Source organism: Octopus sinensis, linkage group LG11 (genome assembly GCF_006345805.1).
Source record: "Octopus sinensis linkage group LG11, ASM634580v1, whole genome shotgun sequence".
NCBI lineage: Eukaryota > Metazoa > Mollusca > Cephalopoda > Octopoda > Octopodidae > Octopus > Octopus sinensis.
Genome location: NC_043007.1, coordinates 62,169,043 through 62,241,131, shown reverse-complemented (window position 1 = coordinate 62,241,131; position 72,089 = coordinate 62,169,043). Strand labels below are relative to the sequence as shown.

Sequence of the window (72,089 nt, the reverse complement as noted above, 5' to 3'; positions counted from 1 at the left end):
TTATCCATGATCTTCGACCTGAAGGTCCTCTGGAAGAGACTACTCAGACTGTTCTTGTTGATGCCTAGATTCAATTCTAGGCCATTAATAATGATGGTCACTCCTGTCACTTTTTACATATGAGCATTTGGAGGAGAGGATTTTAAAAAAAAGAAAAGAAAAAAGAAAAAAACAACTTTAAAAATAAAAGAAGCTGCATCTATTTGTGATGGATGCATGAATGTAATTTGAGTCTAGATATGGATTTTGCTATGAAGTCACAATGGGGACACTGATGATTTTGATTTTTTTCTGGGATTGGGCAAATGTATCTGTCAATTGTAGGATATAATTCTTTTTATGTTCTGTTTCTTCAACTGAAATTATTTTGATGCATCATGACACATTTTATGTCATACAAATTGATCTAGGCAATAACTTTCCCAAGATGTCAAACTAGACTGTAGAGATTTTAGTGATTGCTTCAACTTATCCTTATATCTAAGGATGGGCCTTCCTTTACTACTGTATCTCTCTACTTGTTGATCTCACAAAAGAATTTTCAGATGTAATCATCTTTCACCCAAACAACATGTCCTACCCATCGGCACTGAATTCTCAATAGCATGCTTTTGATACTAGAGATATCACATCTTTCTAAGATTTTGACATTTGATATCTTATCTTACCATTTTATCTTGTAAATATTGGGCAAACAGCACAGGTCTAAAATTTTAGTAGGGAGGGATTAGTTGATTACCTTAACTCCAATGCTCTACTGGTACTTTATTATCTCAAAAGAATGAAAACAATGTCAAACTTAGTGATTTGAACTGAGAATGTAAAAATGAAATGACATGCCACCAAGTATTTTGTCCAGTGTGCTTATGATTCTGTCAGCTTGATGTAATAATGATAATAATAATAATAATAATAATAATAATAATGATGATGATGATGATAATCCTTTCTACTATAGGCAAAAGGCTTGAAATTTTGTGGGAGGGGACAAGTTAGAGAAGTTGATTACATCAGTCCTAGTGTTTCAGTGGTACTTAATTTATTGACCCTGAAAGGATGAAAGGTAGAGTCAACCTCAGTATAATTTGAACTCAGAACACACACACACATACACATGATGGGCTCCTTTTCAGTTTCTGTCTACCAATCCACTCAGAAAGCTTTGGTTCACTTGAGACAATAGTAGAAGACATGTACCCAAGATACTACACAGCCATGCCTATGCCTATATGCACACAGTTACATCTGTGCCTATTGGAATGTTTTGAAATAAATAAATATTTGCATAAAAGCAACCAGGACTGTGAACTGAGATTTAAGGGGTAAAAAAAAAAGTGGGCAACCATAGTTTTGAATACTTCTAACACATCATTATTCTGTGATTTATACATTTATCTCAATGAAAGTTTTATTCTGAAATAGTTTCTTTTCTTCCTTCAGTAAAAAAAAAAAAAAAAAAAAAACATAAATAAGTAAATAAATATTAATCCTCTGCATAATTTGCTATTTATTATTTTTTTATTCAGACTCTGCTTATTTACAGATGTCCTGTAAACCATAAGGTTATGCTGAAAAAGCTTTTCTTTTTTTAAGTCTATAGTGCAGTGTTTCTTAGCCACCTTTTCTCTGTATTTCTGTCCTTTTACTCATTTACTCTCCCCATTTCATACATCATCATTGCTTTCCATGCTTGCATAGGTCAACCAGAATTTGTTGAGGCAAATTTTCTATGACTAGATGCCCCTTCCTCTCTGTAATTTTCACTTGTTTCCAGGTAAAATGAGATTTCCTTATGACTGTACATGTTGTCATGGAAAATTGTAAACAAGTGACATCACTTGTATAAGATGGCAGACATTATTTATGACTATCACATAATGTCAAGACAAGGAGACACAAACACACACATGCATGCATGTGCACACACACACACACACACACACACACACTGAACTTCTTTCAGTTTGTATCTACCAAATTCACCCAGAAGGCTTTGCTTGGCTTTCAGCTATAGTAGAAGATGCTTGCCCAGGGTGCTATGCTGTGGGACTGACACCAAAGCCGTATGGTTAGGAAGCAAACTAACTATATAGCCAGGTCTGTGCCTATCATAAGGAAAAGTTAGTCTTGTATACAAATTAATACATCATATCAACTTATGTTAAATAAATATAATTGATTTAACATACTTCTTTCCATTCTTTGGAGTGTTTACGCACTGATCTTCACTGGGACAGTTTTGTAACATTTTAGCTTTTCTATGAGAAGAGGTCCTTTGTCTTATTGAACCCCTTTCCATCTCTGGAGAGATGAATACCAAGAGTTTTTCTCATCAACCCTTTTCACAGTGCAATGTAGCTAATTCTGAGAGAGGTAGAAAGAAAGAAAGAAAGAGCAAAAGAGAGAGAGAGAATTGACTCCAGTACTTGTCTGATACTTTATCAACTCTGGGATGATAAAAGACAAACTTTACTTCAGCAGGAATTGAACTTAGAATGTAGAAAGCCAGACTCAAAGCAGCCAAACTCTCTGTTTAATGCTGTAATGTAATCTGCCAGTTTACCGCCAGGGAGTGTTGTAGTTATACTTGATCAGTTGCATGTGTGTGTATGTATCTGTATGTATGCATGGGTATATACACAAGTGTGTTTATGTGTATGTAAACATGTCAATATGATTTAGCTATTTATGTGATTCTAGTTTGAAAGCCAACTGAAAGGTGTAGCAGTTGGTCTTCTGGTAACAAAGGCCAGACAGAATAAAGGAATGCTAATCACTAATTGTTGTAAGCTTTTGTTAAAGTATTAGTGAATAGAAGTTTGAAATCTTGTACAGTTACAAAAAGGTTAAAATCTTTAAATCTTTGCTTGAGGCAATGTATAAATATAGAGAAACACTAGAGAAATGAATACTGTGAAACAGCAGAAATAAAAGCATGAAAATTGAGGTAATAGTGTCATCATTCTTTCTTTCTTTCTTTTCTCTTTTTTCTTTATTTATTTCCCTTAAATTTTGCTACCGCAATCCTTTTCTTTATATGTATTTTTCAGAATGTTTAACCCTTCTTACTATCAACCCACATGAGACTGCCCTTGGTTCTATGATACACTCTTTTTTTAAAACTGATACAAATTTTAAAAAACCTTACTTCAGAATTTCATGTTAATGTTCTAAGCACCAGCTGAACCCTTTAGCATTTAAACCACCCATATCTACCCCAAATATTCTAGTTGTTTTATGTTCAAATCAACTAAATTCCACCTCTCTCTCCTATCTTACAATATCATTCTAAAAATAAACAATCATTGAAATCTTAAAGCTACAAAATATTGCAGGATTAATTCAAAACAATGTGAATAAATAATTATTAAATTTGGTAGAGTAATCTGAATGCTAAAGCATTAATGATGACTAAATTATTTTACTAAATTCGTCATCATTTTAAGTATGAATTGAAACAAAAGCAATGTATTTCAACAAATATATGGTAACAAAAGAGTTAAGTCTATCTGCCAGTCAATCAATCTATTTACCTGACTGTTTACTTCACCCATTTTCATTCTCCATCCAGCTATATATCTTGGTATATTAACCCTTTCAAGCTTAAATTTTTCTGTCAAATGTAATGCACATTTATTTACATTGTTTTGAACTAATCATGCATTATCTTGTCGCTTCAAAGTTTTGAAGATGTGATTGTTTATTTATAGAATGGCATTGCAGAATAAGTGTGAGATGCTGGATCTGGCCATTTTCAACATAGAACAAGGTAGAATATTTGGGTCAGATATAGCCTGTTTAAATGCTAAAGGGTTACGGAAGTCTGTTCATTTTAAAACTTCATGTGCTAAATTGCATTTCCTGGACTTCCTTAAAGTGTAAATGTTTTTACATTTTCAAAATACAGGCTACATCTCTGCCACTGTACTCTTACTCTTTTGCGTTGTTATACTTCTACTTTACCCAGGTGCAAAGAATTCAGACTGTTTTAATATAGCACTTGCAGAACTCGCTGGACAGTTACCCATCAAAGGTAAGATATTTGTTTCTTTAAAGTTCACATAAAAAAAAAAACTAAACAATATGCTCAAGCATGGCTGTGTGGTAAGAAGTTTGCTTCCCAACCACATGGTTCTGGGTTCAGTCTCACTGCATGGCACCTTTAGTAAGTGTCTTCTACTATAGCCTTTGGTTGACCAACACCTTATGAATGGATTTGGTAGATGGAAACTGAGAGAAGACTGTCATATGTATGGTGTTGGTGTGTTTACATACCTGTTACTTAGTGGTTCACCAAAAGAGATCGATAGAATAAGTACCAGGCTTAAAAGGAAAATATGTACTGGCCGCAGTCTAATGACTGAAACAAGTAAAAGACAAAAGATAAGAAATGAAAAAAAAAACTAATAAAAAACAAATCAGGCAACATTTTTGTGGTTGCTTGATTTGTTAGAAACAACTTTCAGATCATTCTTAAAGCACATCCAAACTATAACTGTTACTCTTAATCAAGTACATGGTTGTATATACCATGCTTTCCTTAATTTTTTTAGGTACCCATATAGTTGCAAACATCTCTGCCTCCCAACTTTCACTCACAGCAGTGAGAGGGTGCTGCATTAACCAGCATTGCATCTGGGAGGACACTGTGGACAAAGTAGACCTGGATATATAAAAAAAAGGGATGGTCATAGCTGGAACACATTCAATCAATCATAGGTCTGCTCAATCAGGGTTGGCCAGCAGTTGAACAGTAACAACCTATTCACATAATAGTGAAATGTGGAAATTGTCAGTACAAGGTTTGTAATGTTTCTTGTCTAAAAATTCCACCATGTGGAATTTTGTTTGTACTATCATGGCTTATATTGACAACAACAATATTTTCACCAACAGTGGTGATACAAATGTAAGTTAAGGATGATGTAAGAATTCTTATTTCAGAGAGATCTACTTGAGTGTTATGAAACAGCACAAGATGACCTTTCTGTCAGCTCTATGAAGTGGCTAAAAAAAAAACTGGGATGATCACCCAGACTTCAGCTATATTACAACAAAACAGCTTTGGTAAAATACATTTCTCTTTGCCAAAAATATGGTTATCACAGATTAGCAATTGTTATTCCAATGCTCATGATGCTAATTGATTTTCTCAAAACACTGAGAACTGGCCAAAATCTGCCACAAAAGAGATCAAATACAACATAAACAAATTGCTACTGCCATCACCAAAATTAAAGAGAAACTGGATAAGTATGGACAACTGCTTCAATACCGTCAGTTTCTACATCCAGATTATAAATTCACATTTATATCAATGATAGTTGGTATACTTGGTTTTATTAGTAAATGCCTAAGTGACAATCTAGTAAAGCTAGAATTTTCAGAAAAAGAAATCAACCAGCTAACTCTCACATTACAAATGCAATCTGTGAGTGGAACAGTAAGAATATGCAAGACTTTTCTCAAGTTCCATATGTGATGTTTTTGTTATTGGCATTCCAGCAATGGTGCTTTGTAACTTTGTTAGAAACCGGCTCCTTCTTTATAGGATGACTTCAAATAACTAAAACAACACACACACACACACTTCTTTTGAAATAGAAAATTTGTCAAGATGGTAAAAAAATCAAAACTAATGTCATATGTTTTTATGTATAAATATGTGTCATTTCTTTTATGTATATTTTTGTCTTATTTTGCATATATTTTTATGTGTATTTTCTGTATTTTATTTTTCTAGATCTGAAATCATTTGAAGAAATTACTGAAGAATTAGTTGACCAGACTATAAATGAAGCAGGTTTTAATGAAAGGGACTTTGAAGTTTTAAAAAAACATGTTATTAGTTTGGTTTCTTAGCTTATAGAACAAATCAATATAATTAAATGTGGACTTTATTCTGGAAATATTTTTATGGAGAAACAATGCTAAACTCAATAACCCTTTCATCAACCATGTGGGCTAAATTTTGGTGCTTCAAGTCTGAATTTTGTGGTATGAAGTGAACAAATCTTTCTTTATCTTTTGGGGTTTGCAGGAAGGGGCAGTATCTATGGCCTTTGCAGGTCATCCCAGACCAGTGTAATTGTGTCATTAGTGATTCTCTTGAGCTGTTGCAAGTCAACACCTACAAGAAAGGAAAGTACATGGAGGAAATTCCAGTGTGGTCACATTCTGGCAAAGAAGGCTAGGAACAGCAGTTAGTGCAAGGCTTAAAGTTTGGATACAGAAAGGAGGGGAGAGACAAGAGTTTGGGACTGCCTGAGTAGATGTTGCATGATCCCAGCTAGCTCTTCGGATAGAATGTATTCTTCTGGTAACTATCCTTTAAAATGGTCTGTTAACTATTTGCCCAAAATTTAGTTAACAGAAGAATATAGAATTAGCTGCTCTTTCTAGAAAAGCCTTATAAAACTCCTGCAGTAAATATAGTCTCTAAACTCATGAAATATTGGTTTCAAATGTTGGCACAAGGCCAACAATTTCAGTTGATTACATTAACCACAGTGCTCAACTGGTACTTATTTTATCTACCCTGAAAGGATGAAAGTCATAGTCGACCTCAGCAGAATGTGAACTCAGAACGTAAAGACAGTTGAAATGCTGCTAAGCATTGTGTCTAATGATTCTGCCAACTCGTGAAATGTTAATGATATATAATTTCATGTCACCATGCTTGCATTATGATTGTGGTTAAGACATTTAATTCTCAAATATATTTTCTAACTGTAAATAGGTTTTTGCATGTTAAGAACAAAACACTGCTGCTAAAATTAATGGGTGCTTTATTAGCTTGTAGTGCTCCTGTGTGTATAACTTAAGAGAATGATGGGTATGGCCAAGCCAACTTGGCTAAGACATATATATGTGAAGTTTTGAAGTTTATATATTCAATTATGGCGACAATAAATGAAGTTGAAAAAAGTTCTTAAGTTACAAAGAACTAGACTATGCAGAGGAAACATTTATATTACACTGTTACTGTATTTCTGGATGTAGTTCCCATGTTAATACCGTGAAAAACCTCGCTCTCTAGCTATCTTTTCCTCCCTTTCTCCAAAAAAAAAAAAGAAACAACAAAATTTTCTCCTTATCAAAACAAAGCAATAAACATCCATAAAAGAATCAGCAAACAACAAAACAAAAAATGTCACATAACAGAACGAGGAAATGCTCTGTTTTTACCATTTTGATTTTAATTCTTATCTTGAAGAGTTTGTTTAAACAAACAAAAGTGCTAATAATAAAGAATTATATGATAAAGAATTATCCAAAATTGTGACTGCCTCCTTTTCTTCTTCATATATATGTAGTTGGAAAGGTGTAGCAAAAGATGTTCTGGTAGCAGATGAGATAGGTATGTGGACGACATCAAAGTAAAACAATAGGAAAGCATCAGATTGTGGTTTAAATAATTTATTTAAATGACACTTGCATCTACTTGTTGTATACACAAAACAATTCACTACATGACATAACAAACTTACTTTGAGTTGGTGAAGAAGAAAATAAACGGGAAATACTGTGTTGATATGATGGGGTAGAACTAGACATGTTTTGTGTCTTTGTGTGCATTGGTCATTCAGTGGTGCCTGTTTATGTTCTGCATCTGCTACTGTATGTAGGTTGCCTCCTGTTCACTTGAACCTTAAATTACATGGCTCAGGTCGTAGGTTGAATGGAAAACCATCCATCACTTTTTGACAAGACAAAGAAATTTCTTTCGTGCCTGTTTAGCCAGTGGTGGATCAGATGTGTGAGAATCCTTGGATTTGGTTTTGAATCTCAGCTCAGAAAAAGGAAGTGTTAGTTTAGAAATTCCCTGTAGAAGTGGGGCAGGTTATGCATCAGGTACAGTACAGTTATATAGCGATTGATAATCACTGCAAACTCGCCAATCAGTTAATGACTTCTTAGGAATGCAGTATATTAGTGAGGACCAGTTGCTGCTGGATGGGCAGATGATTCCGAGAATTTATAATGCATTTTCTCATTTATTAAATAACGGTACACACACACACCCAACTTTTTTATATGTGTGTGTGTGTGTGTATATATATATATATATATATATATATATATATATATATAGAAGGGGATATAGCTTCACTTAATGTGGAAGACAGCTGGAGATTCCTATGGGACAATCTGCTGACAGCCACTGACCAGATCTGTGGATGGAGCAAAGTACCATCTCGACCCAGAGTAACATGGTGGTGGAACACTGTGGTTAACAGGGCTATTAGACAAAAGAGACAGGCTTGGAAGGACTGGAAGAACGGTGGTAGCAGGGAATTGTATCAGACAGCCAGAAGGGAAGCTAGGAGACAGGTTTATTTAGCCAGAGGGGAAGCGGATAAGAAAAAATTTGCCAATGTTCTGAGCCGTGAGGATGAAGGACTTGAGGTATTTCGTGTTGCATACAGTGTGTGAGAGAGAATCGTGATGTGGTAGGAGAGAAGTGTGTTCGCATGGATGATGGTTCACTTGCGCTAAATGAGGATGCAAAGACAGAGGTTTGGAGATGCCACTATGAAAGGTTGCTGAATAAAGAAAATGAATGGGATAAAGAGAATCTGCCGAATGTTGACCCAACAGAGGGACCAGCTATCCGAGTTGATAGTTCCGTGGTAGCTAAGGCAATTAGAAGCATGAAGACAGGGAAAGCCCCAGGCCCATCAGGAATTACTGCAGAGATGCTCAAAATATCTGGCAGTGTCGGCTATAACCTAGTCACCCATATAGTCAACCAGGTGATACACGAAGGAGTCATACCCAATGACTGGTGTAGCAGCATACTAGTCAACTGCTACAAAGGTAAAGGTGATGCCCTAGATACAAATAATTACAGAGGTATCAAGCTGTTGGATCAGGTAATGAAGGTTACGGAGAGGGTCATAGCCCAACTAATTAGAGAGAGAGTTAGTTTAGATGAGATGCAGTTTGGGTTCGTGCCAGGGAAAAGCACCACTGATGCTATATTCCTGGTAAGGCAGCTGCAGGAGAAATACCTAGCCAAAGATAAGCCCCTGTACCTGGCTTTCGTTGACATGGAGAAAGCCTTTGATAGGGTCCCCCGATCCCTCATCTGGTGGTCAATGAGGAAACTAGGGATAGATGAATGGCTGGTGAGGGCTGTGCAAGGCATGTACAGAGATGCCGTAAGTAAGGTTAGGGTTGGCAACATGTACACAGAAGAATTCAAAGTAGAGGTTGGGGTCCACCAGGGTTCAGTACTCAGCCCCCTCCTATTTATCATAGTCCTCCAGGCAATTGTGGAGGAATTCAAGACAGGTTGCCCCTGGGAGCTCCTCTATGCTGACGACCTCGCTCTAATTGCTGAATCACTATCAGAACTGGAGGAGAAGTTCCAGGTGTGGAAGGAGGGTTTAGAATCAAGGGGCCTTAGAGTCAACCTAGCTAAAACCAAAGTACTAATAAGTAGAAAGGTGGACAATCCACAAATATCCTCAGGAAGATGGCCCTGCTCGATCTGTAGAAAAGGTGTAGGTAGAAACTCTATAAGATGTACCCAGTGTAAGCTATGGACACATAAGAGGTGCAGCAATGTCAAAGGTAAGCTAACTGGGAAGATAGTTTTTGTATGTGGCAGATGCTCGGGAGCATTGACCTCCGAAAATCTGCAGAAAACAACTTCCGTCACTTTCCGGGGGGAAAAACTAGAGGTAGTTGATAGCTTCCGCTATCTAGGTGACCAAGTCAGTAGTGGGGGTGGGTGCACTGAAAGTGTAACTGCTAGAATAAGAATAGCCTGGGCAAAGTTTAGGGAGCTCTTACCTCTGCTGGTGACTAAAGGCCTCTCGCTCAGAGTAAAAGGCAGACTGTATGATGCATGTGTACGAACAGCTATGCTACATGGCAGTGAAACATGGGCCGTGACTGCTGAGGACATGCGTAAGCTCGTGAGGAATGAAGCCAGTATGCTCCGATGGATGTGTTATGTCAGTGTACTTACTCGACAGAGCGTTAGTACCTTGAGAGAAATGTTGTACCTAAGAAGCATCAGTTGTGGTGTGTAAGAGAGACGATTGCGCTGGTATGGTCATGTGGCGAGAATGGATGAAGATAGGTGTGTGAGAAAGTGCCAATCCCTAGCAGTTGAGGGAACCCGTGGAAGAGGTAGACCCAGGAAAACCTGGGACGAGGTGGTGAAGCACGACCTTTGGACGTTAGGTCTCACCATGGAAATGACTTGAGACCGAGACCTATGGAAGTATGCTGTGCGTGAGAAGACCCGGCAAGACTAGTGAAGCCATAACCCGTGGTGCATACCTTCCTTCTTGTGACACTTGTGAAGACCTGTTGAGGCAAGTGAAAATCAAATCAAATCAAATCAAAATAGATGAACATCAATGGAATTTGTACCCTTGTGGTACCAGTGCCGGTGGCACATAAGAAAACCATCCGAACGTGACCGTAGCCAGTACCACATCAACTGGCCTCCGTGCTGAGAGCACGTAACAAACACCATCCGAGCGTGGCCGTTCGCCAGCCTCGTCTGGCACCTGTGTCGGTGACACATAAGAAAACACCATCCAAGCGTGGCCGTCTGCCAGCCTCGTCTGGCACCTGTGTCGGTGGCACATAAAAAACACCATCCGAGTGTGGCCGTCTGCCAGCCTTGTCTGGCACCTGTGTCGGTGGCACATAAAAAACACCATCCGAGCGTGGCCATCTGCCAGCCTCGTCTGACACCTGTGTCGGTGGCACATAAAATCACCCACTACACTCTCGGAGTGGTTGGCGTTAGGAAGGGCATCCAGCTGTAGAAACACTGCCAGATCTGACTGGCCTGGTGCAGCCTTCGGGCTTGCCAGACCCCAGTTGAACCGTCCAACCCATGCTAGCATGGAAAGCGGACGTTAAACGATGATGATTATGATGATATACATATGTGGTGGTTGTCTATACCTTATGCATAGTCTGATCACCTCTTGTACTTATGCCTAAGATCCATCATGGTGTCTGATGGGGCTTTTTAAACCAGACAATGTATTGAAAAGACATCCACATAGATTGCATATCTGATTTGCACCACCTAGAGCTGCAGTTAACTTCTGATTTTTGTGGATCTTAAAATGTCTTTTGAGGCCTCAGATTTGCAGACCTTATGCATATATATATTTCTTTGTTCTGGGGCTTAACTGCTAATGGTGTCATAGGGGTGCCATCATGATGTAAAGTATGTCTTGGGTGTTTGTTTAGACCTACTGAAATCCATTCCTCTCCAGGTCTGACCGTAGCTATTTTTTTCCAGATAGACAAACTAACAGGTACAAATAAAGAGTGAGAGAAGAATCAACCCATGACAGGACTAGTACTTTATTTATAGACCCCCAAAAGGATGAAAGGCAAAGTTGACTTTGGTGGGATTTGAACTCAGAACAATTACTGAAAAGCAATCCATCCAATGTTCTAATGACTCTACCAAGTGTGTGTATGTGAGTGTAAAATCATGGTGAGATGTGGACATAGAATGTGGAGGTTAGAGATAAACAAGCTAAATGTAATCTATTGGATGTAGAATGTTGACTTTGATGAAAGAGAGCATGCAAATCAATTGAGAAAGTGACAAAGCATTATGAGCATCAGCTAATGCAAAGCAGTGTAATTGCAAAATGATGTGCTGCAAATGAACAACACATTCTAGGTGAAAACCTGTTTGGTGCTGACAGTGGGAAACATTGAAAGATAGGATGACAGCCTATCTTGGCTGTGGGAGCATGTTGAAGGACAATAATTTGTACAGCAGATCAGTCCTGTCTATATATCATCATCATCATGGTTGTGAGGTCTACCTTTATGTGTGTGTGTGTGTGTGTGTGTGTGTCAGATGAAAATAAATTGGAGAAGCATTTTCTATGGTTTTATGCCCTTATCACCAACATACTTGTTTCCAAATGAGGAAACATTTGGAATCTATCAAATAACCCTGGGCCCAGACATGTTTATCCAGAAAACTGAATGAATGAGCTTTTTGCTTGTTTACAACTTGTGAAAACATGTGAAGGTGAGAGAAATACCAACCCATCACACACACACGCACGCACGCACGCACGCACGTACGCACGCACGGAGAGAGAGAGAGAGAGAGAGAGAAAGGGCATTTTTCAGTTTTTGTCTACCAAATCTGCTTGCAAAGTTTTGCTTGGTTGGGCCTTAGGGTGGCAAATTGACAGAATCATTAGCACGCTGGACAAATGCTTAGTGACATTTTCATTTACCTTCATGTTCTGTGTCCAAATACCACCAAATTCTACTTTGCATTTCAGCCTTTCTGAGTTAATAAGATAAGTACCAATCAAGTACTGCAGCCAACACAATCGACTAGCCTCTCCCACAAAATTCCAAACCTTGTGCCTATTGTAGAAAAGATTGTTGTTGTTGTAGTTATTGTTTATGTCAAGTGAAGCACATGATCTTTTTTAACTCTCACTCCCAAGCACTTTGATGTTTATTTAAAATTTTTATGAGACAAAATGGTGCTACAACATCCTGCTTTCATGTCCCAAAATATTGTTGTAAAAAGCAATTGTTATTATTATCTCTACCACCACCACCACCACCACCACTATTGGTATTATTGCTGCTGCTACTACTACTGCACTATTAAGGCTGCCATTTTTGTTGTTAATAATGGTAGAGGGCAGAAAACTGGCAGAACTGTTAGAACATCAAACAAACTGCCTTGCATTATATCTTCTGGCTCTTTATATTCTGTTTTGTATCCTGCTGCAATCAATTCTGCCTTTCATCCCTTCTGGATCAAGACAATTTAGTACCAGTCAAGTATTGTGGTTGATGGCATTGATCAACTCTCTCCCCACAAAATTGCTAGCCTTGTGTATAATTTAGAAACCATTGTTAATTGTGGTAGAAATGATAGAGCACTGGAAGACATTGAATTCTGTTAACCCTTTCGTTACCAACCTGGCTGAAACCAGCTCTGGCTCTGTAGTACAAATGTCTTGTTTTCATAAGTTTTGAATTAAAATCTTCCACCAAACCTTAGTCACAATTTAGGTTCCTAACACTAGCTGAAAGATAAATAAGTTATTTTACTAAATTCTTTGTTATATTGAAAGTAATTGAAAGAAATACAGAGCATCTCAAAATAAATACAGTACTGAAAGAGTTAACCCTGTCAAACCATCCAACCTATGCCAGCATGGAAGATGGACATTAGAAGATGATGATGACGAGGAGGAGGATTTATTTATGTCCATCTACACTTGTGAGTTGTGGAGGTGTAAGGCTTTGTGGTTACAAATTGGACTCATGATCATAAGATTGTGATTTTGATTCCTGGACCAGGCAATGCATTGTGTGACCAATATGCATTTCTCCATTTGACAACCTCTTAACACTGAAATAAGATTTTCACAATAATTTCCATACAGCCAGTTGTCTCAGCAAATTAAGAAAATGAATGCTACTTTTTTTCTTTTGGGGCTATTTAATCAGAAGCATAACTGTGGTTCAGTACCAAAGTGATATCTGGGCAAGTGTCTTCGGATCTTTTCTTTTTGAAGGCCAGATTTTCCTAGTTAACTAAAAAATTTGAAGCTTCGTATACTGGTAGAATGTGTCAAAAGAAAACATTATTGTAAACAAAATTGAAAACAAAATTGTAATTTGTAACTTAAACGTAGTTTAATTTTTACAAATTTTAACCAATGAAATCCCAACATCTTCGAATATTAACCAATGAAATCCCAACATTGCTGCGTTATCGATATTGATAAAGAAATATAGCAGACACACACACACACACATTTGCACAAGCACGTAGTAATTAATATATAAGCGTACACACACATACAAACAGACGTATACATACACACACATACGCACACAAGCAAAAATACACATTGTGTTTTGCCACTTGCCGCAACAAATTTGCACAGAAGGGGGGGGGGGGTCAATGTTTCATCATTTCGGGGTCGATAAATTAAGTACCAATTACACACTGGTGTCGAGGATTTTTTTCCCAATTTATATCACAGCTTCTGACAAGCTGGGGGCATCCTTTTATGAAAAAATATTTCGCAAATTTTTACAATACGACTCACACTCCACGCGCAAACTCGAGACCGATTTAGGCATATTATTGTTTTGCTTTTGTTTTTTCTGGCCCTTCAAAACCATGGGAGAAGCTTTTTCGGTAAAAAAAAAAATAAAGAAAATATTCAAAAAATATCGTTAATAGTTTTATTGGGTGACGAAATTAATCGATTTAAGAGATATAGCTGTTATTTCTAGCACATGTAGAAGACAGAAGAAGAGGTAAATAATTTGAGCTCGAATGCTGCGATTTCATTGGTTAAAATTCTTAAAATTAAACTACGTTTAAGTTACGAATTACAATTTTGTTTTCAATTTTGTTTACAATAATGTTTTCTTTTGACACATTCTATCAGTATACGAAGTTTCAAATTGTTTAGTTAACTAGGAAAATCTGGCCTTCAAAAATAAAACATCCGTGTCTTCAACTTTAGTTCTGGACTAACCAAAGTTTTGTGAGTGAATTTCATTGAATGAAACTGAAAGAAGCTTATCATGTATATGTATCTTTTTTGTTTGTGTGTATTTGTGTGTGTGGTTTGATCACATTATGTGGATGAATGTTGACATTTGCATAAAGAAGTGCTGATTACTTAAAGTGGATAGAACCCATGAAAGAGCAAGCCCCAGAAAGACTTGCTGTGGAGCACTGAATGCCGATCTCAGAACACTGAGCCTTATGAAGGAGATGACAAAGAACTGAAATATCTGATACCTTGCTGTACTCAAGAAGACCTGTTCACTACAGCAGAATTGTTAATGTGTTCCTCCCAGCTGAAGGGATGCTTGTCTTGCAAGAGTCCCATGTCTATTCCACGTAAAAAGCACCCATGCTGGCCATGTAAAAGTTACCTGTGCTGGTACCATGTAAAAGCACCATGCTGGTGTCACATAAAATTCACTTGTGTTGGGTCATATTAAAAAGGACCCATGCTGAAGCCATGTAAAAAGCATGCAGCACACTCTGCAAAATGGTTGGCATTGTGAATGGCATCCAGTCACAGATATCAAGCCAAATCAGACTACAACCTGGTGCAGCTCTCCAACTTGCCAGCTCTAGTCAAACCATCCAACGACCCATGCCAGCATGGGAAATAGATGTTAAACAACTATGATGACAATGACGACGACAATGTATGTATGTATTTATGTATCTGTGTACATGTTGGTGCCTTTATCTTGATATTGTGCAATAGGTGTAAATGAGTGTCACCATCATATGAGTGGTGCCCTTCATTTCTAATCTTCTTTGAAGACATGCCCAGCCATGAAGGAAATATTACCATACTTGAAAATTGATAAAAGTTGATAACAAGAAGGGCATCCAGGTATAGAAAACTTGCTTCAATGAATTCCATTTGATTGACACAAGCATGGAAAAGTGGGCCGTATGATGGTGGTGGTGGTGGTGGTGGTGATGATGTAATAGTGTGATTTGGTCACGGGATAAAAACTCATCAGTCAAAATGCATTTGACCTATTTCTGCTTCCCACTCTGAGAAATATTCACGAAATATATAATAGTAAACAAATGATTTCCACAGATATTTATTTCAACTTTCAGTCATATGAGTGAGAAATGATAGCATAAACAGAGAAAGAGAGAGAGAGAGAGACTGAAGGAGGAAGAGATAGAAAGGGAGTGGAAGAAAGGGAAGTAAATCAAATAATGTTGAAGAGTGAGTCAATGAGGGAGTGGGGAAGAAATAAAGGAAGGAACTACATTAAGAACTTATGTCACGAGACATATATGAGAAAAATTGTTTGAAATTGTTTTTATATTTGTTTTGAAAGATACTTGATGTGGAATTGTGTGTTGAAACAGATATTATTATATTCAGGGACAGTCCTTTTGCCAACAGACATATGCACAATTTCACTTTGACTTCAGCTTAATTAGTCAATAGTTATTTTGTTAAAGCTATTTTGTCACATATTCTGTGACTTCCTCAGTGATTATTTGTTCTTCTTTTCTGTGTCTTCTCTTCTTTTTGACCTTATTCTGTTTACCCCATCTTGTCTTTCTGTGGTATGTAATCCTTGCAGCACATGCATTTGTGTCCGTGTTGTGTGATGTCTATGTGTCTGGTATATGTATGTGTGTATGGGGATGCATATTGCACTGTTTGTATCTGTGTTTCCCTTTTTTTCCTGGGCCTTATTTTATCTTTAGTCATTAAACTGTGGTGTGGGATGGGGAAGTTACTATTCCATTCACATTTTCTGTTGAGGTTCAGGCTACTTTCTATTGTGCATATGGTCTATGTAATCTTAGTGTTGAGTCAGTTCTGTGTGGATAGGATCTTAAGCTCTATGTCATTTCTCAAGCCTCCAGGTTCTGGTTTAGCGTCTTGGTCTAGCACTGATGAGCTTTTCTCCTCTTTCAGTTCTTGCCAGTTTTCTTTTATCACTCTCCTACGCTGTGTGATGTATCTCCAATACATGTCATTGTCATGTTTCTGCACATCTTATCCCATAGACTGCACTAAATGATGAAAATATAATGAATATACGTATATTGATTATATAGTAAAAAATGAATTTTGTTATTTTAATATTAGAGATCCCATTGCTAAATTTACTGAAATCCTAAATTACCATCCAACATTATATTACATTTTTGCTTTGATAACTTTTCACCCATGTAAAACCCTTTGGGCACCAATTCACCTGACACTGCTCTTGATTCTGTGCTTCCCATTTTTAGTGATTTAAATTAAAACCATCCATCATATTTTCATGTTAATTTATGTTCCAATTGCCAGCTTAATATTGACAGTTATTTATTAAATTCTTTGTTATTTTCAAAATTAATTGAAACCATGGCAGTTTATTTCAACAGAAGTATGGTTACAAATAGGTTGAGGCATTGAAAGCAAAAGAAATTATTCATGACAAAAGATTGGAAAAGAAAAATGATTCGAAATAAGAAAATAGTTTCTTTCAAATTAGATCATTGTTTGTATTTGTTGAATAAATCAAACCCAATACTTAGCTTTTTATTCTATTGGTATCTTTTTGTCAAACTTTTTGTGGGGACATAAACAAAGCAATACTGGTTGACAAGTGATTGGGGTGGTCAATCACAAAGACATGCACATAGACACACACATATCTATATATATATGACAGGCTTCCAAAAAGTTTTCTCCTACTAAATTCTCTCAGAACATATTGGTTGACCTAGGACAGGATGCATTGGTTAACCTAGATGCACACTGTTGGTTTGAACCAGAAGCCACTTGTTTGTGAAGTAAAATTCTTAACTACACAGACATGCTTGTGCCTAGAGTGAATTATGTGCTGTTGAATAAAGCTGCAAATAGCAATGGCCTTAATTCTCCTGTATCACTTATTGCAAAATTTACAAAAGCTATTACAAAAGTGGCTATGGTAAGAAATTTGCTTCCCAACCACATGGTTCTGTGTTCAGTCCCACTGTATGGCACCTTGGGCAAGTGTTTTCTATTATAGTTTTTTGCTGACCTAAGCCTTGTGAGTGGATTTGGTAGACAGGAACTGATAGAAGTCTGTCATATATATATATATATATATATATAAAATACAAAAATGGGACAAGAACGCAAAACATCCAGACAGACGATACAAAGAAAACAAGGATGGGTCATTCAGAGTTTTCTTTCCTCAGTCGAGTTCCAGATTATCTTTGCAATTTCAGCTGGTTGTACTTTACATACATACTTATATATATATATATATATTGGATCATCCCATAAATAATGCGTTTTTTGTACTTCTTTTATTTTTCAAAATCAATGTAAACACAGTCCTTTTTTAATCTAAAATATACTCTCCTTCATTTTCTACAGTGCTCTTTCATCTATCTGGTAGACTTTCAGAGCCCCTCTTCCAAAATTCACTTGTTCATGATGAAAAATACTCTTCTAGTACTATTCTGGTCCCATTGACAGAATTCATATTTTCCCATCCAAATGATTTTGAAGTCTGCAGAATAAATGATAATCAGATGGGGAAATGTCCAGTGAATATGGTGGGTGGGGAATCATTTCCTATTCAAACTGTTCCAGCCTTTGGAATGTCATCTTCGTTCCATGTGACTGAGCATTATCCTGATGGAAGTACACCTTTCATCTTGAAACCAAAGATGATTGTTTTCTAATGGCACACAACTGTTGATGAATGGTTAAATGACACCTTTCATCATGAAACCGAAGATGGTCATTTTTCTTCTAGCACTGACTTAAGCTGCTCCAGCTACTTGCAGTAGATCTCCTTTGGTTTGAATTTAAAAGTTCAACTTGGCCTAAACCTTTCATATCCCACCAAACAGATAACAACACCTTACATGAGTAAAGACTCTCTTCAGGCTTGAGTGCTGGTGTTTCTCCTTTCCCTATCCACTGTCTTCGGCGCTTGACATTTTTATAGAGAATCCATTTCTCATCACCAGTTACTATTTGGTCCAAAAAAGGTTCATTTGTGAGATGTGATAACAAAGAAGAGTACACATTCACTCTCTGCACATGATTAGACTTGGAAAGTTTGGGAGGAACCCATTGACCCAATTTACTGACTTTTCTGATGGCATGTAAGTGTTGATGAATTGCTGAATGACCAAATCCAAGCTTCTCTGCTAACTCCTCAATAGTTATGATGGAATTTTGTTCCACCGGGGTTTGCCAGATGTCCTCATCAAGCTTTACATTTCTTTCAGGACAAGGCTCGCCTTCTAGGCTGTAGTTTCTGACTCGGAATTTCTGGAACCACCATTGACACTGGCTTACACTTATTATCTGATCTCCATAGACTGCATTGATATTCCTTGCACTTTCTGTTATGTTGTCGCCTTTATTGAACTCATAAAGCAAAATATGCCGAATATGCTCCTTTGTCACTTCCATTATAGCTTTGAGAAAATAACTATCAAAATCAAGCTGCACTCTTCAAAACTTGCACTAAGAATAAGGACAATGTAAAATTAAATAACTGCTTTTATAGCAAGTTGATTCAGATGCTTTATCCTATCCCCCCTCTGACTTTTAGTTTGTGCAATTGAAAACACTGCATTAATTATCGGATGACTCAATAATGTGTGTGTGTGCATGTATGTGTGTGTGTGCGCGCGTGTGTTTGTGTGTGTGTGTGTGTGTGGTGTCTGTGTTTGTCCTCCACCACCACTTAACAACCAGTGTTGGTGTGTAACTTAACAGTTCAGCAAAAGAGATAGATAGAATAAGTACCAGGTTTAAAAAAAGATGAGTGCTGAGGTTGATTCATTTGACTAAAATTTTTGAAGGTAGTGCCCCAACATGGCCACAGTCTAATGAATGAAACAGATAAAAAATAAAAGAGACAGATAAAATGCATGACCAAATTAAATCTCTCTCAGTCATGAACTGAATAAAGAATGATTAACATCTTTGCCATGTCAATTTGCACGTGTTTCAAAAACATGATTCAGAAAGAAATATAAGATGTATATATCAACTGATGTAGGTTAAATTTAACATATAACAGTACAATGGTAACATATAACAGTATTTGTAAGAGTGGGTGACCTAAAACTATATGCAGAGCATTTACATTCTAACTTTTTAAACCACTGGTTAGTATTTTTATATGTGTACATATGTGTGCGTGTGTATGTGTGTGTGTGTAACAACATTTATCTGACAATAAAAAATGGGGATTCGGTTTTGAACTTTAGCTGCTGTGGCTGGTCCCTTAATACATATGTGTGTATGTGTGTATATATGTGTGTGTGTATCATATGCATGTGTAATGGTTATTTCTTCGTTGCAGTCGAGGGTCACCAATTGTTAACAGTTGTTGTTAAGGCGGTGGTTGATCAAAGTTGTAAAGAAATATTTATTTACTGTTACTTTAACATATGCCATACCACGGCAGGTAGGCTAGTGTAATAGTATAACACAGTTCATAAAGCATGCAAAGTAAAGATAGTTAATTTCGGCCTGTATATGTGTGTACACGATCTCATAGTAGTATATATAGAGAGATATGGTAATGTTACAGAGAAAAGAAAGTTTGTTAGTGAAAGTGAGAGTGGTGGGATGAAACAACTGCTTCGTTGGTGAGTTACCATAGTTGTCCAATTGTGCCTTTTCCTTCAGAGCTGGTGTTTTGTTCAGCTGGTCAGCCAGACTTGCTTCTCACAAACTGACTGTTTTTATAACAATCCAAAACCAGCCAAAGGGAAAGGCATATTGTTGAGAACAACAGATTTCGGTGGTAGAACAACAGATTTCCTAGAAGAGGCTAGGAGGGTCAAGTGGTGAAAACATTATTCTGCTTAGCAAAGGCATCTGGTAAATGTAACTGCTGTCACTCACAAAACAACTGTTATTTTACCATGAGAAAAGTGCTGTTGAACTATAAAGTGAAATTTGGCTATTGAGGATCAAATCCATGCTATGCCTGCATGAAGCCACTACATATGTATGTTTCTATCTCCTTGTTTTGACATTGAGTGGTTGTTATAAACGAACCTCACACTCATGCAAGCAGTGCTCTTTGTGCTTCCAATCTTCCATGAAAACTTGTCCAGCCATGGGAAAATGTTACCTTGCTTGGAAACAGGTGAGGGTTGGAGATAGAAAGGCATCATCAAGCCATTGAAAAATCTATCTCAACGAATTCTTACCAACCTATGCAATCATGGAAAAGTGGATGCTAAAGTGATGATGAAACAGAAATAAACATTATGGAGATGGGCGTAGTGGGTGGGGAGTTGGTGTTGCTTAATCTGAAACTCTGTTAATTCACTCCTCTCTCAAGATACTTGTTTGACAGATGAAGTAGTTAGATAGATTAAAAGCATTGAACCTGAATTGTAATAGTTTCAAAGATAAAATACATTAACAGCCATATATCACAAATTGTTAACTTGTCAGCCTGTTGGGTCATATATTCTCAATTCAGCTAGCTGTGAACAATAGGAAAATAAGAGACAGATTCTACCAACATAACTAATTCTTCTCAGTCAGCATATTTGTTGTTCTTGATGTTATTGCTATCAAAGTTTAAATATTGTGACTGATTTACAAACTTTACAACATTGACATTGTTTAATATTTGCTTTTGATAAACATACTTTGCTGGACTCGTCTTTCAGCAGATGATTTATTTGTCAATTCATTTCATTGGATTGTCAGAGGTTGAGAAAATACCCCTTTTTTAAAAATAATTTTCATTGGATTAGTGAAAGAGAGGTGAAAACTTTAAGCTCACATTCCATCATTGGTTCTGTAAAATTGTATTATAGCAAAGCAAGAAAGAACAGAAAAAGTATTTCAATGATGAAATCCTGAACTAATTGAAAAGAGAAGGATGAAAGGCACAAAGTGGACTTCGGCTGGATTTGAACTCAAAAAGTAAAGATCCAAAAATGAAATATTGCAAGATATTTTGTCTAATGCTCAAAAGATTCTACCAACCCACACCACCACCACTACTACTAATAATAATAGTAATAATAATAGTAACAACAACACAACACTGGGCAACAAAACTTTTTTTTGTCTGGTGCCTGCAGTATTTCAATGAATTCTAAAGTGATTTTGCCTGCTAAATTCAAAAATAACTTCAGTTTTTCTCTATCAGGTCTAGTTTTCTAACTAGACCTGATAGAATAAGTATTTTATTCATACAAGAGGCATATAATATGAATCAATAAAGAGAGCATAACACAAAACAAAACAAAGTACAAATAAAAATTCAAAATTGAAAATGCACATTGGCAAAGATTTTTGGCAGAAAATTCAAGGAATAAATTTACGCTTTTTGTGCATCATAAACCACAGGACTATCTCGTTTTAAACACCAGCAACAGTCTCCCATCATCACAGTGTCCCAACGTCCTTGGTACTGAGTTTTCATCTCCTTGATGTCCTGATAGAATCGTTTGCCTTGTTCATTGCTAACATCTCTAAGATTTTTAGGAAAACAATAAAGATGACTAAAATGATAATGCCTTTTGATGCTCGTATTGGCATCAATATCATGAAAAATTGATATCAAGTTGGTGACAAGGTCTTTATAGTTTTCACTTTTGTGTTTCCCAAAGAAATTTTGCACTACTTCTGCAAGCTGATGCTTCATTTTCACTCATTGTTTTCACAAAATTTGTGTCCTTCAAAAGCTTGCTGATCTGTGGTCCATCAAAAATCCCTGCTCTAAGTTTTTCAGTCGTCAAGTCTGGAAATACACTGCAGATATACTTGAAGCACCCCCATTTTTGTCAAGAGCTTTTACAAATTGTTTGATCAATCCAAGTTTGATGTGCAAAGGGAAGAAAATGATCTTATTTTTCTCAATTAAAGGTTTCTCCAATATATTAGCAGCTCTACATGGAGCCATATTTCTTGGAGACAGCCAGTCTTTCTTAACATAGTGGTTTACTCGGTCTCTACTGTCCCACATGCAAAGAAATCATGGATATTGGGTATAACTAGACTGCTGTCCTATGAGAAAATTCACCATCTTTAAGAAAACTCAGATGACCCATTTATATTCATGATACAGTATCTTCTCTAAAACCAACTTGATTCCTTCATATTTTTCCTTCAGAGTTGCTGAGTGGCCGAGTGGGACAGAGCCATACACATTTCCATTGTGCAACAATACCCATTTTAAACTATGCTTAGCGCTGTCTATGAAAAGATGCCATTCCTCTGGTTTGTATTCCTCAATGCCAAGTTTATTAAGAAGCCCACTGACATCTCTGCAGTAAACCAGCTCTTCCTCTTTAGTGAAGAAAGAAAAGAACTCTTCATGCTGACACTGATAAAAGGTTATACAGACACCATTCTCTAGAAAATTCTTCTCTTTCAGTCAGGAGCCAACAGTTCTGCAGAATTTTGGGGGAGGTTCAAGTCATGAACTAGACCATTCAACTCTACCTGGGGGAATAGCTGAAGTAAAGTCTCAACTGGAAAGTCTTGATCTTCAGGTGATGAATCTTCTTTGATTGAGGGTAAAATTATCTGAGGCAAGACATTGAAGACAGGAACAGGAAGCTCTTCACTGTGTGGAACTGGTCAAATAGCAGAAGCAAGATTAGGATAGACAAGCGTTTGTCAATTTTTCCGGTTAATACCCTTCAAATTTAGATTACAAAAATAGTAATCGTCCAAATGAATATAGGATTCAATAACTTAAACACTAGATCTGATAGGCCAAAAAGAAGGTTATATTTGGATTCAGGAGACCGATTTTGTATAGGAACGATGTCTATTTCCTAAACAGCAAAAACTTTGTAGACCAGGGATAATAATAATGATGATGGCAACAATGACAACAACAATTCAAAATTTTAGCACCAGGCCTGCAATTTCGGGGGAGGGGGTAAGTTTATTGCATCAACCCCAGTGATCAACTGGTATTTATATATATATACATATATACATAGATACATATATACATATATACACACATATATATATGTATATATATATATATATACATACACATAAATATATATATATCATCATCAACATCATCGTTTATCGTCCGTTTTCCAACAATTGAAATAAATGGATAAAAAACATAAAAACGAACACAATGAACATGAGGATGTGGAGTGAAAGGAGAGAGTTTAATGTTCAGGCCTGTTTCTGAGTATTGTTAAAGTTATCAATCTCTATACAATATATATATGTACCCAGTGTAAGCTATGGATACATAAGAGGTGCAGCAATATTAAAGAAAGGCTAACTGGGAAGATAGTTTTTGTATGTGGCAGATGCTCAGGAGCAATAAACACTGAAAATGTGCAGAGAACAACTTCCGCCACATTCCAGGGAGAAAAACTAGAAGTAGTTGATAGCTTCTGTTACCTAGGTGATCAAGTCAGTTGTGGGGGAGGGTGCGCTGAAAGTGTAGCTGCATGAATAAGAATAGCCTGGGCAAAGTTCAGAGTGCTCTTACTTCTGCTGGTGACAAAGGGCCTGTCGCTCAGAGTAAATGGTGGACTGTTTGACGCATGTGTACGAACAGGATGGCAATGAAACATGGGCCGTGACTGCTGAGGACATGCATAAGCTTGCAAGGAATGAAGCCAGTATGCTCCGATGGATGTGTAATGTCAGTATGCATACTCAACAGAGTGTGAGAGAAATGTTGAACCTAAGAAGCATCAGATGTGGTGTGCAAGAGAGACGACTGAGCTGGTATGGTCATGTGGCAAGAAAGGATGAGAATAGCTGTATGAAAAAGTACCACATCCTAGCGGCTGAGGGAATCTGTGGAAGAGGTAGACCCAGGAAGACATGGTATGAAGTGGTGAAGTACGACCTTCGAACATTAGGCCTCACCAAAGCAATGACTAGTGACCGAGACCTTTGGAAATATGCTGTGCTTGAGAAGACCCGGCAAGCCAAGTGAGACCATAACCTCATGGCCTATGCCAGGAGTGTAACCAGCCCACTTATGCATACCTTTCCTTCATTGGACACTAAACTCTGCTTGTGAAGACTTGTTGAGGCAAGTGAAATCAAAATCAAATTCGATGACTGGCATCCGTGTTAGTGGGGTGCTAAGAGCACCATCCAAGCATGATCGTTGCCAGAGCAGCTGACTGGCTTCTGTGCCAGTGGCACATAAAAAGCGTCATTTGAGCATGATCGTTACCAGCATCGCCTTACTGGCACTTGTGCTGGTGGCACATGAAAACACATTCAAGCATGGTTGTTGCCAGTGCCGCTGGACTGGCTCCTGTGCAGGTGGCACATAAAAAACACCATTTGAGTGTGGCTGTTGCCAGTACCGCCTGGCTGGCCATGTGAAAAAACACTACACTCTCGAAGTGGTTGGCGTTAGGAAGGGCATCCAGCTGTAGAAACTCTGCCAGATCAGATTGGAGTCTGGTGCAGCCATCTGGATCGCCAGTCCTCAGTCAAATCGTCCAACCCATGCTAGCATGGAAAGCGGATGTTAAACGATGATGATGATGATGATATATGTATAAGGACATGCGTATGGATGAGGACAGTTGTGTAAAGAAGTGCCAATCCCTAACTGTGGAGGGAACCTGTGGAAGAGGTAGACCCAGGAAGATATGGGATGAGGCAGTATAGCATGATCTTTGTATGTTGGACCTCACAGAGGCAACAACATATGACCGAGACCATGCTTGAGAAGACCTGTCAAGCCAAGTGAGATCATAGTTGTGGCTGATGCCAGTGTCGTTTAACTGGCTCTTTAAAAGCAACCTCAATCGTTGGGTGATATGCTGTGCTTGTGAAGACCTATCAAACCAAGGGAAATCATAGTTGTGGATGATGTCAGTGCTGTCTGACTGACACCCATGCCAGTGACATGTAAAATGCACCATTCATGCATTGAGCCTCCTGTAAAAAGCACCATTCATGCATTGGGCCTTGTGGAGGCAGTGGCATCATGCTGAGTGAGATCGTAGTCATGGCCAATGCCAGTGTTGAGTAACTGGCCCATTAAAAGCACCCTCCAATCATTGGGTAATATGCTGTGCTTGTGAAGACTTGTTGAATTGAGTGAAATCATAGTTGTGATTGATGTCAGTGTCAATGCCTGTGCTGGTGGCATGTAAAAAGCACCATTCAAGCATTGGGCCTTATAGAGACAGTAACAGGTGAGCAAGACCCTTGGCTATATACTGTGCTTGTGTTGACCTGTCAAGCCAAGTGAGACCATGGTCATGGCTGATACTGGTGTCAGGTCAATGGCACCCATGTTGGTGGCACGTAAAGAGTACCCACTACACTCTCAGAGTGGTTGGCATTAAGTAGGGCATCCAGCTGTAGAAACTTTGCCAGATCAGATTGGAACCTGTTGCAGCCCGCCAACTTACCAGTTTTCAGTCAAACCATCCAACCCATGCCAGCATAGAAAGCAGACATTAAATGATGATGATAATGATGATGATGATGATGATGACGATGATGATGATGATGATGATATGTGTGCATGGATGTGTGCGTGTGCTTATGCCTTCTTGCCTTGATGTTGCAAAATAGTTTTAAATGAGTGTCACTGTCAAAGAAGTAATGTCACATGGTTCCAATCTTCCATGGAAATAGGTGAGAGTTGTCAACAAGAAGAGCATCTAGCCACAGAAAATCTGCCTCAGTAAGATGTGATCCATATAAACATGAAAAAAGATGCTAAACTTGTGATGATGATGATGATGATGATATGTTTTGGAGTTAACATTTGAACTATATGATAATTCACTTTTGAACATACATATCCTCATATTATGAGGTGGCAGTTGAATTTTGTGTTCTGTTTCAAATTTGGTCTTCGATGGTAACAAGGCATGTTTGAAGTCTAGTTCAAAGCAAATAATGTCAAGCAATTATAGTGCTGATGACAATAATGATGGTGGTGATGGTGGTAATGATGATGATGATAATGAGAATGATGCTGATGAAATTCCTCACTCCATAGTTACTGTAAAAATGAGTTGCAAAAATCAACAAATTGTAATTTAATGTTATGTGTTTTTCTTTTATTATTTTAGGTCAAATTAATCCAGTCTCTCATTCCTAAAGGTCAGAAGGTAAATAAGTAGCATAAAACATGAACATCTATCAAATTTTGTCTGTCTATCTGTCTGTTTCTGTCTGTCTGTCTGTCCCTGTCAGTCTGTCTGTCTGTCTCTGTCTCTCTCTCTCTCTCTCTCTCCATTGTGGTTTAACTCCAGATCAGCCATGGTTGAACATAATTATTATCAAAATCATTGAAACTCTGACCTTACCATTTTTGAGTAAGATGTAATTTATCTAGGACCAGGTTATCTTCCTTCCTTCCTTCCTTCCTTCCTTCCTTCCATCCATCCATCCATCCATCCATCCATCCATCCATCCATCCATCCATCCATCCATCCATCCATCCATCCATGTCTGTCTGTCTGTCTGTCTGTCCATCCAAATCAGTTTCTTATTTGGAGTTATAGCCTTCCTAAATGGGCCAAATACAATATCTCAGTCGTAAAGTTTATTTATAGGGAGGTTTTTACAGTTTGGAGACCTTCCTAACATCAACCATTTTACTGAATGTAGTGGGTACATTATATCATGGCACCAGCATGATATATATATATATTGCAAAGCCTTTTACTAAAAAAGCGCTTTTTGCCACGAAATGTGCTGTTGTAAGCAATGTGTTAAAATATAACATGTTATAATCATACCTACCCTGATGGTTTGTATCAGAGGGAACTTTGTTGTTGACAAAGAATAAGTTGTGGTGCTAAACTGTGGATCATGAAAGTGCTACCAACAAAATAAAATTATTGCATTAATGCATAAATAATTAGTTAATTATTTGATGAAAGATTATGGGAGGGAAATCTGAAGAATAGCAACTACAAAATAAAAAATATATACAGTATACCTCACTTTATAAGGACTTACTTTATTTTACAATAAATATAAAAAGTTTAAACAGCCATTTTGTGTGTGTGGCAATGTTGCAACATGCAGAAACACTGGTTGTGATGTATCTACACAGCTGTATATAGTGACAGAATAAAAGTTTCTTCTAAGCAAACAACTCTAGATGTGTTTTTTAATGAGAAATCTACAAGTCTGTCTATGAGTGCTTGTAAATCAGTGATCACGTCAACAAATGATGATGTGCACAAGCATAGTGCGAGTGAAAAGATTAAAATAGTAATATTTTTTTTATTATAAATGACCCTGACATTCTTTTTACTTTACATAAAATATTTTTTACATTCTACTGTTGCTTTATTGCCATTTATTTACAAGTATGATAAATTTTATTTGTAAAATACTTTTCTTGGAATGAATTACAGTTTACAACATTGCTACTATGGGAAATTATTGCTCTGCTTTATGAATTTTCTCTTTACGAGCAGTCTCCAGGAACAAATCAACTTGTATATCGAGGCATAATTTCACATTTTATTGTCCTGTACCATCCTTGTTTTCACTGACTCTTGCTGGTTAATAAAGGAAACATAATTAATATTATTAAAGTGGTGAGCTGGCAGAATTATTGGCAAACTGGTCAAAATGCTTAGCAGCATTTCTAAAGGCTTTACATTCTGAGTTCAAATTCTGCCAAAGTCAAATTTGCCTTTCTTCCCTTTTAGGGTTAATAACATAAGTACTATACAATACTGGGGTTGAAGTCAATGCAATTGATTTTCTCACTCCTCTCAAAATTTCAGACCTATGCCCTTATTATTATTATTATTATTATTATTATTATTATTATTATTATTATTATTATTAATATTAGGGTGGCAAGCTGGTAGAATCATAAGCATGCTGGACAAAATGCTTAGCAGCATTTTGGGAGTCCCTGCATTTTGAGTTCAAATTCCATTGAGGTCAACTTAGCCTATCATCCTTTCAGGATCAAGGAAATAAGTACCAGTTATGCACTAGGGTCGATATAATTGACAAGCCCCACCCCCACTACTTCTTATGCCTTTAGTAGAAAGGATCATTATTATTATTACTGGTTGTCAACTTGAATAGATGTGTTTCTTCTCATTCTTGTTGTTTCTACCTGGATTACAAATGTTTCCATAACTTTTTTACATGATTTAGATTTAGATTTGTTATTTGTTTCATGTTATGTAAAATGATTTTGTGAGGCAAGTTTTAATTCATTTCATTGATATTAACTCTAGAAAACTTTTTTTTATTTTTTGACATTTTGTTTGACTTCATTCACAAAAGCATGGAAGAAAAAATGTAAATAGTAATTTTGCCATTGCAAAGCAGAATGATAACAAACCTGACCCACCTAAATTTTTCCTGTTTTAAATATGGAAAAATTTTCAGAAAAACAAGATATGTTTATATATATATATATATATATATATATATATATATATAGGCTTGACAGGATACATATACTTAAACACACACACACACATGTATATATGCATATGCACTCACATGTATAAATATATATACACTTATAGAGATCCCAACTTCTATCACTACCATCACTTCAGCACATTTCACCATGGCTAGTCAAGTCTTTTGCTGCACAGCATATCACTAATCAGTATGGCTCTTTGTCATCTCCTCTGTGAGATGCATTATCTTCAGGTCATCTTTTATCACTTCAATTTCCCTCTTCTCCAGGTTCCATCATTTGTTAATAAATTACACTGTGTGACATCATTTTTGTTCTTGGAAAGCTACTGTTATTTCCTATTTGAAAGTACTTAGAAAGTATGAAAAATGGCTAATATTTCCTTCATACTTTGCTTTCGTTACATTTATTTAAACCCTGAAGAATCTCTCTCAACACATGGCTATGATGCTCCCTCACTACTCCTGTTCATAATCAGAGAAGTACACATTGTCAGCCACTATGCTCAGGTCAAGCAACTGACAAGCAAATCTGTATTATAAAGCAGAATAGTTGCTATGATGATATTTCTGCTTCGGTAACTTCACACTGAATCTGTCTGACATCTAAACATTGATGTCCAGGTGACAAAAGCAAAGTTTGAAGGGAATAGTAGTCATTTCCTTTGATTTCTAGATTGAAACAAATAGGAAACGACACACTTACTGACTAAAGACAAAACAAAACAAAAAAAAAAATTAAATATTTTGTTACACAGTGTTATGTTATCACACTTTTGGAAACTTTCATAACTTGATCCATCAATTTAATACTTTTGCAGTTGCCCCTTTCCCGAGCATCTTCTTTGACCTTGTAGTTGTTGATGACACAGCTATGCCAGTCATTAGATATGACATCTCCCTGCACAACTTGCTCAACTAGATCATATGCTAATTACTTGCAAGTAACTAGCATGTGACCTATGTTACCTGATTATTTCAGCATTTCTGTTACTATTCCTAATGGTTTAGTTGTCGCCCTTGCTTCCATCTCCTTCATCAAACTTTTTGGCTGCCCAGCTGTCAACTTCAGTTGATTAGTCCCTCTGCTATATATATATACATAGGCTTGACAGGACACATATACTTAAAAACACATACACACACATTTATAAATATATACACATATAGAGATCAATCTCTCCTATGCATTCTCTTCTTTCAACAACCTCTAGTTGTAGCACTTGAATGCATCTTTCTTTTCAGTGTCAGTGCAGGCAGATAAGCTGGTATCATTTTGTATACTCTCCCCACAAACATCTCAATTCTTTCTGATCCACTACTTTGCAATCTCGAACACCCCCATGCCTCCGATCGACACGGCACAGAACATGTGCAAACTTCTTGCTTCCGGCTTTTCCTCTTTCTCTGTATACCTGATATCTAACTTCTCTTCTTGATAATTGATATCGCTATTTGCTCCCTTATCTTTCTCTGAGCCTTTCCAAGCCTGTCTCTTAGCTTCTCTAGCTCTATCTATGGTATAATATCATAATCTGGTCAACTTTGTGCTTGAACCTTACCCCAGTTGTAGATCTGGTCTGTTGATGCTGCAAGTTGCCTTGTAAGAACTCTCAGTTGTCCTCTCTGTTATAAATTTCTATTTCATCTTACCTTTCATCACATGCATTAGCCAGTACATTTCTGAACCTCTCTCCTTGTTGGTGATGAATTTGGCTGAGGCTCTCCTCCACCATCTTGCCTCATACAATCCTTAAACTATTGCTTAGACTTCTTGGTCAACTTAAGTCTTGTGAATACCTTAATAAAGCTTTACTTGGGTGTCGTTTTTTGCTTTCTTGACTTTGCTAAGGCTTCCAAGATAGGTCAAATTTCTCCCCTCACCCATTCTAGTTATTCATCGTTGTCAGGGATAGGTGTATAGCTATTGGAGTGTATGCACATAACCAGTGTGTTTTTAGGGATATTGCTGGTGGAGGACTGTCAACGTTATATAAAATAAAAATAAAGATGAACGTTTTATTTCTTTGTAATGTCATAAGTAGTGGTGGGCATGGTTCCGCTAATTCGCTAACAGTGAATTAGCAATGCTAACTTTTCGTTTTGTAAATTAGCATTTTTGCTAACTTTGGGAACCATTAGTGGACCAATTAGCTTCTGCTAAATTTAAGTCTACTATCAAAATTCATATGTTTGTTCCTGTCTGTTGTGGGCATGTCTTGAAGAGTCTGTCAGGCATGCTATTGGCTGACTACGTGTACACATGACAAGATGTAATTGGTCAATGCAGCAGCAGCTAACTGAGCAGCATTGTATAATTCTGCAGTTTTGAGCTGTGTTCACATATGATGATGTTACATTACAGACAGTCTTACAGTGTCAGCAACAGCAGTGTACATTATTGGCTTATCAAGTTATCGCTTATTTTTATGGAAGGTGAAAATGTTTCTGTTCGGCCTGAGGATGAAGGGGCTATTGAGGAGTCTGCAATGACTGTGGGTGAGGCAGAAGTTGATCAGGTTGAGAGCCAGTAGTCTCAGAACCTGTGGCCCCACCTGGAGGGCTACTTTGTCCTTATGTTAAAGGATAAGAGGAATGCCAAAATCTTCTGGTGCATCATGTGCTAGCACAAGGAGACTACCATCAAGGGACAAGTGGCGAGCCTCTACAACTTAAAGTCGCATGTCAAGAGGAAATACCCAGTGCATGCCATCCAATTTGAGGAGAGGACAAAGGCTAGCTCACCCCATCGGAAACACAGGTAATCTTCCGGTAGCAGTGCCAGAAGCCAGCTGTCACAGCCATGCGTAAAGAAAGTATGCCAGTCTAGCATTGGCAAGGCATTTGCCCAAACTGCTGGTACTGGCATCTGTCAGTCTATGGTGGATAGAAGGATTGTAGACCTGTTTGTCGACAATGTGCTACTGTTGCATGTAATGGAGTCTCCCACCTTTGTCAGCCTGATCAGGATGTTCAACTCCAGCAAGACGTCAATGACCTGCCACACCCTGGGCAAGATGATCTTGGCCAGCCATAAACAGCTGGAGGAGTATCTTACAAGGTATTTATAAATTTAAACTTATACAAGTTTATTAAATTATTATTATGGTGTATTTCATATTTTCTTAATCTAATTTAATTATTTATTAAATAATTATTTTCTTAATTGGTGTAATAAAATGTTTAAAGCTAATTGAAATAAATATCATAATATATAATATACGGTATATATATATATTCCACTCATGATTAAGTCTGCACGGTCAAAACAGCAATCTTTAATGAAATAATGAATAAATAAAGTTCTGAACTTATCAAATTCCAACCATCATTTCATCCCCCACCTCAGTTATTCACTCACCACCATCTCATCTATCAGAGTAGTGTCACTATTTTCAAAAGTTTAATAACAAGGCTTTAAATCATAAGCAATATTTCCATGAATTTAGTACAGCCTAGTAACAAATGTTAAACTACAATCTGTATGATTTCTATAAACAGAATATGGTTATAAGCTACTGCAATCAAATGTTTTGCCTCCTTCCTACCAGTGAAAAATTGTACAAACCACGTACTCACAAAAACCTTTTCAGCTTGCATAGAGATACAGATGAGAGGCTAGAGTTTTTTTCCTTTTTTAGTAGGCCATGATAATACTCTGTGTCAGTTTATATATATATATATATATATTTATATAATCTGATGATACACTATAAAGCCAAGCCCTTTATGGACGTGAAACCTATGGTAATCCCATAAACCGACCTTATCTAACTTTAAGATATATATATATATATATATATATATATATATATAAATTAGAGATAAAGCATATAACTAGATCACAAAAAGTACAAAAAATGAATAAACAGTATATAATAAGTAAAAAGACTATGTACGTTTCGTGGCTATAACTTCAATTCGAATTAAAATCAAATTTAAATTTAATCGAAAAACAATTCAATTTAAAAGTATTGTCACTCCTCAGGTCAACAATGATAACAATAATAGTTAAATAAATAATCAAATAGAATTAAACAATATTTCTTAAAGAAATAAAATCATGATTCTTCTTATAGAAGAAACTCCGTTAACTAAATTTGAAACCTAAAAAGTAGGACCAGGTGTCTATAATACATTTATCATGTTAAAAATTTAAGATAAAAAAATAGAGTAAATAGATAGAAAATACTTTTCGATTTTAGTTCACATATAATAATTATAATAATAAGAATAATTAAATAAATGTACAGGCGCAGGAGTGGCTGTGCGGTCAGTAGCTTGCTTACCAACCACATGGTTCTGGGTTCAATCCCACTGCGTGACAGCTTGGCAAGTGTCTTCTGCTATAGCCTCGGGCCAACCAATGCCTTGTGAGTGGATTTGGTAGACGGAAACTGAAAGAAGCCTGTCGGATATATGTATATATATATGTATGTGTATGTTTGTGTGTCTGTGTTTGTCCCCCTAGCATTGCTTGACATCCGATGCTGGTGTGTTTATGTCCCCGTCACTTAGCGGTTCGGCAAAAGAGACCGATAGAATAAGTACTGGGCTTACAAAGAATAAGTCCCGGGGTCGAGTTGCTTGATTAAAGGTGGCGCTCCAGCATGGCCGCAGTCAAATGACTGAAACAAGTAAAAGAGAAAAGAGAGAAAGAGATATCTAAATTATCATTAACAAATAAAAAAGTAGAAATCCATATTTTTCAATCAATAATCATATAGATTACATTATTATTTCTTAGATTATATATATATATAATATATATATATATAAATTAGAGATAAGCATATAACTAGATCACAAAAAGTACAAAAAATGAATAAACAGTATATAATAAGTAAAAAGACTATGTACGTTTCGTGGCTATAACTTCAATTCGAATTAAAATCAAATTTAAATTTAATCGAAAAACAATTCAATTTAAAAGTATTGTCACTCCTCAGGTCAACAATGATAACAATAATAGTTAAATAAATAATCAAATAGAATTAAACAATATTTCTTAAAGAAATAAAATCATGATTCTTCTTATAGAAGAAACTCCGTTAACTAAATTTGAAACCTAAAAAGTAGGACCAGGTGTCTATAATACATTTATCATGTTAAAAATTTAAGATAAAAAAATAGAGTAAATAGATAGAAAATACTTTTCGATTTTAGTTCACATATAATAATTATAATAATAAGAATAATTAAATAAATGTACAGGCGCAGGAGTGGCTGTGCGGTCAGTAGCTTGCTTACCAACCACATGGTTCTGGGTTCAATCCCACTGCGTGACAGCTTGGCAAGTGTCTTCTGCTATAGCCTCGGGCCAACCAATGCCTTGTGAGTGGATTTGGTAGACGGAAACTGAAAGAAGCCTGTCGGATATATGTATATATATATGTATGTGTATGTTTGTGTGTCTGTGTTTGTCCCCCTAGCATTGCTTGACATCCGATGCTGGTGTGTTTATGTCCCCGTCACTTAGCGGTTCGGCAAAAGAGACCGATAGAATAAGTACTGGGCTTACAAAGAATAAGTCCCGGGGTCGAGTTGCTTGATTAAAGGTGGCGCTCCAGCATGGCCGCAGTCAAATGACTGAAACAAGTAAAAGAGAAAAGAGAGAAAGAGATATCTAAATTATCATTAACAAATAAAAAAGTAGAAATCCATATTTTTCAATCAATAATCATATAGATTACATTATTATTTCTTAGATTATATATATATATATATATAGCAATAAAGGGTTTAGCAACGAATTGCCTTACCACATACCGAATTTAGAAATAGCAGTCAAAGAGTTATAGCTATTTCTTCTACTAAAAAGGGAGATCTCAGTAAAAACAGCAATTGATAATCTGGTGAAGGCTGGTTTATGGGGTTACTCTGGGTTTCCCGTCCACAAAGGGTTCAACTCTATGGCGCATTGTCAGACCCCAATGCCTGATGGCTTAAGACAGAAAACCCAGGGTAACCCCATAAACTGGCCTTCACCAGATAAAAATATAGACTGCTCTTTCTTAGAGTGTGTTTCTTCACTGAATTTATGTTTTTTTTAATATATACATATACATATCTATCTATCTGTCTATCTATCTATCTATATATATATATATATATGCATGCATGCATGTATATGTATGTATGTATGTAAGTATGTATGTATATCAGTGGCAACTCCGGCACTCAGGCTGTTCAGGTTTAGCCCAAGTATAAATTTAGTAAAGTGAGCTTGTATTTGCAAGCTGATTTAATTTCTACCAACACTGACTTCAACTATGTATTTTCAACCAATAACTCAGGCTCCTTTTATTGAGCCTGGTTGCAGTTCAGCATCTGGCAGTTGTCTTAGAGGTGCCTGACGCGCCTGATATGGGCTCAAAGGTTACAGCCCGAGTTGTTATCTATGATCATAAAAGTAATTCAAATTCAATGTTTTCTTGAAATAAATTTCTGTAGAGATTAGGATCTAAATTCCAATCTATGAAAAGTTTCCATTCTACTTTTTTTTTAAAGGAATGAAAAATTACCCAGCACCTTGTGCTAATACAAACGAGCCTGGTAGGTATAAAAGACTAACTGGCATCTCTTGTCAAGAGTACAGGTGACAGTCAGATCACTGATGTTTGTTGTGCACTCTGCTGTCGTTATTTAATTGCCATCATTTTGTGCATCTGTGTGCAAAGATCACTTGTGTTTAGCATGGTTGTTTTATTTTTACCCTTAACTTAGAAACGAGAAAGATATAGTGCTAGATATAAAAATAATATAGCATTTGGGGCTAGAAATAAAGCGGAAAAACATGGTCACTGTTGTCCAAGGCGCAGAACTTGGTGAAGACCTGGCTGGATACCGTCTCGAAGGAGGTCTTTACTGAACTTGCCTTTTTGGGTGAGTAGGTGTTGATCAACCCGTTCACCAAATATAACACTGCCATCCCATCCAGTGCCGTAGTTGAGCACCTATTCTCTATAGGCAAAGATATTTTGAGGGCCAAGAGAACCACCCTGTCAGTTGGTAACTTTGAGAGGCTGATGTTTATGAAGGACAGCCAGTACAACGTGGAGGCGATGGAAAAGGCCCAGTCAGAGTAATACACTTTGATCATCATCTGATCTTGGCATGATACGTAAGTTATACTCTAATTTTTTGATTCGTTTAACACTTTTGGTACAGCAATTAAAGTGTTGACTGAAAAACTAATGTTTAATTCCATTTGTTCAGGGTTTTAGAGCCTTGAAAAAAAAAAAAAACTGAAGCATAATTCATACGATAAAGTTAGCGGTTATCAGTTCGTATTAGCATATTTTGCGAATGAAAAAATAAGTAAGTAACGTAGATAGAAATATTTTCATCAACTAAAATCATTCAAGCATTTAGTAGTCAAAAACTCTCTCAGGGAGTGCTTGAAATCTAAAAGGAAGGTGAACTTTTTCTTTTCTTTTATCTCCACCTACTCGTATTTCTCAGCCGTTTCTATGACGCATCCATTGGTTCTTTATCTCTCCTATACAAATGCATTTAGCAGATCACGCCACACTATGTTCTTTTATTCCCTCCCCTGATCATTATTGGTGTTAGTATTTTGCTCCTTTCCTCCAACCATTACTATTATCATACTTTTTACTTTGCTTTTCTCATTTCTTTTCCCTCACACTGTCAAGCTTACGTTTTCTTTTTCTTACTCGCTACACCTCTTCTCACTTCGCTGCTTATAATAACACTATAAATAAACCGATTCTGACTCAATAACAACTGTGTTGTTCATATCTGCTTTCATTCCTCAATGGTTTATTTTTCCGCTCCCTTTCATACAGTCCTTATATTGGTTAATCAACACTGCTAACTGAATTTTCAACTCGGAACACGCACTCTTAATCTTCGGTATTAAGTTGACGAACAGTTCCTAAATTATGACGATGGCATCGGGTCGCATGTTTTGGAGTTTGTTACTTGTTATGTCAACTTTAGCCTTCGCCAAAGGTTCTTTAGTCTTCGAAGATTGTGGTAATATATTATTTACATATTTATAAATTCTTGATTTGCTCCATGTAATTACTATTTCGCTTCCAGGTTATAAATATTTCAATTTTGAATTGCGTGAGCGTAACACTAACATATTTCTTTTTATAATCCTAAACGTAATGCTGAATGCCCTATCATCACTTTCAATTAAAAGTCGCTACGAGGCGAAACCTTGCTATAGAAATATTGGGGGGAAAAAAAATTCATGTTCAGTAAAGTTTGTATATTGGTTCCTTTTTCACTCTGGTTGTTTAGCTCAGGTTGGCTCTGAACTTGCAAACTTCTGATCAAAAGCATCCTGATCAATGACTATCCTGTATTTTTCTTTATCTTAGGATCACATTCAAGTGCTATTCTTGCAAGACAATACTGTATAATTTGTAGGAGATTTGACTACTATTTCTAGCAGTTGGAGCAACCGCGTAAAAGTCCCCTTTGATCTATTTCCCCATACACTTCTAAAATATAGTTTAATACCTCATTGTTATTGTCTTTATGATGGTTGTTTGGTATAAAAACAGTCAGAACTGAAAGCCACTAAAGAATAGGTACTCTTCACGCGAACAAACGTATATTTGCTGACAGTAAAGACGGCGCATTGGCAGAATCGTTAGTGAGCCGAACAAAATGTTTGGCGACATTTTACTCGTCTTTACAGTTTGAGTTCAAATTCTGCCGAGGTCGACCTTGCCTTTCATCCTTTCGGGTCAGTCAATAGGTACCAGTTGACCACTGGGTCAATGTAATCGACTAGTTCCCCTCCCTCAAAATTTCGGGCTTTGTGCCTGTAGTAGAAAAAGTTATTTGGTGACAGTAACAAGATAAAAAATAACGTTGGATGGGTGGAGGGGGAAATTAAAAAAAAAAATCCTTGTAACAAACGAAAACCTGAGAATTCAAATTATAAGTGCATAATTGTACTTAATTTTCAAATTATGGAAGATAGCTAATGCTTATATAGTAGTTTGAATTTACAGTAAACAAAAAACGAAGACAAGTGAGGGAACAATGAACAAGCGTATTTGACGCTCTGGAAGAACGAGAGAGTCTTTGACATTTCGAGCCTATATAAAATATCTTGATTCTATCAAATCCTGAAAATTTTAGGTTAATGTTGACATTATTACTCGGAAACGAGATCGAAAATGAAAAAAAAAACAGTGCAACGGGTGTAAAAAAAGGTGGAGGAAACGAATATGAAAACAAAAAGCAACGGGGGTTGGGGAGAGGACTTCGGAGAATTCACAAGATCTGATGTTTTTCCTTCATAACTTTTAGGAAAATTTTTTTTTTTTAATGAAATTTTATATAAATACCTTTCAAACGGTATAGATTACGATTATAAAGGAATTTGTGAGGAAAACCTTTTCTGAGGGGATAGGGAGAGGACTTCGGAAAATTCACAAGATCCGATGTTTTTCCCTCGTAACTTTGAGGAAAATGGGTATCTTTCTATTTCACATTCATGTAGGAAACGAATCTGAAAACAAAATCGTACGGAAAGCAACAGTGTAGGTGGGTGGGACTTAAGAAAATTCATAAGATCAGTGTTTTCCCCACTTAACTTTGAGGAAAATATAATCTTTTTGAAATCACAAATTAGGATTTTCCTCGGGAACTTGGATGCTAAACATCCCTTTGAAGCGTTCAGGTCCTTCTACCATATATATATATATATATATATATAAAAACTTACTTGGAGAATAAGAAAACAACGCGAGGCGTTCAGTCATATAATAACAATTTAATAAATAAAACATATGCATACATACATACATATATGTACATACCTACATCTATATGTATATATATATGCATATATATATAGGAGTACAGGACACCACAAATAAAAGTAGAACACAACGAGAAACGAAAACATAGAATTAAACAAGGAAATGGACTGTATGTATGTATGCATATGTTTTATTTATCAAGGAAGACCCGAACTCTTCAAAGGGATGTTCAGCGTCCAATTTCCTGAGGAAAATCTTAGTTTGTGATTTCAAATGATCTCTGTGCTGCAAATGATCTCATAGTCTGCAACCCTAACTTCAGGAAACCAGCCAGCCAGCCACCTGATTACCTATTAGTTTGGTGGGCACATAAGCCAAGTTGATTATATCCTCACCAGGCAATGAGATAGACAGATGCTTGCAAAGGTAAAACCTTTCCCAGGTGAAGAATGTACAATCCAACAGAGGTGATTAGTCAGTGACTTCAGAATTAGAGCTTGAAGGGTTTGGAGAAACTAGCCAATCTGGAAAAGAAGGCTATAGAAGCTCAAAGATCCAGTAAACTGGCAAAAATTTAGGGTCATACTAATAGAAGCTTGTGAAGATGAGAAAGAGGAGTTAGACATATAACTTAGAAGACAATTGAAAGTTCCTGTAGGACAATCTACTGAGGACTACAGACCAAATATGTAACTACTGTAAAATTCCAGTCAGGATGAGGGTGATATAGTGGTAGACAGTGATATAAAAACAGACAGGCCTGGAAAACAGGTGGTAGCTGAGAATTATATCAAGTAGCCAGAAGGGAGGCTAGACAACAGGTTTACATAGCAAAAGGAATAGCTGTAAGAGATTTGCCAATGTTCTACAGCATGAGGTTTTCAGGATTGCAAAGCAGTGTATTAAAGAAAATAAAGATGTTGTGGGTAAGAAATGTGTGTGAATGGATCAAGGTATGCTTGCACATAGTGATTCAGAGAAGATAAATGGAAATGCCATTATGAAAGGTTACTAAATGTGGAGTATGCATAGAAGAGTCTTCCAAATATAGAGCCAGGAGGCTCCTTTAAGTTTATAGATAGTTTCTGTTACCTAGATGACCAAATTAACAAGTATTGGAGGTTGTTCTGAAAGAATAGGATGAAGGAAGTTCAAAGAGCTATCACCTCTGTTGGCAACAAAAGCTTTTCTTTTAGAGTGAAAAGCAGTTTGTATGATGCTTGTGTATAAACAGCTATGTTCCTCTGTAGTGAGATGTGAATCCTGAATGCAGACAACATACATAGACTGGAGAGGAATGAAGCAAGTATACTTTGTTGGATGAGCAACATCAGTATGTATGCATGACAAGGTGCAAATGTGCTGAAAAGTTGGGCATTAGAGGAATCAGGTGTAGCATGCAAGAGAGACGGCTACCATGGTTTGGTAATGTGATACATATGAATGACGGTAGATCACTTATAGTGGATAATACCTGTGGAAGATGAGGACCCAAGAAGACAAGATGAAGTAGTGAGGGCTGATGTAAAGATGTTTGGCCTCACAGAGGAGATGATAGTGGACTGAGATGTCCGGTGATATGAGGTTCTTGAGAAGACTTACCCACCTCAGTGAAACTAAGTTCTGTGTAAGCACTGTATACTCCACCTACATGTAACATTAATTCACACACCCTACCCTAATGCCCCAAACTACATCTCTTTTTCATGTACTATGCTTATCTCTCCCTCTCCACTCCTGCAGCCCAACACTGTTCTGTCTTCCATCTGCCAGTTGTATCCCCCTTATATACCTGTTCCACCACTCACAACCCATTTTCCTCTCTCCTTCTCACCTTTTGCACTTTCATGAACTCCCTACACATGCACCCTGAGCAATTCTCAACCATTCCATGTATATTCGCATCCTTTGAAACTTGAGAGTATATCCTGGCACATTGTCACTGTCTCTTGATATCTCTTGCTCTTTCTTATCCTCACTCTTTCAATTTCTCTGACAGGGATAACCATGTATCTCCTCTACAGCAAGATGCTTACCTCTGTCCCTCTATCATACACTAACCTCTCATCATCTGGCACAAAGGCACCTCTCTCAATACCTCTCCACATCTCATTTTAGAGATCTTTGTCTTGCCAGTTACTTGGTGACCTCACCAGTGTTGGTGCCATGTAAAAAGTATCCATGGCATCCAGCTATAAAATCCATGCCAAAGCAGACAGTGGAGCTTAACGCAGTCCTCTGGGTTATTAACTTTTGTGAAACTGCCCAACCCATACCAGTACATTATATGGACGTTAAATGATGATGATGACTTGGGGACCTCATTAGTGCCAGTGGTACAAAAAAAAAAAAGCATCCAATATATACTGTAAAGCAGTTGGCTTTAGGAAGGATATCCAGCTGTAGAAACCATACCAAAGGAGACATGCAGCCCTGCAATTCACTGGATCCTTTTAAACTGTCCTACTCATGCCAGCATGGAAAACAGGCTTTAACTTACATGTGTTTGTGTGTATGAAAGCATTGTGGATTGTTGACTGATAAGAAAAACTGGAAGTGAGATGAGAGACAACAGACTTGCAACAGAAATGACAATTGAGATACAGAGTGAATATTTGATGCAAACTGAATGGGGAAAATGTCTTAGATTAGTGACAGTTGGTTCATGAAAAATGTGGAAGTAATTGAATAGAAGAGATCTGAAAACAAAACTTCTCTGATAAAGCAAATCAGAATTATAATGCTTAGTGAGATACTGCGCTGAAAATCTATCCCATTTCTATGAATACGAGGGAAGTAAGGGGACAGAACTTATTACAGTGTTTATTTAAATGTTGGTGATATTTTTTCCTTTCATCGTTTTCTTTCTCTTCCAGGCAGTAATCAGGCTACCATAGATAGTGTAAGTGTCTCCAACTGTACCAAACTACCATGTCAGATTAAACGTGGAAGTCAAATGCATTTAAATGTATCCTTCACACCAAGTAAAGTATATTTCTACTTCTGCTGTTAAACTATCTTTTTTTGCATTGGTGTTTTTGCTTTTTTGTGTTTTTAAAATTTTCAAATAACTTTAGAAATAATAGGTATTTGTTTAAAAATATATTTAATACTTTTTTTCTACTGATTATATTTACATTTCAGTACTCTCACAGGTGAGATATATTTGAAAATTGGGACGTTTGCGTATAGATAATTAACAAAAGCTGAGGTGTGGCTGTGTGGTAAGAAGCTTGCTTCCCAACCACATGGTTCTTGGTTCAGTCCCACTGCATGGCACCTTGTGCAAGTGTCTTCTACTATAGCCTTGGGCCGACCAAAGCCTTGTGAGTGGATCTGGTTGACAGAAACTGAAAGAAGCCTGTTGCGTGTGTGTGTGTGTGTATATATATATATATATATATATATATATATATAGATACATACAGGGGTGCAGCTAGGGTAAATGGTGCCCAGGGCAAGCATCAGAATTGTGCTCCCCACCCCAACCAAAAAATGGAAACTCACATAGAGAAAATGAATAACTGGTTTTAAAAAAATTGCAATAAAAGATTTAATTAAAAACTGACAAAAGATGACAATTTTATCTTAACCCTTTTGTTACCAACCCAGCTGAAACCGGCTCTGGCTCTGATTACAAATGTCTTGTTTTCATAAGTCTTGAATTAAGATCTTCCACCAAGCCTTAGTCACAATTTATGTTTCTAACACTAGTTTAACGATAACTAAGTTATTTTATTAAATTCTTTGTTATATTTAAAGTAATTGAAAGAAACAGAGTGCATCTCAAAATAAATACAGTAACGAAAGGGTTAAGGAAGCAAACTGTTCAATAATTTGTTTAAAATCCATAATCTCAAATTCATCATTTTCCACACTGAAAAGGGTGAGATCATTGAGTTGTCGTTGGCTTATAGAGGTTCTTGTGTACGAAAGTATTAATTTCAGCTTACTGAAAGACTTCTCGCAGCTGGTGATTGAAATAGAAATTGCCAGCATGATTTGTATGCTGACTTGCAAATTTGAAACAACGCATTCATCTCCATATTGAACAATGAATTTAAGGAGGTCTTCTGGCTTTGTAATCATTTTGGTTGTCTGAGTGACCAGCAATGCTTTTACAGTCCAATATTTCTTCAAAAGGGTGCTCTCCATTAATAGCAGAACTGTATACTCCAGCAAGATAGTTGCACTTCTCCTTAAGGGAGACAAACAAAGCATGGTGATTTCATTCCTTTTACTGAAAAATATTTCTACATCATTGGTCAAGTTCAATGGTTGTCAGGGCAAGCTTAAATCATTGACCCGAATATTTCTCCAATAATATTTGGGTCAGTGAGGCTATGAAAGCAAATCTGCTTTTACAACCTCTACTCTTCAGTTGTTCCCTAATTGAATTCTGTCTCTATGACTGTTTCACCTCATTCATTTCTCACCATGAAACTTCAATTTTCCATTCAATTTCATTTGTTGCTACTTATCCACATTTCTTGAAAAATGATCACTTATTTTATACAATTGACTACATACTTTGCTTCTACAAACCAGACTTCTCTTATAACTGGGTGCTTATGGAAGAGTGTTTATAGTTTTCAACAGTCTACTAGTTCTAGCAACACTGGTCCAATAACATTCCTTTTATTATGCAAATCTTTATAGAAAAACGCTTATATTGTTAGAAAAACGTACCAAAATAACTGCATGGCACACAAAAGCACATAAAAGTGCACATTCATGAATTCGGACAAAGTAAACCAGTCAGTGGGGAATGGGGGTCAGTGCATGCATTTTGTGAGGTTAAGTAAGAACACCTATTCTGTCTAGTGACATATATGGGGATAAGCAAAACAGACCATGCCTGAAAAAGTTTTAAAAAATTTTTTTATGGCTTGATTAGAAAATGATCCTGGCCAAAATTGTGCCCCACCTCAAAGTGGTCATTCATGACTAAAGGAGGTTTTTACCTCATGTTTGTGCATAAATATAATTACTGCTATTGATCTCTGTGGAAGGAAATTCAAAGCTGTCTTTTTGAACTCAGTTGTAGAGTTTGTCACATTTAAACTGGTGCACTTCTGTTATATTTTTGCCTTATCATTACCTTTTAAAATTAGTTATGAATGTAATTAAAACTTGTAATTACAAAATTAATATTTGATATATTAATATCAAAGCTGCTCATAGCTATATTAATAGTTTATCTATTGCATGTGCTGGTATGGACTTGTCCTCTGCCTCTCACTAGATTATCCTACCAGGATTTTACTCTCATTCAATGTAGCAGCTACAGGCTGAAAGAAGCCTTGTGGCAGGTCCTGCACTAGATGGCTGGATGTGATTGGGGAAGATCTCCAGAGGCTTGACACCATCTTGGAGGATGCAAAGGAGCTGGCACAGGACCGCCAGTGATGGAGAGCACTGGTGGGTCTGGTTGGCTCTATGCATGATGATGCCTCTGAGATAACATCAACCCCATCGAGCAAAAATATGAAACAGCAGCCTATTAATATAGGCAGAGGCATGGCTGTTCAGTTAAGTTCACTTTGCAGCCAAGTGGCTTTGGGTTCATTCCCACTGTGCAACACCTTGGGCAAGTGTCTCTACTATACCCCTAGACTAACCTATGCCTTGTAAGTGAATTAAGTTGGTGGAAACATGCTGTGTGTGTGTGTGTGTGCATGCGTGCATGCATTTGTATTACCACCACCACCACTCCATAACTGGTGTTGGTTTATTTAGTGATTTAGCGAAAGAGGCCTATGAAATAGGTACCAGACTTTAACCCTTTTGGTTCTGATATAAATTTTCTGTTTTAATGTGACGTAACTTGAAAACTTCCATCAAAATTTCATGTTAATTTATGTTTCAAGCACCATCTTAGTAATGGCAGTTATTTTGGTAAATTGTTCATTTTTGAAATTAATTAAAACAAAGACATTGCATTTCAAAAGAAATATGTTAATTAACCCTGTGTTAGCCACATGGGGTGTTTTGTTAGCCCTGCCTCAATTTTTTTAAGTGCTCATAATTCCTAGTTGGCAGCAGCTTGTTTTTATTTTGCTCCCTCCCATTACTCTCTTGATTCAGTGAGGGTATGTAGTATATAACGTGGTATGGTTGTTCAGTTGTTGTAGGAGGCAGACGTTGCTTTGTCTTCAACCAGTGGTGAATCAAAGTGAACAGTAATGGCTATAAAATGAGTTCACATTGATTTTGCTTTTCATTTCAATTCATGAAAATATATTGTGGTTGTTTTTGATGATTAAAACTTTTCTCTATTATTGTATTGGTGTATTTCACCTACATTTTACAACACACATTTATGCAATAAATCTATTAATATTTTCATTTCAATGAATAATTGTATCTTCAGTTCAAGATTTGATTTAATGTATTTTGTAATGGAGATTGCATGCTATGTTATTTTAATCAGCAGTATGACAATATTTCACATAATTGTAACACTATGAGCATATTTGTATTGGGGTGTGTAAACACCCCAGGGGACTGTCCACTTTTGGAAAACCGAGGTGACTAATGAAGGGTTACAGGGTTAAAAATACAAGCACTGGAGGTGATTTGTTCAACTAAGTCTTTCAAGACAGTGCCAATATGGTAACAATCCAATGACTGAAACAAAAGATGTAAAACATTTCACAGTCTGTGACAGCATTGAGGATACTAATGAAACTTGTTAAAAAAACTTTAACACAACCTCTGATGTTACAACCTGAAACCAAGGGGTTTTAATAGCACAATTCTGGCAAAAGTATGATCATGAATTGATGCAATATTTTGACAATTTGTAAGAAAAATAAGGAAAAAGAATAGAAAATTTGGATTTATTTTTAGTCATCATTATCAGAATACTATGATCAGCATCTATAATTGCAACAATGAAACAATATCATTGTCTTTTGTGGCCTCCAATAGTTGTAAGGTCTTGCTCATCATTTGGGTCATGCCAACAATAGTTCTTGTGAATGTAGCTTTCATCCATATAAACAATCCTCTAACTTTTCTCTTCATTTACTTTCATCATTCACTTTAAATATTGGTCATGCATGAGCAAAATGTGTTTCTTCGGGTGATAGTTATTACTTTCTTTCTTTCTTTCTTTTAAAAATCCTTTACAAAGAAAAGTTGCAGTGAGCTCCCTTGCTTTCTGGGATGTTTAGGGTCTGGGAAATGATTGGTTGGTGGGAAAAATTCAAAAGTACCCTCAGTGCTGTCGTAGACTGTAAAATATATCAGAATAGAAATACTATTTTCATATAAATACCTAGTTGACTTACTTGCTTTCAAATTTTTTGTGTAAAGTGATGATTAATTTCATCTGAAATTTCTTTTACTTTTTCATTTCAGAAGTTTCAATAAATTCTGCCAAAGTTAAAGTGTATGGAATTGTACATGGCATTAATATACCATTCCCTGTATCGCCAGAGGATGCTTGTAAAAACAGTGGCCTTCACTGTCCATTAAGTCCTGGGACAACTGCTAACTACCATTATAGCTTGGATGTTTCAAATACCTTTCCAGAAGTAAGTATTTTGTGAATTATTTGAAACTCTTTTATATTCATGTCATGTCATAACAATCACCTGATTCAAAGAATTCTGTTAGATCGTTTTCACAATCTTTTACATCATCATCATTTAGTGTCTAGCTTCCATACTGGAGTACTGTGCCATGCGCCAATGTCTGCTTGAGCATAGTTTTTATGGCAGGATACCCTTTCTAATGCCTATCACTTTACAGCATGCATCTGATACTTTTCTTGTGGTACCAGTCATCATCACAAAAAATGTTATTTTCAGCTGAGTAGACTGGAGCAGCATGAAATGATGTTCCTAGTTTAAAGACACTACCTAGTCCAGGAACTGAACCAACAGCATTATGATCATGAGCCCAACACACTAACTACTAGGTTAGAATAAAAGTAATTTTAATTAATTTCATCATTTTAATTTTCTTATTAATGTCTTAGTATTGATCAATCCCTATTCAGCCTTGATTCAGCAGAACTATGATCAGAGTCACTCCAAACATAACCATTCTAGAATGCTGGAAGGAATGTTAAACTTGCATCTGTTATTTTCAGTGAATGGAAATTAACACATCAGGAGAGACATGTATTAATTTCAAAGAAGTACAAAACTCTAATCTCCTTCAAAATAAGATCCTTTTACTTCAGTGCACTTGTAGCACACCAGCCACTTCATGTAGGTCCCATGAAAATTCTCTAAAGTGAAGGTGTTCATGACCCTTGTCACAGCCAACTTCATCTTCAAAACAACTGCCCTTGAGGTTCTCCTTCAGCTTAAGGAACAATCAAGTCACAGGAAACAAGGTGTGGACTATTGTGTATAGTGAAGGTGCATGGCTCAGTGGTTAGAGTATTGGGCTCACAATCACGAGGTAGTGAGATCGAATCCCAGACTGGGCAGTGTATAGTGTTCTTACTCCAAACTGTATGCTTATTATCTTCATAGCCATGTGACTATGTACATCCAGAAAATTGCAGCTCTGGTGTTTCAACATTTCCCTCTCTCTTTCTCACACACCTCTCACCATTTCTCTCTTCCTCTCTACTGTCCTTGAATCTCTTGTGCCACCAAAAAAATTCATCCATAAACAATCTTGAGCATTTCACAAATTTCTGTAGCATTTTCGCCCTGTTTAACACAAAACTTTATTGTATAGTGAGCTTCCAAATGTCCTGACTGCATTCTGAAAACTAGTCAGCTGTGATGGAATAGCAAAAGTTGGCAGGTCAGCATATTGGATGTATAGCAATGATATACTAAATTACAATAATCTAAAATAACTGCCTCTTCTAAACACAACATTTTAGAACTTCTGGAATGCACCTTGTGTGTGTATGTATAAATATATATGTGTATATATATGTGTGTGTGTGTGTATATATATATATATATATATATATATATATATATATACATGCACACACAGGTGTAGGCATAGATATGTGTTTAAGATCACTTCCCAGTTACATGGTTTTGGGAATCTGTTCCATTGTGTTACCATGGGCCAACCAAAAGCTTGTGAGTACATTTGGTAGATGGAAACTGAAGGAAGCACATTGTGTGTGTGTGTGTTGTGCCCATGCGTGCACACACACACACACACACAATTTTAATTGCTGGCTCTGCATATCTTGTAATTTAAATATCTCTTGGGCATTGAATAGTTTGCATCTGGTGTGTATTTATGTATGCTATACACATACTCTCTCTCTCTCTCTCTCTCCCTCACACACATACATGCATTCTCTCTCCTGCATATATGTGTATGTATATATAAATAAATTTGCATGTCATTTTCTCCCTAATTTAGCACATACACATTTTCTTTGACTAAGCTTTCGTGCTGTTGGAAAGCCTAGACTATTCTAATAGTGAAAGTAAATAATCACTGTTGACTTTCTGGTTCAGCAACTAAATTCAATAAGATTATTGCTCAAAACGAGCTTTTTTCCCCACTTTCATTTTATTTAATGAAATTCTGACTGTTATAATGAGTAATAATGAACATTTTAATTAAATAGTTAAATTCAATTTTTAGCTTAAATACTTAATTTTAAATACTGAAATCATTTTTCTGCGAAAACCTTATTCCATCATCGGGTTTTTTATATTTGCAAAGTAATGTCTGTAACTAGTCATTTGAACAACAAAGATTTAAATTAATCTAATGTAAGAGTATATATTTAGTTTATTTTATTTCTTATATACATAGAATCAATTTAAAAGTTTTGCATCATAGCCATGATTCAAGGGAGGCAACACTTTCTGCACTTTCAAAAAAAGAGAAAAATCCTATCCTTTCAGTTTTAGAAGTTCGCAGTATCTATTAGGAAACCAACCACATAACAAATATAGTAAGCTTATTTAAAATGGGTAACTAATTAAGAAATAGTAAATCGAAGACAGTGGCTATGTGCTAAGAAGCTTGCTTCCAAACCACATGGTTCTGGGTTCAGTTTCACTACATAACTCGTTAGGCAAGTGGCCTTGGTCCAACCAAAAGCTTGTGAGTGTATTTGGTAGACAGAAACTGAAAGAAGCCCATCGTATATATATATGTGTGTGTGTTTGTCTCCCACCACCATTAGACAACTAGTGCTGATGTGTTTACATCCTTGTAACTTAGCAGTTTGGCAAAAGATGACAATAGAATAAGTACCAGGTTTTTAAAAAAATAAGTACGGGGGTCTAAAAGTTATTCAAGGTGGTGCCCCAGCATGGTCGCAGTCTAATGACTGAAGCAAGTAAAAAATAAAAGATTATGGATAATTCTCACCTTATAGAAGATATATCATAAAGAGTGAAATGTTTGCATTCTGTACTCGAAAATTTTTTAGATTTAGCCAACCGTCTAAAGGCTTACATGTAAGAGAAAATGAAATTCTAGGAAGAATGGCATTACTTATCACACCTGCTAAATAAATATTAGTAACATATTGGAATGATTATTGAAATGGTAAAGTTTATGTATACTCTTTACTCTTTACTCTTTTACTTGTTTCAGTCATTTGACTGCGGCCATGCTGGAGCACCGCCTTTAGTCGAGCAACTCGACCCCGGGACTTATTCTTTTTGTAAGCCCAGTACTTATTCTATCGGTCTCTTTTTGCCGAACCGCTAAGTTACAGGGACGTAAACACACCAGCATCGGTTGTCAAGCAATGCTAGGGGAACAAACACAGACACACAAACACATACTCATACATATATATACATATATACGACAGTCTTCTTTCAGTTTCCGTCTACCAAATCCACTCACAAGGCATTGGTCGGCCCGGGGCTATAGCAGAAGACACTTGCCCAAGATGCCACGCAGTGGGACTGAACCCAGAACCATGTGGTTGGTTAGCAAGCAACTTACCACACAGCCACTCCTGCGCCTATTGACTAGTCTATCTGAACACCAATTAGAGTTAATGAAAGCAATTTGAATTAGAAATAATTAAACAGTAATGATTACAAACATGAAAGCTGCACCAGGCTCTAATCTGTTTTGGCTTAGTTTGTATGGCTGGATGTCCTTCCTAATGCAATCCACTCTACAGAGTGTAATTGGTGCCTTTTATGTGTCATCAGTGCTGGGCATGACTTCAATTTCACTTGGCTTGATGTGTCTTCTCAAGCACAGCAAATTGCCAAAGGTCTCTGTCACTTGTCATTGCCTCTGTGAGATCCAACATCCTAAGATTGTACTTCACTACCTCATTCCATGTTTTCTTGAGTCTACCTCTTCCACAGGTTCCCTCCACAGTTAGATTGGTACTTCTTTATGCAGTTGTCTTCTGCACTTACAAACTGAAGAAATAAGTGCTCTGAGTTATAAAAAAGATATAACTCTGAAGTCATCATCTTTTAATGGCTGTCTTACATGCTGCCATGAGTTGGATGGTTTGACAGGATTCACTGGGTCCAAAGACTGCATTGTGCTCCAGTGTTTGTTTTGGCATGGGTTCTATGGCTGGATGTTTTTTTGTAATGCCAACCACTTTACTGAGTGTATGGAGTACTTTTTCTTTAGCATCACCACAAGTGAGGTTGTCATGCAGCTCATAAAACTAAGATCTGCTTTGATTGAGCATGGCTATAGACGAGAGGGAGGTGGCTTTATGCTACAAGATGAACAAAAGAAAATGTGTGAGAAGAGGTTTCTTGCTGTAGAGGTGGGGCGGGGCTACATGGCTACTCACATTGTAGATGAGTGGCCAGTGTGGAACTAGAAAGGGAGACAAAATAGCCATGATAGTCAGGAAGGACTCTCAAAGTACAAGGTGAATAGAAGTTAGTGGGAGACTGAAGAACAGTGTATGGGTATGTACAGATTGCAAGAGTGTATAGCAGTGTGTGAAGGATGGTTAGAGATAGAGAAAGGGTGAGAAGGTGAATACAATAGATAAACAATGACTGACAAACAAGGGTTGAAGGGTGGTTAATGATGAGTTAGAGGGGAGTAGATAATAGCTGACTGCAGAAAGGGATGAAAAGCAAGAAAACAGTAATACCAATAATGCAGTTGACAGGGGAAGAATTAGAGAAAGGGCAGTGATGTGTAGGTGAGTAGGTTGCAAGTGTGCAAGAAGAGACATAAAAACTGCTTTTTTTATGTCTTGAATAGCACTGTGTAACACAATTTTTATCCTTGGTAGCAACTGTTATTTCCTATTTGCTTACCCCTAGAAAGTATGAAACATAGCTAATATTTCCTTCAAACTTTGCTTTTGTTACATTTATTCAAACCCCAAAGAATCCCTCTCAACATATGGCTATGGTGCTCCCCCACTGCTCCTGCTCATGATCAGAGACAAGCATATTGTTAGCCACTAAGGAACATGCTCAAGTGGTTAAGGTCAAACAACTGACAAGTAAATCTGTGACAGTGAGCTGAATATTTGCTATAATGATATTTCTGCTTCAGTAACTCAGTGCTGAATCTGTCTGAATTGAATGGAAAATAGGTCAGTTTCAAAACATCGATGTTCAGGTGACAAAAGCAAAGTTTGAAGGGAATAGTAGTAATTTCCTTTCATTTTTAGATAGAAACAAATAGGAAATGACACACTTACTGATCAAAAACAAAGAAAAAAATTTGTTACACTGTAATCATGAACATCATCATTATTGTTTTACTGTCTACTTATCCATGCTTGCATGTATCAGATGTGACTTTATTGAAGCAAATTTTTGATAGCCAGATGTTCTTCATGTTGCCAGCTGTCACCTGCTTCCAGGCAAGGCGATATTTACTCATGGAAATGAATGACATTGTATGTTGGTGGTACTCATTTACAGTATTATTTATGTAATGCCAAGACAAGGACAAAGACAAAAACACACATGCACACACATTTACACACAAAAATACTTAAACAAGCAAACACTCATGCATATTATTGGCTTCTCTCAGTTTCCATCTACCAAATCCACTTACAGGGTTTTAATTGGCCTAAGGCTCAAACTTTGGGCCTCATGGAGGCAGTGACAAGTGACTGAGGCATTTGGCAATATACTATGCTTGAGAAGATCTGTCAAGCCAAGTGAGATTGCAGTCATGGCCGATGCCAGTGTTTCGTAACTGGCACCCATGCCGGTGGCAAGTAAAAAGAACACACTACACTTTCAGAGTGGTTGGTGTTAGGATGGGCATCCAATTGTAGAAACCATGCCAAAGCAGATTGGAACCTGGTGCAGCTCTCCTGCTTATCAGTTTTCAGTCAAACCGTCTAACCCATGCCAGCATGGAAAATGGACATTAAATGATAATGATGATGAGGGCTATAGTAGAAAGTATTTGCACAAGGTGCCACACTGTGAAACTGAACCTGAAACCACATGTTTGGGAAGCAAACTTCTCAATTATGCAGCTACATCTGCACCTACTTGAAATTATAGATAACTTTCTATAACATTTTTTGTACCAAATGCTCTGACAAAGTACAAAAATAGTAAAGTGTGACTAAAACTATAATTTTAGACTATAGTGTATGAAAAATAAAAAATTTTGTAAATTTGTAACTTTTCCAATTTGTCATTGACAGTTGTAATCTTGAATTTATATTTTGTTTATTCAAATCTGTTTATTTCTTTCAGATATCGGTCATCATCAAATGGTTGATTCTGCAAGGAAAAGTAGATGTTTTCTGCTTTGAAATCAGTGCTCTGCTAATTTAACTTTTGTGTGTAGTTACCTTACTGCATTTATAGTGAATGGAATAAATAAATGAAAAAAAATTATCTGCTTTTTTTAATAAATTATTTCTCAAACTTGTTTTTCCTTGTTCCATTATTTAGTTATTTGAAAAAAGGAAGTCAATAGATGTAAGTATTAGGCTAAATAAATGTTTAACGTATTTTTTCATTCATTTGTAAGTTTGCTTCCTATCTATATTATTTTAGGTCCAGTCCCATTGCTTGGCACCTTGGGCAAAGTCTTTTAATAAAACTCATCAAAGCCTTATGAGTAGATTTCGTTGGTGGAAACTGAAAGAAGCCTCTGTGTGTGTTGTTTACATTTGTACTCTCTTGTACAGAAGTTATGACATTTGAGTATTGTTGGAGCTTCTCCTTTCAACAAATCAACTTATTTCTTGCCTTCAAAGATAAGTGGAATAAGAGATCCTTTACTTGAAACACAGGTAAGGGTTAGCATCATGGAGGGCATTTGGCTATGAAACAATGCCTCAATACTATATTTATCTAATCCATGCATGGAAAAACAAATGTAAAAGTGAACAGGTATGTGTGCTTATGTCACTTGGTCTTGACATCACATGATAGTTGTAAACAAGTGTCCCCATCTTACAAGTGGTGTCATTTGTTTCTAATCTGTGAAAACATGTGAAACATTACCTCACACAGAAATAAGTGAGGTTTGGCAACAGGAAAGGCATCTGCCCATAGAAAATCTGCCTTGCCTCAGTGAATTCTGTCTGACATGTGCAAAGTTGGAAAAGTGGATATTAAACAAGTTCATTTAATGTCTGTTTTCATGCTTACACGGATTGGAGAGGAACTTGATTGTGGTAAAATTTTACAGCCAGATGTTCTTCATGTCACCAATCCTTACATCTTACAGATTTTTAGTGCCCAGACTATGGAGTAAAAGTGTTGAGTGATCTTAAAGTTTACAAGGAATTTGCTTTTGTTACCTTTATTCAAACCCTGCTCATGATCAGAGATGCACATATTGTTAGCCACTAAGGGTCAAGCAAATCTATGGTATTGAGCAGAATATTTGCTATAGTGACATCTTTGCTTCAGCAACTCAGTGCTGAATCAGTTGGAAATGAATGGAAAATAGGTCAGAAAATAGGTGACAAAAGCAAAGTTTGAAGGGAATAGTAGTAATTTCCTTTGATTTCTAGATAGAAGCATATAGGAAATAACACACTTATTGACCAAAGTAAAAAATAAAAAAGAATTTTTGTTACAGTGTTATCAATATTCATGCACATTTGTGTACACATACAAATGCACATACAGATCTGGGTGGTAGACTAATTCAATCACCTGGCTTAACACCACCCCTTGTGCTTCGGGTGTCACTAGTGGAATTTACTCTGTTGCAAGTATTTAGGCCAAGTCTCCAGCTTGGGGGTACCTTCACCATTCTTTCTCACCGGTTTCAGAAACCCCATTAAGTGTCATGAGTATTCCCTTCTCTCTTGACTAAAAGATTAAAGGAATAACAAAAGAAAGCAGGTTTCCTGCTACTAAATTCACAAGTCCCGTAAAAGAACTGAGAAAGTTGGGCCTCCAATCAGGCATTTCACAATACCTTTAAAGCCAGGAACTTTTTAGCATACCCTCATAGTAGATACTTGAGCTACTGTGTCTTGTGTTTGCACTTAATTTCTGTAGAATTAATTTAGATTTTAACCTGGAAATTGATAAAATAAGCAACCTCATGTAGTTTCATTAAAATGAATTAACTATACTGTTATTTTGTAAAAACTGCCAAACTTCTGTCTCAAAAAAATTATCTAAATATGTTAGCTTTTACATGAAGCTTTCGAAAAAAGAATAATCTTCCCTGTTGAGAATAGGATTTGCTGTTTATTTTCTTTTCAGGTTTTGTCCATGAAATAATGAATCAAAACATTGTAACTTGTCATACTTGACCTTTATCTGAAATCTGTTTCCAGATTTCATATTTGTTCTTTAGGTCACCCCTTCCCATTGCCTTTGATAAAGAAAAATTCTCTCATGATACTTATCATTGTCATTTGTAGCTTTATATATATATATATATATATATATATATTTATAAAACACTATGGGCTTCTTTCAGTATCTGTTTACCAAATCAGCCTGAGGCTACATTGGAAGACACATACCCAAGGTGCAACACAGAGGGACTGAAACCAGAACCATGTAGTTGGGAAGCAAACTTCTTACCACACAGCTGCTCCTATATATATATATATATATATACACACACACACACGCAATTCGTTCAAATAGTATCTGACTTTATTTTTTTCTGCTAAACTAATGCCATGTGCAAAATGCTTTGGGTGAGAAGTGATGCTACCCTCCCTGTATATGCACGAAAATTTTCATACTAGTAAGCTGTGTTGCTTCCTGGTTGTTATGCCCAGAGTACAGATGTGTGTAGTTGAAAGGCAGATGTGGAACTTATATACTTAGCTTTCTTTTATCTATCATTTCATTATATGTAAACCTCTCACACTTTATTTTGTCCCCCTCATTCTTTGCCCTGGTGGAAAATAAATTGTCAGCACACCAGGCAAAGTGCTTAGTGGTATTTCGTCCATCTTTACATTCCAAGTTCAAATTCTGCTGAGGTTGGCTTTGCTTTTCATCTTTTCAGACTCAATAAAATAAGTACCAGTTGAACACTGGAGTCGATGTAATCGACTTACTTACTTCTCTGAAATTGGTGTCCTTATGCTAAAATTTGAAGCCAATAAGGCAGCAAGCTGGCAGGATTATTAGCATGGTGGGTGAAATGCTTAGCAGTATTTTGTCCATCTTCACATTCTGGGTCCAAATTCTGCCAAGGTTGACTTTGCCTATCATCCTTCTGGGGTTGATGAAATAAGTACCAGCTGAGCATCGGGTGGGGGAGTGATATAATCGATTTACCCTTTCCCCCAAAATTGTTGGTCTTGTGCCAAAATTTGAAAGCATCATCATTATTATTATTATTATTATTATTATCATTATAGATGTTGCACAGTATACAATATTGTGAGGTTGTTGATTAAAGATATTGTGTCTACCAGGGGTTTGTACTGTTTGTCAAGTCACGAGGGACCTCAGACAGACAGTACTTTATGCAATATGTGTACAGTTCAAAATAATGCTGACTTTTGCAAGACACCTAAATTGTAGGGTTTTCTAAAGTTTTCTGATGTTTTGTCAGATTGGGTGGAATCGAACCCAATGCTCCGATGACAATAGTGATAACCTCTATGTTGGCTCTCGTAGCTGCCACAGCTTAGCGATCTCAATTCTCAGGTCTCCATATTTAACCTTTTCTCTTTCTTGCATGATGATATGTTGATCCCCTGGCACTGTCATGTCAATTATTAGGCACTCTTGTTTGTCCCTCCTAAAAGTTACTGTTGTGAATTCCCCCTTGTTTTTCAAAAAAACCCACCAAATTACAAAATAGGTGAAAGTTTTGCGCAGAAAGAATATAAGCATAGACTCAACAAGGTAGCCTAAAATCTCCACTGGTTACTATGCCATAAGTATGGATATGGTTATGGGTGCTTGGTACCAACATACACCAGAAAAGGAAATGGACAAAAAGGGGAAGGCAAAAATCCTCTGGGACTTTGACTACCAAACAAATAAGGTATTAAATCACCGAAGTCCCAGAGGATTTTTGCCTTCCCCCTTTTGTCCATTTCCTTTTCTGGTGTATGTTGGTACCAAGCACCCATAACCATATCCATACTTATGGCATAGTAGCCAGTGGAGATTTTAGGCTACCTTGTTGAGTCTATGCTTATATTCTTTCTGTGCAAAACTTTCACAAGCACTAATAATGTGAGTCATGCTTTTGACCCTCTTCCCACACATTCTGCAGAAGTCCATTGCACTTGTATTGTATTTTTTCACTGAGCTGGTATTCAATGCCTGGTCCCGGGCAGCGATGATTAGGCTTTCAGTATTCTTTTTTAGGTCACCTTTTTGAAGCCACCTCCATAATGCTTCCTGATCAGTGGTAGCTTGTATATAGGCCCTGCGGAATTGCAGCACCCCCTATTTCCACTTGATATTATCGATAGCATTCAATATAATGAGTCCTTTTTTTAAAATTCTTTCTTTATATTTGTACATTATATAATCCTTAAACTTAATGTCAGTAGTCATCCCCTAGTTTATGAAAAAAATACAAAAATCCTTGTATAGAACTGTGCGCTTCACAGTTCCAGCATCATGGTGTTTGGCTGTTGTGCGCATACTCACATGTCCGAGATAGGAAACATCATGCTAGAGAGAGTCAGCACTGTCATCCATTCAGTGTCAGTGAAAGGCAGTGTTTCTTTTTGACACCACATGTGCTGTGCTTAAAAGCGTGTTTATATTTTTGAATGTGATAAAGTGTAGAATTAGATTATTACCTTGCTTCCAGTTCAAGTGTTGCTGTCTGGATTTGAAAAATAGGGCAAATTTTCCCCCCCTTATTTTGTGATTTTGGGGAGGATTTTTGAAAAACAACGGGAAATTCACGGCAGTATTCAGTGAACAAATTAAACACACTACTTGACAGTGGCTAAAACATGAACCGATCAAGTTTATGTATAAATATTCTTTTTATATGTTTGTTTCCTTTTACACAATATTAAAACAATGGCTAAAAATTTTCTGAGGCAGCACCCTCATTAATTTTATCTACAAGCTGCCACTGTTCCTGATCTTTTAATTTGATATTGTTATTATTTTTATTATTATTGTTGTTCTTGTTGTTATGTAACCCTCTCAGAAAGCCTTTACAGAAATTTATTGAGGTAAATTAGTAGGTTGTTAAGTATGAAATTTGTAGTACGGTATATGGTAAACTTTGACAGCCGCTCATTTTGTGCCATTATTATATTTTGACAATCTTTATCTTTTTGTTAGAAAGCCGACACATCTATTTATTTATCCTAACTCATTTTGCACTTTATAAAGTATTTATAAATCATTTTTTGCTGTTTTTGTTTAGAGATGGATAAGTCAGAAATTCATATAGTTTTGAAATATGAGTTCTTTCTTGGAAATACAGTATCACAGACAGCTCGGAATATTAATGGAGTATTTCATTCTAATGTTATTACTCAGCAGACAGTATCAAATTGGTTTGCAAAATTTTGTTCCGGTAACTTTGACTTCACAAACGAGCAAGCAGTCGACCAGAAACTAAGGTGGATAATGACGAACTGAAAGCCACTGTTGGGTCAGATCCATCTCAAAGTGCCTGTGAATTATTATTGTTGTTTGGTGTTAGCAAGCAAACAATATTGACTCACCTAGTTCAAATCGGTAAAGTGAAAAAGTTAGATAAGTGGGTTCCACATGAACTCAATGAAAATCAGAAACAGCAATGTTTTGAAGCCTGCATTATGCTACTTTCTTGTCACAAAAATGAATCATTTTTGAATCGTATTGTAACATGTGATGAGAAATAGATCCAATACAACAACCGTAAATGTTCAGCACTATAGTTGGACAAAGTCAAGCCACCAAAACACAGTTCAAAAAGCAAAATTTATGAAAAGAAGCTGATGGTGTGTGTTTGGTGGTCTGGCGCAAGTGTGATCCATTATGATTTCATTAAACCTGGCTCATCAATCACAGCCAAAGTATACTGCAGCCAACTGGACCAAATGATGCAGAAACTTACAAAAAAACAGCCTAGATTAGTTAACAGATCCACTCTTATTTTATTGCAAGACATCAGACCACACATCACAAAAATGATATGGGCGAAATTACAAGAGTTGGAGTTGGAAGTTCTCCATCATCCACCATTGACTACCACTTCTTCCAGAATTTGGATAACTTTTTGATAGGAAAAAAATTTAATTTCGACAATGCTGTAAAACAGGCCTTCCAAAATTTTATTGACTCTAGATCGCCAGGATGGACAAACAACTGCTGAAATGGCAAAAGTGTGTTGACAATATGGGTGCATTCTTTGATGAATAAAACTATTCCTTGTATTTATAAAACATTAGCAGACTTTCTTTCTTTTCTATAAATTTCATACTTGACGACCTAATATGTAGGTTTCAAACAAGCAGATTCATCCCATGTTTATAGACAGTTCTGTGCTTGTCTACTGATATCACCTTCCTTCATTGGCTGCATTCCAGTGCTCTTTTCCCTCATGATCTCCATGTGTAACCACAAGACTTACCTAGGAATTTGATATTCATTAGATAACATTAATAACACATTGCTCAAATTTAATAATTGCTGCAACACTAAACGACTTTAAGATACAAATTGGTACTTAATGCTATTATCACAATTATTATCGTGGCTGTTGTTATTGTTATTGTTGTTGTTATTATTATTATTATTATTATTATTATTATTATTATTATTATTATTACTCTGCTGAGGTTGACTTTGCCTTTCATCCTTCTGTGGGTTGAGAAATTAAGTAACAGTTGCATACTGGGATTGATCTAATCAACTGGTCTCTTCCACCAAAATTTCAGGCCTTGTGCCTATAGTAGAATGGATTATTATTATTATTGTTATTAAATTTGCAAGCCAGCAGAATTGTTAGCACTCTGGGAAAGATGCCTAGCAGCATTTCGTCCATCTTTATGTTTTGAGTTCAAATTCTGCCGAGGTCACCTCTGCCTCTCATCGTTTCAGGGTTGATAAAATAAATACCAGTCAAGTACTGGGGTTGATGTAATCGACTTATCCCCACCCACCAAATTTCAGGCCTTGTGCTTATAGAAAAGATCATCATCACCACCACCACCACCACCACCACGACGGCGACGGCGACGGCGACGGCGACGACGACGACGACGACGTACAGGGGTCAATGTGGTCAACTAGCTTCTCTTCCAGAATTTCAGTCCTTGTGCCTTGAGTAGAAAGGATTTTTTATGCATTAGTTAAAGGGGCAAGTTGGCAAAACTGTAAGCACATCACATAAAATGCATAGTGGTGTCTCCTTGAGCTGTTTAATTTCTGAGTTCAAATTCCTCCAAAGTCAACTTCGCCTTGCCTTCTTTTATGGTCATAAAATACTAAATATTTGTCAAGTACTGATGTTGATGGTATCGATTACTACCTCTCCCCTCAATATTGCTGTCTTTGTACCTATATAGAAACAATTATTATTGGAAACATGTTGCATTTATATTCATTGTAAAGAGTAACATTTATTGACAGGATTCTGGTTTAAGCATCCCTTCAAATTTTGGAATTTTTAGAAGACTTTTGTGCATTTGTGTTCTATACTCAGGAATTCATACGGTTATGCAAGAAAAAAAATTGCATGTGATTTAAGGACGATTTAGCTGCTGTTACCAGCACGTCCTATGACCACCTTATACTGTCCTCGTTTCTTTGCCACTCTGACATGTATTGATGTATTTCGATATTTTACTCCCGCTAAACATTTTTAAGGGAAGGATGATGCACGAAAGGGTGGTCCACTGCTGGTATTTTGGCCAAATACTCGAACTGACCGTTTTTCAAACTGATTTAAAAAAAAAAATTCGACAAAGTGTGGAAATTTTAACATTTATGGTGAGGAGGAGAGGTTTCAAAATGTTTTTTCCATAATCATATGAATTCCCGTATATAGAACTCAAATTCGCTAGAATTTTCTGAAAATTCCCAAAAAATAAAAAAGTTACGAGGGGTTATACGAGTTGCTTAAACCAGACATCCATCTAATTATCACCTGGCGACGTGTTACATCAAATACAATGTAAAGGGAGATAATTACCAACTCTGTTAAAGGGAGCTAATTAGCAACTCTGTGCAGGAGAATACACTGTAAGGGGAATAATTACCAACTATTTTAATAGCAGCATCTTACATGATGTGTGCTACATGTTCTTATTGACGTCCGTCCTTTTTTGCAAGACGTGTGTCGGTTTTTTAATCTCGCTGCAGCTTTTCAACCAATTGTAAATAGATACACCACTAGCGCCAAATTACCAGTAATTTAGAAATGCGCTTTCAATTTCCAACTACTTTTTCGATATATATATATATTATATATATATATATATATATATATATATATATATATACGACGGGCTTCTTTCGGTTTCCGTCTATCAAATCCACTCACAAGGCTTTGGTCGACCCGAGGCTACAGTAAAAGACACTTGCCCAGGGTACCACGCAGTGGGACTGAATCCGGATCCCACATAGCCACTCCTGCGCGTATTGTATACGATCTCATTCAACTTTTTTTCTTTCAGTCTAGCCCCTTATGTCATGTAGGAGGGTTGTGTTGGCGGTTGATGTCGTTTACTAATACAGAAAGTGTCCTCTTTTTTCAAATATATATTGTTTATAAGAAATGTTTTCCTTTTTATGATGCTACCCTATTAACAACAAAAAATTATCTGTTTGGCAAATAAAAATAGGAATCTGTAATATTCCTTTTTACTATAGCACAAGGCCTAAAATTTTGCGGGAGGGAGTGACCGTAAAGACGGATGGAATGCGGATCTAGGTAGTTTCATTTGCAAAATGCCCCCCACGCACACTTTAATATTGCTCAGATTGCTTTCAATTTTGGTGTATCGATGCAACTTTGAATTTTGATTACGATCAACCAATTACTTTATCTCGTAAATTAAAAGTCTGATGTTACTTGGAGTTAAAGTTGGGATATTTGGATGATTTTAGCCATTCAACAGACAGCGTGGTATTAGCAGCTTGTTAACATGACAACCGCACGCTGTGTTGTGTTTCACTTCACCTGTGTCTTTGCCGTACGTGATCAATAGCGTGAAACGCCGTTTTTTTGACTTGGATGTTAAGTCACTGCAAATATAGCGAAAATTGTTTACGATATTTATACAGTTTCTTGGCATTATGAAGGTGAATGGACAGTAATACCAACCTTCAGGAACTCATTGACTCAGCTGGATTTATGATTTCACTAAATTAATTCTATTCATAAACATTAGGAGTATTTCTTAAACCGTTAGCTTTACACTTCTTTTTCTTGGGACAAATTCTTTGTTGACCAGTGTTATTCTTACGGCGGTTTTCGGTTATTCTGCCTTAAGCTTTCTCTTAGGTTATATTATTTTATTTGGCTTTTCTCTGAGTAAGGGAGAATATAATGATTCAACGTCACTTATACTAAAGTGTTATCATTATACCTAAAACCCTAACTACAGTTATAACGTCATAGAGACATATACGCATGAAACGCTATATTAATGACATGTATGTATATTTTCTTCGTGTCCTTTTAAACCGCTATAAGAAACATAAATTAAAGATTACAGAAATGCATATTTATTTATGCTCAGTTGAAAAACAAACGTGAAGAGAAACATTTTCTTTTAATTAGTTTTTATTATATAAATATAACATTTTATCTTATTTACAGTAGGAAAGAACTTTGTCGTGAAGAAGAACGACTATGAATTCATTAACTAATTTCTTCTTTTCTAACTAATAATTTAACCTACAAATCAAAATAGATTTGTGATTAACTCTAGACATGGCATGAAAATTACCGATGTCTCAAAAGAGTGAGTGTCATGGAGTTGAGTGACTTCCAACAAACACTAAAATTTTTCCCCAAATCCCGGGTTTTTATAACTGCTCAACTTGACTAAAAAGAATCGAAATTCAGGACAAATATTCTTTACGAAACTTTTAGAATCTTTATATGAGCAGTTATATTAACCAATGGGAAAAAACGAAAATGATAATTCTTCGGCAAAGAATATTGCCAATTCGCGCCACATTTCAAAATGGCTAAAATGGTTATTGCTACATTATCGTAGTTTACAAATCCAAGTATGAAAACGTTATTCAACTTTGGAGTTTTGGAGACACACACACACACACACACACACACACACGAATGCATAAATGTACATATAAACTTATATAGGAATACGTACATCTACATGCACTTGTATATTAATGATGTACACAAATACATGACAGGTATACATAATACTGAAATGTGCATAAAGTAAACACATGCAGACATAAATTTTTTTAAAAATAATAAAAACATACAATCAATGAAGAGACAAAAGAATCAGTAAGATGATACAGGTAAGCGATGTGAAAGACAGTGGTGATGGTGGTAGAGGAGAAGGGGGCGAAGTCAAAGGTATTGATGGTGGGGGCGTCAGAAATCTGAATAGTGTGTGTATGGCAGATGCGGTGGCGATAGTGGTGGTACTGTTGTTTATCATGCAGCTTTGCAGTAAGTTCCAAGTCGACAAATTATATCATTGTTTTGATGAAAATGGTTCGTTGCTTGAAAGCTATTGTTCAAGTTTAATAAAATTTAATATGTACTCAATGCATGAAATGTCATTGTTGGGCCAAAGGCCTAATAAAGAGCCCTCCACAGGAGCTAGCTTAAAATGCAGTATCACAGAAGTATGTTTCAAAGGGACTGCCTGTCTGTGTTACTATTCATACTTTCAGTAAGCCCCTTGTCATTTATGTTGTGGAAATATGAACGGTATTTCACTGGTTCACAAGGAAACAATGAACATTACAAACTGCTTCTTTGTGGATACTTGAAATTGTATGCCAAGAATATACATGAGATGAAAAATGCCTTGACCTGGTTACATCATTCTCAAATGACATAGGGTTGGAGTTTGGTCTAGATAAATATTGCTATATAGTTGTAAAAAGAGGGAAAACTGTAAACCAGATTATCAACATCTCCATTGATGACTTTACTGTTTCTAATATATTTGATGAGGAATGTTACAGGTACCTAGGAGTTGACGAAAACACATCTTACGATGATACCTGTAGCAAGGCACATGTCACTAAAGAATATAAAAAGTTAAGAAAAATATGGACCTTGAAACTCACTACAATGTATTTGCAGTACCAGTACTCATAACAACATTTGGGCTACTTGATTGGACATATGATGTGAAAACCCGGAAAATATTGCCTAGCACAAATAATTTTCATATCAACAGCGACGTGGTCCGCCTCCACAAAAAAAGGGAGGAAGAGGCTTAACATTGATCCAGGTTGCCTTTGAATATCATATCATATCCCATCGGCAATATCTTTTAATCAGCAAGTGTTGAAGTGAATCCCTTGACCAAGTTTGCATACACGAAGCAGATAACTTCATGAAACTTGGAAAGCAGCTCCTTGAGCAGCATTCCTTGTCTGATAACCTTGAACATATGCCCAAAGAAGTCACACGACTCTACTGCAACGTATCAAATGAAAGGGTGAGTGCATATCATCAGAAGACCATGCATGGATATGTTAGCAAATAGCTCAAGGATAACAGTAACATTGAATATGAAAATAGTTTGTCATGGACCAACAATTGGATCACAAACTCTGGCTTTGAAGGGTTGCGTTTGCAATCCAGAAACAGGATACGGCAACCAAATACCTAATGTACAAAAGGGACAGAGACACAGGAAAAATACCAAAATATGATAACTGACGCAGACTTTGTGGAGTTAACACCGAAGATATTACCCACATCATAATCACTTGTCCAAAAATGTCATCGCGTATAATCTACCGATGAAACATGATGTTGTAGCGAAGACAATTGCTGTTTCTGATTTTCCTTGAGTTCATGCGGAACCCACTTATCCAACTTTTTCACTTTATCAATTTGAACTAGGCGAGTCAGTATTGTTTGTTTGCTAAAGTTAAAGTTTTAGGGTTAGAGTTACGGAAAAAAAATGAAGAAATTGGAGGGGTAGGGGTAGGGGGCAAAAAAATCTTTCCGAAAATAGTAGCTGAAAACAGAAAAAAAAACTAAAAGCAGTAGAAATGCATGAACGATTTTGGTGGTGCCATGAAGTACACATGTTTCAGATACACTCGTTTATACATACAAACGTAACTGAGATGAAATATGTCATAAATAACAGTGACAAACGAAATATACACCGCCGGAAGTTGTTGTTGACAAACAACGGCAGTAATTTTATTCAGCTGAATACATGTTATTGATTGGTTGAAATTACCGAAATACGACTACTTTAACACGAAATAACTTCGTAAATATAAACTTTTCTCAAAAACGCTAGGAGTAAAAGATGTTTTATATGACATTCTACCAGTGTCCGAAGTTTGAAAGTGTTTAGTTACAAAAAAATTATTTTCTAAATCTGCCGGTCAAAAGGTAAAGATCTCTGTCCTGCTCTTATTACCAATTTTGACCCTCCGCAAAATCCCAAATTTTATTTAATTTGCTTTGCGGGAGCAACTGCTTTATCGAAGGCGTATCTTGTCGCGAATTGCTCGAAATACGGATTAGAAAATCAGCCGATAACTGATGAAGGGCCGTTCTTTATGCTGCTTGTCTTGTTTTCCATGTTTCTTTTGTTGTTCTCAAAAAGTTCATATTCTATGTATTTGCATTTCGTATTGCATGTTGTTTTCATTTTTCATTTGTTTACGTTCTGTGACGTCCTGTGCCCACATATGCATATGTATATACATATATATGTAAGTATGTACATATATGTATGTATAAATGCATATATATATTATTTATATTATTATATACGGTTATCGATTCGTTTTGCAACTTTTCTGATCTGAAATCGTGTGTTGAAACAGATATCGTTGCATTTCGACTCTTAGACAGATTACAGCCGCTACACACATAACAGTAGACAAACCGAGCCTTAACAGAAAACATGAATCAAACAATAACACCCACCACCGCACCACATGACTAAAGACAGTAGGGATGTGAAGAGAGAGGGAAAGAGAAAAGAAAAAACCCGTAAATAATACACAGAAATTTATAGGGTAATACACACAGAGATATATATGCACTTATCTGTGACACTTATGGGAAATAGAAATAGATGTATAAAAGATAAGTAAATAAATTAATATATAAATAGCTAAATAAATAAATATATAAATATATCTGCCATATTCTTGTGATAAATGTAAGACAGAGATAGATAAAATAATAAATAAAACTATATAAAAGGTATGGATACATACGAAGCGAACCCATACACACACACATACATGAAGAAAAGCACTGGGTGGTTAAAAACTGGCCACAAAGGAGACAATTGTCACCTGAATAAAAAAAAAAAAAACATTCTGCACGAGCTCTTGATTGAACCTACAAAATTACTGCGATCATCTTTGCACATCAATCTAAGTATGATGAAACAGTTTGTTACATCTTTGCCTGCAGATGGATTATGTTTGCAGTATCTCTCAAAACAAATTTCCAAATATAACCAGTGAGAAAATTAAAGCAGGAATATTTTTTTGTCCAGATTATGAAAAATCCATGAATGGATCTCAAAAACAGGCATGGGTGAGCTTCAGATGTGTTGTCGAGAACGTTTTTGGAAACAATAAGTGTTCAATTACAAAGTCATAGTTGATACCATGATGTAAAACTTCAAAAAGCTTGGGTGCAACATGAGTGCTACAATTCACTTTCTTCACTCGACTATTTCCCGGGGTATCTTGGCAATCTAAATGAAGAGCACGGTGAGAGTTTCACACTTTCAATTTCAACCAAAATTACAAAGTTCTGCATTACGAGAGTGGCGATGTGTGAATAATGAAAGTAATGTTTCTCCGAATTAGTCACATCTATATTAAAATAAAACAAGCTGCTTATATATATATTGGGGTATCCCATAAGTAATGCGGTTTTTTCAATTGTATGAACTAAAAGTCGAAGGGGGAGGGGATAAACTACCCGCATCAACTTGCTATAAAAACAGGTAGTAATTTTACCTTGTCTTTATTCTTAGTGCAAGTTTTGAAGAGTGCCGTTCAATTTTAACAATTATCTTTTCAAATCTATAGTGGAAGTGACAAAAGAGCATATTCGGCATATTTTGCTTTATGAGTTCAATAAAGGCAAGAATGCAATGGAAAGTGCTAGGGTTACTAATGCAGTATATGGAGATCGGACAATAAGCGTAACCCAGTCTCAGCTGTGGTTCCAGAAATTCCGAACTGGAAACTACAGCCTAGAAGACGAGCCTCACCCTGGAAGATCTGTAGAGCTCGATGAGAACATCCTGCAAATCCCGGTGGAACAAATCCCATCGTAACTGTTGAGGAGCTATCAGAGAAGCTTGGATTTGGTCATTCAACCATTCATCGATACCAGCGCCAGAAGAAAAACGATCATCTTTGGTTTCAAGACGAAAGGTGTTCTTCCATCAGGATAATGCTCGGCCACATACAGCGAGGATGGCATTCTAAAGGTTGGAGCGATTTCAATGGGAAACGATGTCCCACCAACCATAATAGCCGGACATTGTCCCATCTGATTATCATTTCTTCCGCAGTCTTCAAAATAATTTGGACGTAAAAAATATGAAGTCTGTAGACGAGGTCAGAACAGTAGTGGAGCTGTTAAAAAAGGATACCAAATGGTTTTAGTAAAAAAAAAATGTCAGAAAGGATTTGAGGAACTAAAAAGCATGTTAACTTCAGACTTGTCACTTACACACTTCGATCCGAAGTTGGAAATGATAATGCCAACATATGTTAATGAGAAGGGGATAGGTACCGTACTCCTATACAAAAGTGAACATGGTAGCCAAAAGTCATAGATCACGCATCAAGGATGCTATTGCCAGCGGAAAAAATTATAGCCAAATTGAAAAAGAGGCATTTGCGATTATATTTGTTCTATATAAGTTCTACAGGTTTATACATGGTAGACGGTTTAGACTACAAACAGACCATCACCCGTTGCTAAAGATTTATGTATCCAAGAAAGGAATCCCAGTACATACAGCAAACAGGTTGCAGAGATGGGGCACCATACTACTAAACTACGACTACGCAATGGAATATTTACCTTTGAAAAAGCTAGGACATGCTGAAAGCCTATCCAGGTTGATACCCAGAAATGGCGAACCATTCGAGGACACAGTAATAGCAGCCCTAAGAGCCGAAGAGGAAATTAAACATATTATGTGGAATATTGTACGAGAGTTAGTAATAACTCTGGAGGAGATAAAGTGATATGCGTCAAAAGATAAGTTCATTCATGAAACAAAAAAAAAACAAACAAACTGTGATGAGCCAAAGAAAACAAAAATAGGTTCGGTTAAAAAAACAGCAATAGGTAAACATATATTCAGCATTCGGCAGCGTACTGATGTATGGCCGAAGGGTAGTTATACCTGAGACTTTACAAAAAAAAATGTCGAAAGAATTCCATATTGGACATCCGGGGATTGCAAGGATGAAAGCGCTTATGCACAGTTATGTGTATTGGCCGAAGATAGACAAGGAAGTTGAAAACATAATATAAGGCTGCAGAAGATGTGCTCTGGCAGCGAAATTGCCAACTCAAAATTGGAAGCCTTGGCCAGAAGTAAAAACTCCATGGTCAAGACTACATATCGATTTTGTGGGCCCGTTAAATGGTTATTATTACTTAGTAGTAATTGACAGTTTTATAAAATGGCCGCAAATTTTTAAGTCCAAAAGACCAACCTCCGAAACGGTAATAATTTTTTTGCACGAATTATTCGCAAGATTTGGCATTCCAGACGTGATAATGGAACACAATTTGTGTCCAATAAATTTAGAAAATTCTGCGATATGTTCACAGTAGAACATAAAAACGATAGCGCCTTACCATCCCAGATCAAATGGACAGTCAGAGCGTTTTGTGGACATTTTTAAAAGAGCTTTGAGAAAAGTAAACAAGGAAATCACAGACGAAGTCGTTCTGTCGCAATTCCTTAGCGTATACGGGTGACACCGAACCCCAATACACCAGTAGGAAGCTCACCAGCAGAACTGATGTTCGCGAGGAGGTGAAATCAGTTTTTGATAAACTGTTACCCGGCGAGGAAAGAAAAAGTACCAGGAAAGAAAATCCAAAATTTTTCAAAATTGGCGATACATGAGGTCGTATAAAAACAGAGAACAATTCTGGGAAGAAGGAAAAATTACAAATTACGTAGGGAAAATGATGTACGGAATTAAAATCAGAAAAGGTATTAAAAAAGACAGAAATCAATTGAAGAAGAGATTCGTAAAAAATGAACCAAACAGATTGGAAGAACCTATGGAATAGCTAGCTGTATGACATTCCAGGTAGCAATTCAAATTTCGCCGAGGTCAACTTTGCCTTTCATCCTTTCGGGGTCGCTAAATTAAGTACCAGTTACGTACTGGGGTCGATCTAATCGACTGACCCCCTCCCCCGAAATTTCAGGCCTTATGCCTAGCGTAGAAAAGAATATCGGAGCTTAAATGTCGTGGCACAGCATCCTATATAATTGTAAATTTTGTTCCGGCTTACTGCTGCACATTCATATACTATGTTCCTTTCTAAACATGATTTATTTAAAACACATTCCCTATCCCCTCTACAGTTACAACCGACCCTGTCCTTCCTATTATCACTATTGTCGTTACTATCGTTATCATTACCATCATTATTACTTTCTCTTTATCACAAGTTTTGTTGGAACTCCTGGAGCCTTGCATGCGTAGCGGGCTTGCTACATGCAGCCTACGGTACCATGCTATTCGTTCTTTTCAGCTATCTAATACTTCTTTGTTTATTCTGGTCATGCCAAGGAGGCAAACCTTTTGTAACAGTTCTACTGAGTACTCCATTCCAATTTCTTTTATATTTCTCTTGATGCTATTTGATGCTGTTCTCAAGGACCCAACAATAATTGGCACCATCTTCACCTTCATCATTTTCCAAAGCCGGGTTATTTCGTACTTAAGAGGGTTGTATCTATCTACCTTTTCGCCTTCCTTCTTGACTATTCATGAGTCAAAGTGGCACGCAACATCAACTATATAGCGTATGTGGTGCACCTTGTCCACCACCACTAGGTCCGGTCTGTTATGCTCAAGCACCTGATCTGTTTGGATTGGGAAATCCCAGAGGATTTTGTTCGTCTCCGACTCTGCCACTCTCTGCGGTTTGTACTCATACCATGTCTTGCCTCTCTCTAGCCCCCACTTTTCGTACATTTTCCAGTGTAACACTTTCGATACCTGGTCATGTTGCCACAACTTGTAGTGGTTTTGGCAAGTCTAGGGCATTCGTTCATGATATGGGCAATGGTTTCATCCACTCTATTGCAGATGCAGCACAGAGAGACACTTGCTCATTCCTAAGGTTGACCTTCTAGTTCGTGGCCAAAGATTGGTCTTGCGATGCCAGTAGAGTGCTCTCGATCTCTTTTTTTCAGGGTTCCTTTCTTCAACCAATCCCACCTGTTTTTTTCAGCAGCTTCTGTTGTGGCTACATGGAATTGATTGTGTAGTCCCTTCTTGCGTAATTCTTCTTCATGTCCTTTTTGTACTTCTTCCTTTGTTTTCCCTTTTTCTCTGCTCTCAATACTCCCTTGTTCCTAACTGTCACTAGCAAGGTTTCATTACTTTGGGATAGGTATCTCATTAAGCTCTCCTCCACTTGCTCTCTTCATGTACAGGCGATCAGTGTCTGCACGTCGATGATGGGCTCCATGCATAGTTAGATTTCTTGGCTTCTTGTCCATCTCCTTTACCTCCTCCTCTGTCCACTTCAGGATTCTATTGCCATACCGAACTACTGCGACTACGCACGAGCTTATTGCCGAAATTATGTTTCTGGCATTCAGACTCGAAGCCAATATTTTCCTCTCTCACCGCAAGTACTCTCTTTTTGTCTTTTCCTTCATGTCATGGTGTTTGATTCCATCTGCCTCAAGTATTCCCAGGCATTTATAAATGGATTTTAGTTGAATTGCCTTCATCATTTCACCATTTGGCAACGATATGCCTTCTGTATTAACAAGCTTTCTTCGTCTCATCACCATCGTAGCACATTTTGAGAGTCCAAACTCCATCTTAATATAATTGGAGAAAATCCGCACAGACTGGACTAAGCTGTCCAGTTCTGCCTCAGCTTTTGTGAATAGCTTCAAGTCGTCCATGAATAGCAAGTGGTCCACTTTTTCCCTACCTCTTCCCAGATGATACCCCATTATTATTATTATTATTATTATTATTATTATTATTATTATTATTATTATTATTATTATTATTATTTATTATTATTATTATTATTTTATTATTATTATTATTATTATTATTATATTATTATTATTATTATTATTATTCAGTAGTTTTATTTTTATAGCGTGCTTTCACTTCACTACCGAGCGCAGCTCTGTGTGCCTTGGGTATGTGCTGTGATTTGTTGTGATGCTCTGATGGTTATTGTATGGAAAGTGTTCTGCGTAGGATGTGTGCAGTGCCTAGTAGTGCAATTTTCTGTATGTTATATGTGTTTGTAAGTCCTGGTGTTTTTGTTATGTATTTGTCTGAATATTTTTTTAACATGCCTAATGCACCTACTATGATAGGAATTGTTTCTGTTTTCAGATTCCACATTTATTATTATTATTATTATTATTATTATTACTATTTTTTTCTTCTTTCAAATTTGCTTCCATTTCTTGCCGAGTGTCTTCCCGACCCCTAGGGCAAAGAAACTCATAGTATACATTGGTAGGCCATTAAACCAAACTCAATAGTTCGTTCATTTAAAAAAAATTGTTTTTTAAAGTTAAATTAAAATACATGAGCAGCAACAGTTCTCACATCGACAATGCTCTTCTCAATACGTGTGATGTACCAGTTAAGACAATCTTTTGCACTTCTTGCAGGGATGGTAAGCCAGGGATCATTCTCATATAATTTTCGGTTCCCTTCTTGATCATTCCTAGTACTCCTACGATCACTGGTATTGTAACCGCCTTGAGATGCCACATTTTCTCAATTTCAATGAGTAGGTCTTTATATTTTCTGAGCTTGTCAAACTCTTTCGCTGAGATATTATGATCACAGGGGATGCTCATGTCGATCAATAAGCAAACTTTATTGTTTTGGTCTTTCACAACAATATCTGGTTTATTGGCCTTGATGGTTCGGTCTGTATGTACTGGAAAGTCCCACAGAATGGTTACATTTTCTCCTTCAGTTACAGCCTCAGGGTGGTGATTATACCACTTGTCAGCAGTTTTGATATTGTAATGCCGACTTATTAGCCAGTGGAGATATTGGCCAACTCTGTCATGTCTTAATTTATACTCCACTGGTGCTAAGACTTTACATCCAGAGATTAGGTGGTCCACTGTTTCAATCATGTCGTTGCAGAATCGGCATTTTGGGTCTGCTCCATTTTTCATCACATTGGCCTGGTAGTTCCGGGTTATTATTTTATTATTATTATTATTATTATTATTATTATTATTATTATTATTATTATTATTATTATTATTATTATTATTATTGTTATTATTATTGTTATTATTATTATTATTGTTGTTGCCTTTGCTTAGCTTCTAACGCTTGAGATGTACTACAGTGTCATCTGTTCAGTACCAGTGAACTAAGGTAACTCCTTTTACTTTTCGAGTACCTTCTGGAGTATTCGAGCGGTTCCAAGCAGTGCTGTTTTCTGCAAGTGCTCCACCCTTATTGCAGCCCCTATTTGTTCCACGTACTTCTCGAGATTTTTGCTCACTGTTCCTAGGGCTCCGACAATTATTGGTACTACTATTACTTTTTTCATCGACCACAACTGCTTAACTTCTCAAGCTAACCTGTCATATCTCTCAACTTTTCTTTCTTCCTTATTGCATATCTTGTTGTTGTTGATGTTATTATCATCATCATCATCATCATTACCG

General features: G+C 36.7%; 2 protein-coding genes across 5 annotated transcripts in view; both read left to right on the top strand.

Annotated features, from left to right (window-relative positions):
* Positions 1–8,020, top strand: part of LOC115217172 (GDP-D-glucose phosphorylase 1) — a 66,338-nt gene extending 58,318 nt beyond the window's left edge. For 3 of the 4 annotated variants that reach the window (XM_036507577.1, XM_029786797.2, XM_036507576.1), the window contains exons 10-11: positions 3,968–4,033; positions 5,744–8,018. In XM_036507577.1, the coding sequence (XP_036363470.1) occupies positions 3,968–4,033; positions 5,744–5,862 (185 nt within the window). In that variant the 3' untranslated portion in view covers positions 5,863–8,018. Of the gene's footprint in view, positions 1–3,967; positions 4,034–5,743 lie in introns of all 4 variants that reach the window. The other variant, XM_036507578.1, reaches the window with a different exon arrangement.
* Positions 8,021–36,606: 28,586 nt separating this feature from the next.
* Positions 36,607–52,482, top strand: LOC115217087 (NPC intracellular cholesterol transporter 2). The gene is made up of 4 exons (XM_029786680.2): positions 36,607–36,926; positions 41,554–41,661; positions 46,043–46,218; positions 52,312–52,482. Exons 1-4 carry the CDS (start codon positions 36,833–36,835, stop codon positions 52,390–52,392), a joined length of 459 nt encoding a protein of 152 aa, XP_029642540.1. The 5' UTR covers positions 36,607–36,832; the 3' UTR covers positions 52,393–52,482.
* Positions 52,483–72,089: the final 19,607 nt, after the last annotated feature.

What these genes read in the sequence shown, in the direction of transcription:
- LOC115217087 (XM_029786680.2), top strand. Translation starts at nt 36,833, where the DNA reads ATGACGATGGCATCGGGTCGCATGTTTTGGAGTTTGTTACTTGTTATG. An exon ending in AAATGTATCCTTCACACCAA is followed by an intron (nt 41,662 to 46,042) that starts GTAAAGTATATT and finishes TTTTCATTTCAG; the next exon opens with AAGTTTCAATAAATTCTGCC. An exon ending in TTTCAAATACCTTTCCAGAA is followed by an intron (nt 46,219 to 52,311) that starts GTAAGTATTTTG and finishes TATTTCTTTCAG; the next exon opens with ATATCGGTCATCATCAAATG.